Source organism: Dreissena polymorpha, chromosome 1 (genome assembly GCF_020536995.1).
Source record: "Dreissena polymorpha isolate Duluth1 chromosome 1, UMN_Dpol_1.0, whole genome shotgun sequence".
NCBI lineage: Eukaryota > Metazoa > Mollusca > Bivalvia > Myida > Dreissenidae > Dreissena > Dreissena polymorpha.
The window spans coordinates 205,018,982-205,091,070 of record NC_068355.1 but is presented as its reverse complement, the minus strand read 5'-3'; the positions used below and the strand labels follow the sequence as shown (position 1 = coordinate 205,091,070).

Here is a 72,089-nt window from a genome sequence, read left to right as displayed (position 1 = left end):
TCTTAAGTATACTTACATGTACCCCGGGTACGGTTAATACTTAATCGTAACCGGTCGATATAAGACATGTAAGTATACTTAAGAGTACCCGGGGTACATGTAAGTAGTATACGAGCGGACAATGACCAATCGAACGTCATTTATAGTATCAGTAGCTGGTAAATATAACTTAAGTTCGTTGTATTCACTAACATCACACAACTTACAAGGTACAGTTTATAAATAAGCTACGTTGTTTGCGAAAATAATAAAAAAAGTCGACATAGAATGTCACAAAATGCGTCGTTTAAGTGGAGTCTAACAATTTTACCTCCGAGTGGGACACGTTTTCGTTGTTCCGGAAACTGAAAACTGCGGCGTTCGGCCGACTGGGTGGTGTTTGTGTCAATGAGCATGTGCAGACTTGGGGCGATCCGGTTAATGTTGCCACTGCGCATGTGCAGACTTTGGGCGATCCGGTCGATGTTGTCACTGCGCGTGTGCAGACTTTGGGCGATCCGGTCGATGTTGTCACTGCGCGTGTGCAGACTTTGGGCGATCCGGTCGATGTTGTCACTGCGCGTGTGCAGACTTGGTGAGCTCCGGTCGATGTTGTCACTGCGCATTTGCAGACTTGGGGCGATTCGGTCGATGTTGTCACTGCGCATGTGCAGACTTAGGGCGACCCGGTCGATGTTGTCACTGCACGAGTGCAGACTTGTTGCGATCCGGTCGATGTTGTCACTGCGCATGTACATACTTGGGGCGATCCGGTCGATGTTGTCACTGTGCATGTGCAGACTTGGGGCGATCCGGTCGATGTTGTCACTGCGCATGTGCAGACTTGGGGCGACCCGTTCGATGTTGTCACTGTGCGAGTGCAGACTTGTTGCGATCCGGTTGTTGTTGTCACTGCGCATGTGCAGACTTGGGGCGATCCGGTCGATGTTGTCACTGCGCATTACATTCGCGTCCGGGCAAGCTTGATCATCATTAAGGGATATAAAACAGGAAATAAAATACATATGTAACTAAATTGTTAAAGAGAAAACGATCATACGATTTAAAGGGGCGGGCATTCATCAACATGAGGCAAACATGAGGCAAACATATTAATGGTAACGCGTGGGAAAAAACGTGCGTTTATTTCAAATACTTGCGTTAAAAGAGAAAAACAATGCATTTCCTCTTATGAGGCTCGATTGGTCATATTTGGCTCGGATCTTACTTAAATGTACCCCGGTTACTCATAAGAATACTTAAATGTACCCCGGCTACGGAAAATAAACTAACACGTACCCGGAAAATTTAGACCAATTGAGAAAATTTATTCCCGCCCAAACTCGATGTCGTAAAACTACAAAATTCGAAAAAAACAACATCTTTTTGAACAAAACCTTTCTAAACATGCTTTTTTGAGTAGGAGTTTCGATAATATTTATACCATTTCACAGAATATTGACATAAATATGAAGATTCTTAATTTGACTAAAAAAGCCGAGAACAACTAATTTAGCGTTAGAATTCCCCGTTACGTTTCAGTATGTTTTCCGTACCCGGGGTACATTTAAGTATACTTAAGAGTACCCGGGGTACATGTGAGTAGTAACCGAGCCGACTATGACCAAAGTTGATTTAAAATAATGTTACGATTAGCTCTTGTACTCAGCTGTCAAACATTTTCGTGCACGTGGAACTCATTTTGTTAAAAATAACGACATCAAGCATGAGTTGATCATTAATTATTATTGAAATTACAAGGCGTCATCGTTGACAGAGGTAATTTTCGTATAATAACGATGGTTTAAGGTAATTAATATTTGATACATTTGACACTCACTTGGAACTGATTTTATTAAAGCATTACAACTATTTTCTTTTGACGATTATTAATAAAATTGTAAATTGTATTTTAAAAAATTTCATTAAATATATTCTTTTCAGAATGTAGTTTAATTGGAATATATAACGGACTATATAACGGTTTAGAATTATTCGGTTGTTGTTGTTTTTTTATGTTAAGCAAATCCAATCCGCTTTAAAGGAAATTTGTGTTAAAAATGAAGTGTCATCTTAACGAAAATCCAGGTAAGGCGGAATTACATGGGGCCTAGAATTCCAATAACGAGGCATGTTAATTTTCATCGGGGATGGGAAAAAGGGAAGTTTGTTTTTGCAGTTATATTTCCTGCCTAGCATCCGATGGATAGAAAAGTGATCTCAACATAGATCTGGCGATCACCTGATAGCGAACAAACGATACACAAACACCCCATAGAATACCGTGTGAAAGATTTATAGCGAACAGCAAACATTGACTTATGACACGTGATACTTACATCTCTGATCAACAGCGCCCCGTGCCGCGGTCCCGCTATGTGCGTCCGGTTTCTGTGGGCTCTCTCTCCGGGATCGCGGCGCATGGTGGCTGGTGACGTCAAACACGCAGTCCGGGTCCAGCAAAAGGGTAGTGGGCCGAAAACCATGAGCGAGTAACTTTTTGTACTGGAAAGGACTGATTGGCTGCTGAAATGTCAGCTTAGTTCCCCAAACATAGTTTTTTTAAATAACAAAATCGTGATAACAAAGTAAGGTATATGTGGTGTTTGTTATACCGTCGAGTTTGCATAATAATTGGGAACATGTCAAAATATACAAAACAATGAAATGTATGAACATGGCAGTATTTTATTTATTTACTTGTAGTTGTCTGCACTAAACGTATAATTTATCTGTAAGTTATTATGTTTAGTTTTATATATCGCTCAATCAATTGCGACAAATCCTACAGACTGACTGATTAAAGTAATCGCAGCGGTTATTTCCTGTTTGCTGATCGAATGCTGCTTCGTGCTTGTCGTGTTTTTTTTTAATTGTGAGCGGTTAGAATGCATGCATATTATTTGCAATCAACAGCCTATAACGTATGTCATTAATGTTGTCTAGAGCCGTACTTGCTGTACATATTGAAACAAAAAATATTTGTCTGAAAATAATAATCGATAAAAATGACGTCATCGCATGTTGTTGTTTTTTTTTATAAGAAAGGCATTGTTTTGAACTGAAACATGCTCGGAACCAGTGACATATCTGAATGTGAACATGTCGAGTTTGTCTAAATTACAAGGTATGCGCCGATTTCTGAAGGGGAACGGCGAAGCAGGCATACGACTTGATTCAGCGTTTTGATTCAAAAGCTTTGCGCAATCCAAAGATTCTTCGTAACACAATTGTAAAATTTGCCCCATCAAAACGAACCAGCAAAATAAATAGAAGCACATTTATTATTAAGATTACGAAATTTTCTTAGGTTTTTATAAGGTACCTTGGTCATGTCTTATCAAATATTGTACGGACAATTACAGTGACGGCTTAATTGTATACTCACCGTTAATAGACATCAATCATAAATATTATTTTTAAATAAAGGGATTGTAAACTATTGATAGGAATTTAATAGAATTATTGAAAGAAAAGTTATCAAAGAGGTTAAGACGTGTTATTGCACTTCATAAAAATTGCACCGTAACTAAAGATAAAACCCGCTCGGAAAAAAAGGTCTTTTTGTGCGCGTAAACTCAAGTGTCGTCCAAGATAAGCATGTACAGTTCGAGCAGGCTAATCTGGGATGACACTTTCTGATTGTATGGCATGTTTTGTTTAAAAGCAGTAAAATAATTAGCGAACATCCAGCGAACTGTACAGGTTAATATGGGACGACACCTTCTGATTGTATGGCATGTTTTGTTTAAAGGCAGTAACAGAATTATCGAACATCCAGCAAACTGCACAGGCTAATCTGGGATGACACTTTCTGATTGTATGGCATGTTTTGTTTAAAGACAGTAAAATAATTAGCGAACCTCCAGCGAACTGTACAGGTTAATATGGGACGACACCTTCTGATTGTATGGCATGTTTTGTTTAAAGGCAGTAACAGAATTATCGAACATCCAGCAAACTGCACAGGCTAATCTGGGATGACACTTTCTGATTGTATGGCATGTTTTGTTTAAAGACAGTAAAATAATTAGCGAACATCCAGCGAACTGCACATGCTAATATTGGACGACACTTTACGCACATGCATTAAGTCCGGTTTTCCCAGGGCTAAAATATGTATCGTATGATGTTCTATAAGACGGGCTGTATTCAATTACCGACCATTTACCTTTGCAGAGATGGACGATCTGTCAGGCCCGGCGGTAAAGGGCCGACACCGACCGGAAGTGGGCCGGCTGTCCACTTTATCAACTTCCATGGAGGAACCAGACCCGCCCTGCGCACGCCACTTTGAGAATATAAATTGTGCTTTAGAAAGGTAAGAGTGTTAAAGGGGCCTTTTTCACAGATTTTTGGCATGTTTTGACGTTTGTCATTAAATGCTTTATATTGCTAAATGTATACATTGGATCTAAAAAGCTCCAGTAAAAGAAAATAATAAAATTAAAGAAAGAAAAAAGTAACCCCCAACTGGGCTCGCAACACTGATCCCTGGCGTAAAATGCTATCGCATAGACAATTCGGCCATCCGCGCTCATACAATGGGTAGTGAATTTTATACTCCTTTTAAGCAATCCTCGTTGTATCACAAAACATAACGACCCCAACAAACTATTCAATTGTTTCACTTTGCAACGCTTAATGATTTTCAGGTTTTTAAAACGTCAAACAATGCATATAATGGATATTTTAAAGCATGGTAAATGTTCAGTATTAATGTTTCCGCACAAATATCATAACTACAACGAACATTTGCGAATCTGAAGCATTTTTTTTTAATTTGTCAATTTACCGAAACGTGTTAAAGGGGCCTTTTCACAGATTTTGGCATTTTTTAACTTATTCATTAAATGCTTTATATCGATAAATGTAAACATTGGATCGTAAAAGCTCCAGTAAAAAATCAAGAATAAAATTAAAAATAGGAAAAGAACATTGCCCGGACCAGGTTTCGAACCCGTGACCCCTGGAGTCCTGCCAGAGTCCTGAAGTAAAAACGCTTTAACCTACTGAGCTATTCCGCCGAGTACACATGCTGAACGTATTTTATACCTTATATAAGCAATCTTCGTAGTTTCACAAAATTTAACGACAAAAACAGAACTCTCCAAATTATTCAATCGTTTCGCGTTGCAACGCTTTATAATTTTTAGGTTTTAAAATCGTCAAAAGATGCATATAATGGCTCTATTAGACCATGGTAAATGTTCAGTATTACTGTTTCCTCACAAATATCATAACTAAAACGAAAATTTGCGAATCTGAAACAACTTTTTTCAATTTTGTCAATTTACCAAAGCGTGAAAAGATCCCTTTAAGGCCTCGTTCTAGGATTAATGCATGTGCGTAAAGTGTCATTTCAGATTAGCCTGTGCAGTCCGCAAAGGCTAATAGGGACGTCACTCTCCGCATAAATTTAATTTTCGCACAGAAGAGAATTCGTTTAAACGATAAAATCCAAAAAAGCAGAAAGTTTGGTCCCTGATTAGCTGCAGACTGCACAAGCTTAGCTGGGATCGATTTTTATGCATAAACATAAATATCAGCTTTCCGTCTCCGAGAATGAGGCTCGTCATAATCTTGTTGTGCCCTCCCCTTTCCTCCCAAAATTAGATGTGTATATAATCAAAGCGCTGAAGGCACTGAAGATGTTCGCTATTGCATAATTCAACACGCAATTCATTTTTGAAAATCAATCGCAAGTTTGAAATGAACACACGCCATTCAACTTTATAGAGTGTGTGTCATAGCGCACGGGTCGAGTTTTGTGTGCACTTTTTATCATCCTTATTATTTCATAGAAATAACTAAGACAAAATAAAAACAACATGCTTTTTGGAAGTTCTGAAAGCATAGAAAGTATGATGAAAATGGTAATGATAACTTAATATAAAGAAAATTTGCAGTCACCATATTAAAGGAATATTTTTTTCTTATATCAAATGACTATCTCACCAAGAATATAAATTCATAATGAAAGTTCCGTGTACAAAACTTTTGATTTTTGACACCATATACAAATTCAAAATATACAACAATCTTCGTATCTTGTATATGGAGGAATAAAAGTATATAAACATTGCTGTTTATGCTTTACTTATTACCCGAGCAGTTCACACGGTGTCAACAACGCTAACATAAACATAGGCATAGAGCACTCATGCGCTTTTAGGCGTAGCTGTTTCAGTTTTCCTCTTAGTGACTTTTACATAACGCCAACAGACACGCATGAATATTTTCGAATATTAAATAAGCTGATTCGAGATACAACCTCTGAATTTTTGCTATATCACTGCGTATGTGCTCAATTCAAAGGATGTAGCACTGTTCAGTGTAAGGAATTCCGGACTACTCTCTGTATGCTCAAACGACACAAATTGTGGCCCTGTTACAATTACGCGTTACAATCCATCTCGCAGAATTTCACTTTCGCCTCTAAGATGAGAAAACAATCATTAGCGAAATAGTATAGTGTCACGATAAGAGAAAATCGTTAAATTATCATACCACAATGTTTGCCGTACTTGGTCAGCACGTCTGGAAATCATTCCTTAATGTGTGGATAGGCTGCCATTATTAACAAGTTTGCTATTTTCAATTCAATTTTGTATCAAAAAGCATTGTTCTTAAATGTGGCATTTTCAATTCGCAATGAGATTTGTAATGACCATCGTCATGTGAAAATGGGTCTTATTCCATATGCGCCCATCATATAAATAGCCCACTCAGCTATCACTCCTTCTGGTAAGGAGAAACATAACATATTGAGTGATTTTAAAGCGAACAGCATCGCCTATGGCCTGACTGCGCAAAAGCACATGTTGGGTTTAACAAACGCTTGCCGAAACGCATAAGACCCATTTTCGCATGACGGCGCTATTGACGTGTGATTTAAATGTGTCGAAAGAAAACTGCGATTAAATCAAATATAAACATACGATATATTTCGATAGTGAAGAAAGATACTCATAACAAGGCATATGAGGACACATATGAAGTGCTCTCCCGTAGAATATTGTTTATTTTACTCACACTAATGTGTGGTTTGACAATGCTAACACACATTTCATGCGGTGAATATGCAGCTTACAAGTGAAAAACACAACACAATAGTTAAACTTTTGTTTAATTGTATTTAATTATTTAGAAAAGTAAATTGCTAATTTTTTTCAAAGTCAGCGTATACGCCGACTACATTTTTAAAAGACATTTATTGTTATAAATATATTTAATATAATATATAAGGTTGTTTTCGGTTTTAGCGATTAAAAAGCATTTTCGAGGTTGCCTATAGTATGCCTGTAGTAATTCATGAACTCATATCCAACTGTCTATGTATTGAGAACTGTGAATATAAACAAGCTTAACCTTCTACTAACCTTCTGCTATTGCATTCGTATTATTATTATAAATTGTTCGTTATATTCGGGTTTAGCAATTATGAAACATTTTTTTGTCTATCGTATCGCTGAAGTTATTGTTGAACTTATGTTCAACGTTTTATAAATTGAGAATATAAACAAAGACCTATAGATAATATGGGTCTTTGATATAAATAAGCGTCAACTTTTTCCCGAATCTCTCATTTTACGACCTGTACTACGTCATTGAGTTGTATGCGAGAGCGTAACCTATTGCGTTGTTATAACCCGTAAACTTTCCTTTGTTTATCGACAGACGCATCTATTAATAGCCTCATATATCATGAATGCCAAAACAACCGGGAAAAAGAACCACGTGACCAAATAGGACGCAAAACGCAAATACCATGCGACTACGACTTTTATTATGTAAGAAAGCTCCGCAATTCCTTTGAAGTCGGAGCCTTGTGATTGCTATTACTTAAATAATTGACCTCTAACTGAAGTAAGCAAAGGAAACGCAGCACCTAATTGACCCATTCCTTCTATGTGCGAAGGCAGATTGAATTTTACTAATGTATGGTTTGCCTATTATAACACACATTATAATGCGGTAAATATGCGACTAACAAGTAAAAAACACTATAATTAAACTTTTGTTTTGAATTAAGTTATTTATAAAACAAAATTCCAAACCTTATTTCAAAACAGCAAGACTACATTTTTTAGAGAATATTATTGTTATATTTAAATGTTTTTTTTAACAGTTTCAGCGATAATGAAACATTTTTTTTATGTTGTCTATCGTATCCCTGTAATAATTGTTGAACTCGTGGTCAACGTATTATTAATTGAGACCTGTGAATATAAACAAGCGTAACCTTATACTACTGCGTTATTCTCACACGGACTTCCCTTTGTTTATCGCCAGCCTCAGATTTATGAATGAGCTGAGCGAAAATACTACGTCACGCACACGCAGCAGAAAGTGGACTATTTTAATCATTCATAAACAATCTCCTCCGCGACACGTACAATACGATCATTGTTTATTGATTCTTTTCTATAAAACACCGTTCGAAAATATTGAATGTAACACGATATTAATATAATGTTGCCATTTGTGAATACACATAATTGGAGAACTCAAACCTCTTGCATAAATTATACAACTCTTTCTTGCGCGTATACGCAAGCGGGTATTGGGTGAATCATACCTAGCCGTATCGACCTGAATTTCACACTAAGCACTTTAGACGGGCGCTAAAGCGCCCATCTAAAAATAATACCATATTAACATCTGTTTTCAGAATATCATTGCTTTTTTTTAGGGATGGCAACGAATACCGATTTTGGTATTCGAATATTCGGTCATCCTTCCGAACGAATATTCGGATATTCGGTCAACATCTGTTGCAAAAAAGTCAACTTTGTTTACCGTACCATTACTCCAAGAATTCTACTTTCGTTTTTACCGGAAGTGCACCGGAAATGACTAAATATTGACACAGCATTGCCGTCGATAATTCGAAGCTGATTTTGTTGATTACATGTACTTTTTATTGTTAAAATTGAATGACAAAAACTGTTTTCAAACTAATAATATTGTACATTAACAATAGAACGAGAAACATAATATTACATGACGGCAAAATAATTACATGACAAAACAGAACTTAAACGAATTATGTACATAGCCGCAACACACTTTGAACCTGTTTAACAGACTAAACAGTCAGTCTTTTAAAGTTGCCACGTTTAAAAGTCACTTGGATCGGCGACTTCTTTTCGGATGTTGTCGTGAAATACTTCCAAGCATCGGAAGGCGTAGGTGGCATTTTGCTTGGACAGAGATTTACTTTGTGCGTGTAGCAATTATAATATTTTCAATTAAATGAGGGCGAACTACCAAAAACATTTCTTGAAGTATAATACCTGATTGAATATTGAGTAATAAATTAAAGTTTGGACCATACGATACGCAAATACTCGTTAGAGGTTGATTAAATTATTTTCTAAAAGCTTTTTTGATTGGACAACGTGATTATAACCATACGATCTCTTTGTTTTTCACACCAAGTCGGCACTTCCTTCACTCATTTAATCTTGGATCATTTTAAATGTAATTCGAGTTATTAGATCAAGACGGGTCGGTGGTTTAATTGCCATACGGTCTTATTCGTTTTTTTACACCAAGTTGGTTTTTCCTTTACTCATTTAATCTTTGATAATTTTAAATGTAATTCGAGTCATTGGATCAAGTGCAGGTCGGTGTTTTGATTGCCGACGCGATTTGCACCTATCATAATTTTGACACAGTGTCTGTCTTTGTTAGGCAATTAGCGGGATTTATGACCGGTATACTGTCATCACCATAGCGACGCATTATCGCGCGTAGCAGGAATAAACAGGCTCTAGGAGAAGTGCCCCCCCGGAGAACTGCCCCCCCAAAGATTTTTCACGGGGCGGAGAACTGCCCCCTCACTGTTTTTGTATAGGGCGGAGAACTGCCCCCCTGCTGATTAATAAGGGGCGGAGAACTGCCCCCCTGTCAGAATTGATGACCCGGAGAAGTGCCCCCTAATTAAAGAAATAGCGGTGATATATAAAGCGAGTATTATAATGACAATAACGCCAGTAACTTTCTTGCTATTATGTATGGAAATTGAGTGAAATTTCAAAAGTAATATAAAGTTGTACAAGTAATAAAAGTTTTAAAACGGCATAAAATACCTACCTCGGCATGGACGTCGTCACGTCGCCAACTTTATAATCACGTGATTTTCGTCAATGTGAACAAAGAAAAACAAATAACTTTTTGCTAATAAAAAGTTTTCGCGGCTGAATTATTTGATATTTTCCCCGTAATAAAAACAAACAATTAGCATGCAATTTAATCCATCCTTATGCCAGCTGAAAACAATAATTTATTTGTTTGTTTTCGCCAATTACGGATTTGGACGGTTCAATATAATAAACCCGTATGCGGCTTTATTCAAAGCTAACAAGTTCTTAACAATTAAGGTCGGTCCGGTCTACCAATTAAAAGATTAAAAGATCGCGGTACTTATCGTTAACGGTAACAAGTTCTCTGCCTGCCTTATTAGCTGCTAATTAAAGCAACTGTTACCGATTTTGTTTGTTTGGCATGTCGACATGATCTGCTCAAAATGCAAACTGCGGACGACTCGACGGTCTGGCGATGCTACCGACGGATAAGGTGCTAGAAGACATGAATTAACTAAACAACATAAATAAATTGCTTATAAATTCAACTTCACTTCATTTTTTTCTTCAAGTCAGCTAAATTATTGCCTTTGCCTTGCCTATTAATTTACTTTTTTATATGTCAATTAACTTTTTTTCCATGGGTCAATACTATCTTTATAATGTAAATTAATTCCGATGTAACTTTTCCTCCATAAGTACCGAGTTGCCCGTAAGTATTGTTTTCACTACGTAACTAATAACTAATATGACAACGGGGGGCAGTTCTCCGCCCCTACAGATTTGATGGGGGGGCAGATATCCGCCTACTAAATTCTGACAGGGGGGCAGTTCTCCGCCCCTACCGATTTGATGGGGGGGGCACCTCTCCGCCACCTTTAAAATAAGGGGGCAGTTCTCCGGGGGGCAGTTCTCCGGGGGGGCACTTCTCCGGATACCGAATAAACATTATGACACGAGGAACAACTTTTTTTAACAATGTTTGAAGCAAATTTCACGAAAACAAAGTCTTTGAAATTACTCGATTTTTTATTTTTTCTTCCGAATATTCGATTCGGAAAACTGTATCCGAATATTCGGTCTGGGACCGAATATTCGGATATTCGGATATTCGTTGACATCCCTACTTTTTTTTAATTTTATGCCTATTCGGCGATTTGTGTTACATTTGAACAAAAGTTAACTTTGGAATTTCGTAGTAATAGTAGTAGTAGTAGTAGTGGTAGCAGTAGTGTAGTAGTAGTAGTAGTAGTAGTAGTAGTAGTAGTAGTAGTAGTAGTAGTAGTAGTAGTAGTAGTAGTAGTAGTAGTAGTAGTAGTAGTAGTAGTAGTAGTAGTAGTAGAAGTGATAGTAGTAGTAGTAGTTGTTGTTGTTTTTGTTGTTGTTGTAGTAGTAGTAGTAGTCGTAGTAGTAGTAGTAGTAGTCGTAGTAGTAGTAGTAGTAGTAGTAGTAGTAGTAGTAGTAGTAGTAGTAGTAGTAGTAGTAGTAGTAGTAGTAGTAGTAATAGTAGTAGTAGTAGTAGTAGTAGTAGTAGTAGTAGTAGTAGTAGAAACAGCAGAAGCAGAAACAGTAGCATTAGCATTAGCAGTAGCAGTAGCAGAAAAAGTAGAATTAGCATTAGAAGTAGCAGTGGCAGAGGTAATAGTGGTGGTGGTGATTGTAGTGGTAACGGCAACGGCAGCGGCAGCGGTAGTAATAGTGATAGTATTTGTTGTTGTTGAAGTAGAGGTAGTATTTCGTTTATCATAATCATCATCATCATTATCATCATCATCATCATCATCATCACCACCACCAAAACCACCACCATCATCACTATCTCCATCATTATCCGCATCATCATCAGAATCACTTTCATTATTACCTCACACCTGTCGGCACAGAGCACTGAGATCCCGGCCAATGTCCCGACGACGTCGGTCGCACTTCATCCTCCTTCAGTGCGCCTTTCTTAAGTATGAGCGTCTGGCTCGATGTCGGCATTACCTTGGTAACGGAACCGCATTTTAAAAGCCAAAAACCAAAAACGTTTTTTCATAACTAAACGAAAGTCATAGATTCAAATAGATATATTACACTCTAGACATCGCTTCGTATATGGATAGTAGTCAATAACAATAAATAAAATGATGAAGCATTTGTAACTCTTTTCGTCGACAATGTTAAGAACAATACATTCTGCATTACTGACAGTGTAGAATGTGAACTTGTTTAGTAGTGACGTTTAGGCCTCTGAATCGCCCTGTGCGATTGATTTACCTCCCCAGAACAAAGTTTGATTCCTGATGAATGTATTTTTTTTTATAAATATTCCCGTTATTATTGTAAAAATTTAAGCATATAAAAATAATTATAAAAATAAATTTTGGTAGTAGACACGTTAAATACCAGTAAACATCAATACGATAATCCATAAATAATGTAACCTGTATTCTAGCAATTCGTGGCTATATATTAACTTGTATTCTCGCATTTCATAGCAAAATGTTTACATATTTTTGGATAATACAAATACATTTACAAGCAAAAACTATGATCGTAAGACTTTTGGACTAAATATATTAACTAGTCATCTATTTTATTAATGAATTGTTGTAAACATTCCAAATTTCTTAAATGGTTCCGTGTCTACATTATATCATTGTGTAACGTAACAATATTTTGCGATGACGATCTATTCTGACATTCATATGTTATTATTTGATTTACAATGAAGTATAGAATTTTTTATGTGAACAAAATCGAGCTTAGTGAAAAAATGAGGCGCACTCTTGGAAAATGGGGACTAATGAATATGCTTCGTATAGTGTAATCCCAGATGTGGACTTCACAGGCTAATCAGGGACGACTCTTTCCGCTGTTATGCAAGTTTTCGTTTAAAAAGGAAAATCCAGTTTAAGCGGAAGGTGTTGTGTCTGATAAGCCAGTGCTGACAATCTTATCTGGGACAACACTTTACGCACATGCATTAAGCGCCGTTTTCCTAGAGCGCTGGTCGTATATTTATAAATTCAGTGAAAAAACACACACAATACAGGCAACATGTTTCTATTCACAACATTCGAGTACACTTTTAGACTTTTCTAATACATCACTTTATCATATCAATATAGCTCCCTTATTTTTGAACGGCTTGTGTTGAAATTTGGACCATGGATAATTCTACACATATCTGATAATTCCTGAAAATTTAATTGAACTTGAAAAAAAAATTAACAAATTAAAAACGTCACTTCCAAAATCAAATTCGCAAACTCGTACAACGTTAAATAATAACAATGTGAAAAGTAAAACGCATAAACTTACACGTCTTAATAACTGACCGGCTTACAACATGCAACATGCCGATTGAACAGTTTCGCTCCTGAATATCTATACGAGCCATATTGTTCTTCTTTCATTACTGCTATGTTTTCATTGTGTAAAAACTTACATAGAATTATGAAATTGAAATTACATCGGAATAACATGTATATCGCAATTTACAACAATTGGTGATTTTTCTAACGCAATACTCTTTAAAACTAACATAGCTCAGTAATGAGTAAATATTTTTATTTAAAATTGCACATGTGATCATTTGACTACAATATGTGCAAGCTTACGATAAAATCATTCATCCGTGATGATCGGACGCTTTAGCAAGTGGGAAAGGTAGTCTGTAAAATACAAAGTGCGCGATTGCGCTCCTGAATATTCATACGAGCTATATTGTTTTGTAAATTTACTTTATGTTTTTCTTATGTAAGAACCCTCCTAAAATAATTAGATTGAAATAAAAATAGAATTAAATCGCGTTTCAACATTTTCACGTGAAAAAATATGAAACCACACCTAGCCCACGTGCTAAAGCGTCTAATCGTTACGAAAGAATGATTTTATCGTGAGCTTGCATAGAATGTAGTCAAATGATCGTATGTAAAATTTTAAATAAATGTCTTAACTTATAACTGAGATATTCAAGTTTGAAAAGTGATGCGTTAGATAAGTCCCAAAGTGTAACAAAGTCTGATTCTTCTCTTGACAAATCTCCATTTATTACATCATTTTTGGTATATATTTGTGTTCGTGCTGATTTCTTTTCGTCCACATATGATCGTTGTTTACCTTACAAATTATACATAACTGAATCATTACTTAACCATCCGAAAGTGGCACTCTTTGACAAAACATGCCCAACTTTGTCACCATGACGTTCGATGTCATTGACGTATATCACAAAGACGTAACGTCATCGATATAGTGACGTCATGTTATTGAACTTAGTTTATCTCCGGTAGGCCGTCTATTGTTTTATAACAAGCGTTGTAGGACTACATTACTGTAAGTAATTCAGTTCATTTGGAACAAATCACCATGGAGACATGCGTCTTTCTACCAATTTATTATCATACATACGATGACGAATGCGTAGACGTAGACGTAGACGATTGTCTAAACACAAATACATTCAAATTATAACAATGTAATATTAAGCAATGTAAAATAATAATAATTATTATTCTAACAACTCATTTAAATGACATTTACACAAAACATGCACGTTACATTATTTTTAAAGATTTTATCATTTCAAATCAACCTTAATGATGATGTTATTTCAGGAACTCAATACGAATTAAAACAATATCTCACGTGTACGTTAATTTTAGAAAAATATTCATCATAAGTGTTGTGAGCTAAATATTAAATTGCACCTCATATTAGCCGTTATGTTTTTAATTAGACAGAGTCATTTGACATGACGCCTTATCAGTGATCGCTCCGCCCACTTAATCACGTGGCTCAGCGGGAAGAAAACCTAGACAAGCTAACACCAAAATGGCTTCTTTGCCTATAGGTTACAATACACTAAATGATCGCTTCATGTAGGGCTGTACTCTCTAAAAAAAATATCATAGTTGACAGGAAGGCATGTTTGACACTTTTTACCATTATTGGGGTGTGATCTTGCGGAGATAATGGTAGGGCATGAATAGGTGTTCACAACTGAATCCCTGAAATATGATACACTTGAAGACTAAAGTAAACCATTGCAGTAGAAAAGGTTACATTTCACTAAGAAACGGCCGAAAAAAAAAGTTGCAAAAACAGTCGATTTTGATTTGTGTCAAGTTCTTTCTTGCTTTGTACATGACATATCTTTTTTATTGCATAAATCGATTCCGCTTAGAATGGCCTTTAAGAAAAGGTATGGTTATAGGGGTCTCTATGTGCCAAATCATGCATTTATTTTCGCTCAAAGTTGTCGCTTTTACATTGAATTATATAGGGAAACTATTTGGTGTATTATGACCTAAACGCAAAACCAGGCCTAGTCACAAAGGAGCTGTATTTACAGAAAATCATCATTTTTTTAGTGGGATATGACGCGTTTTGGCAAATTTCACGGAATAAATGCGTTTGTTTCGCGAATTTAAGGAGCATCGTGAGTTTTTAAGAAAAAAATACGTTTTCAGAGGAAAATAAGAAAAAAAACGTACAAAAACTCGTCTTGAGCATCTCAAATCGCAACAATTTGTGCTAAAAGAGCTCATGAACACGTTTTAATAGTTGTTTACTTCTTTTTCTACATAGCTTGTAACAATATTCCAGTATTTTGACCGATTGTAATTATTTAGGGTAATCGTTTTGCGCCTGAACGCCCGTTATAAATCAAAGCTCCGAACGCGAAAGCCACATGGCTTATCAGGCGTTATAATAAAATGCATTTTCAAGCATTTCTACGTGAAAGATCGGTCTGAAAATTGGCATGCACATAGAAAATAGGTTTATAAGTATCGAGAAGTGCCTATTTTTCGCGATGTTAACAGTCAACGTTGTCTTATAGGTTACAATACACTAAATGATCGCTTCATGTAGGGCTGTACTCTCTAAAAAAATATCATAGTTGACAGGAAGGCATGTTTGACACTTTTTACCATTATTGGGGTGTGATCTTGCGGAGATAATGGTAGGGCATGAATAGGTGTTCACAACTGAATCCCTGAAATATGATACACTTGAAGACTAAAGTAAACCATTGCAGTAGAAAAGGTTACATTTCACTAAGAAACGGCCGAAAAAAAAGCTGCAAAAACAGTCGATTTTGATTTGTGTCAATTTCTTTCTTGCTTTGTACATGACATATCTTTTTTATTGCATAAATCGATTCCGCTTAGAATGGCCTTTAAGAAAAGGTATGGTTATGGGGGTCTCTATGTGCAAAATGTTGCATTTATTTTCGCTCAAAGTTGTCGCTTTTACATTGAATTATATAGGGAAACTATTTGGTGTATTATGACCTATAGACTGCATATAGGTTTACGCGATATTCCGGATGATTTTATGGACTTGTTTAACACCATATTACACTTGTAAAGGGGTTGATGCCATTTAGTTATTCTGCAAATGCAAAAAATATACGATTAAAGAGAACATCAGCTATTTATAACGGGTAAATCGGTACATTAAACACGCTCTCAAACGCTTGCGCGCTATCGAAATCGAACCCGTTATTACGTGTAATGGTGGTATTTGCAATAAATTAACACTTCACCGGTATTTACCCGTGTTATTAACAAAATTATTACCGAAACATTCCCCCCTACCCGTGTATTTGACACGAAATAGCGCTTTATAACTGGGAATTCGGTGAAGTTTTACGCGCTTTCTGACGCCGGGTGGGTACCTCAATCCCACATGTTATTGCGTATAAAAGTGATATAAATCATATTAAACATTGCTTATGGGACATTTATCAATCACTATTATTTAAAGCGCAAAAACAAAACAGTAAGTTTGGACATGGTCTGATCTAAAATTAGCGTTGTACGAAATGGAATACGGAATTATTATAAATTAATAAGGCCACCAATATCAGACGCTTGCGCAGGTACCGACTTCCCCGAAGTTACCGCATATATTGGTTAACTAATATCAGTAATAATAACTCTTTTACAATAGCATTTATCGATACGTCTTTATTAAAATAATAACAAAATGGTTTTCACTTGTTTCTGACACACACAGAAACGCGATTTTTAACTGGGATTTCGTAAAGTTACACGAATTGGGTACCAAAATTCTCAATTATTTTACATGCACACGTGACATAATACATACTTAATAATGCTTAGTTATTGCTTATATGACATTTCAAGTTTGTGAAATAAATTAATGTTCTATAAAGGGGATCTCGGTAATTCTTGAAGCTTCCACTCGCTCTTGTCAAGACCGCATTGCCGCGTTGGAAATGGTATAAATTTAATTCATCTAACTTATCTTTCTGGATACCACATGTCAGAGTTGCATTAACCCTTTTTACACCGTTTTTGCCATATTTCATTTCCGTTTTTTAATCCGACCAAAATAAACGAAACTCGTTTAAAAATGAGATCTAGGCATTCATGCTCCTAGTGTGGATTAAAAGCGTTTATTGGTGACACCACATGAGTGCAAATGTGTAGATACCGTTAATAAGATAATATATCACATGTCACCTTCAAATGACACGTATGATGTCAATTAAGTGCATTACTATCAGAGTAATAAAACACAGCATGAATTAGGCTTCATGCTGGGTTTTATTTCTCTTTAAGTAATGCAGATGAACCTCGCTTCTGACCTAGTAACTGATAAAACTATTTAAAAAAAGTGAAATATTATGTGATAATCAGATCGATAACATAAACTAAAAAAATCTGCTAGTATATCCGATAAAAATATATTATAATTGTCTTTGACAGTGTTGACGTTCAGTTGTTCGTGGTGACGACCGCATGTTTTAATACATCTCTTACCCTTCTCAAGATCTCTTTTCGGCTTTTGAAACGATATAAATTAAATGTCACCAACTAATCTTTTAGGATATCGATTGTCCGAGTAACATAATCCCCATTGACAGTGAACCGAAAAGTGAACCGAAATATGTAGCTTGTCTAGAAAATGGCGGACAGGTCGTTGCTAACGAGTGCGCCCGATTAATCGATCGCTGATTGGTGGATCAATCCTAGTGGGCGGAGCGATCATAGATAAGGCGTCATGTCAATTGGGGTATCTTTGAGCCTCGTTCTGATTTTCCACCTATAATGGATTTTTGCTCAAAAGAGACTTCAATTAAACGAAAAATTCCATTTAACGGAAGACTGCTCGTACTAACACGGGACGATACTGGAAGACCGTGCATGAAGTCCAGTTTTCCAGTTTTTTTTATTTTATTTGTGTGTGTGTTAAGAATCGGTTTACATAAAGCACCCGCTCGTGAAAACACTAAACATAAGCTTTGAAAAAGAAAATGTTAACCGAGCAACATGCAAACAAACCGCATAGAAAATCTGACAATAAATAACGATTTGGTATAGTTATGTATTTGAAGCATATATCCTTTAGAGTACTTACATCAAAATGCCGTTGCATTTAATCGGTATGTTGCGTATTCCGCACGTCCCAAACTTTTTTGAAAACGGCCATTAGAATTGCGCCGCGCTGTGGGTAAACGGGGCTTAATGCATGTGCGTAAAGTTCCGTTCTAGATAATCCCGCACAGGCTAATCACAGACCGACTGCACAGACTAATCTGGGACGTCGATTTACGCACTTGAATCAAGACCAGTTTTCCAAGAGCGAGGCAAAATTCAACATACACCGATTTCAAGATGAATAGCAGGTATCACCGAACGTGAGTATCGACGATGTAAATACACGACAAATGTGGCGTAATAAAACCTACCCAGAAAAAAGAACAGATTGTTCGCAATTTTGCAGTCACCATTTAATTAAACATACCTATACATGTATTATAATATTAAGGGGCCTTTTCACGTTTTGGTAATTTGACAAATTACAAAAAATGGTTTCAGATACGCAAATGTTCGTTGTAGTTATGATATTTGTGAGGAAACGGTAATACTGAACATTTAACATGCTCTAAAAATCCAATATTTGCATCTTTTGACGATTTACAAACCTGAAAATAATAAAGCGTTGCAACGCGAAACGATTTACTAATTTGGATAGTTCTGTTGTTGTCGTTATATTAAGTGACACTACGAGGATTGCTATATGAAGTATAAAATACATCATTCATTTTATGAGCACGGATGCCCGTGTGGTCTAAGCCTTAGACTTTTACTCCTGGTGTCAGTGGTTCGAGCCCTGTTGAGGGTTTCTTTTTTTATTATTATTCTAGTTTTTTATTGCAGCTTTTTAGATCCAATGTTTAAATTGATCAATATAAAGCATTTAATGGTGAACTTTAATACATGCCAAAATCTGTGAAAAGATCCCTTCAAATCTCATTTCAGTTGAGACCGACCCAACTTGCCGTCTCGACTTAAATATTATTACTTGTTAAAGATGTAAGCTACATTCTTCAAAAGGAGGTTAATTTATAACCTTTTGCGGGATTTCGTCTACCAATCTAACACGAAAATAAACAGTTTTCAGATGAAAAGGTAACATTCTCTTACTTTTCTTATTGATAAAACTACTAGTGGGTTGCTTCGGTACACAAATACGCGTTCAATTGACTGACGGCTTCGTATACGTTCAATTTATGTTTGAGGTTATTTTAAACTAACTCAAATGCCAATGCTGCCATAGAGACCCATAATGAAACGGGCGGCATTGTTTTCCAGATAGATACGACACAAATAACATGTACCATTAGATATTACACATCAATCAAATGAGGATTGATACAGTAAATACTGTTTACAAATGTATTCTATACGGATGAAGGATTCTTAATATGATAATATGTGCTACCTAATTTACGTGCAAAAGCTTATTTAATGTTTGATAAAGATAACACGGGTAATATGTCTGCACTAGTGCTGCAACAATACGCCAAAAACCGTATTGCAATATATTGTCAGTTAAAAAACCCGTATTGCAATATATCGCAATATATTGCTAACTTGTACCAAAATTATAACTTGCCAATTATCCGATAATCCCGAATATTCCAGTTTTAAAGCAAATTTTGGTAAATATTTACTATATGCCGGTAAATATGCTCAAGAATAACAACACACACAATCATTCGCAACTTTTCTTATATATCAAATACATTTTGGCATTTGTTACTATTTAAAGATGTGATGAAATAACGTCCAACCCAGGCATTTTTTTTCCACTGAACACGCGTAATTCACCTGACGTGATGTTCTCATTTTTATACAACACAAAATACACCCATACTTTCCATGCGATGTCCTACATGTCTGTATCATTTTCGCGCGCTCTTTATTGAGACAAAGGATAAAGCACTTTTTATTTGACTATATTTTTTTATTGTCACATTAGCATTAAAATTTTGAAGCGTATTTCCGAAATTTGGATTACAAATTTAAAAATGCTTAATTTAGAATCGAACGAAACATTTACAGCTGTGCGCAATTAATTCAACGATAATTTTTTCAAAAGCATCGAACGAATGCTCCGATGTAACAACGTTACTCCGTATAATATACTTTTCAGAATGCTATTTTAACGAAACAAAAAATTACACTGCTTATTTTGTTTACCTTGTTATCATTATTTTGGATGGCTTTTCTGGACGAAATGTGAATTAATTTTTGTAAAATTTTTGTACCGGTATGATGAAAATCGTATCGCAATACAATATGCAGATTGCGTATTGCGATATATACCGATATACCGGTATATTGTTGCAGCACTAGTCTGCACATTATCATGCAACAAAACATTCAATTTCTTTACAAAACAATATGTAATTTAGCCAAAGACCTAGATAACACAGATTGGAATCTCTCGTCTCCGCTATAGCGATATGCGATAATATCTATCGGCGGACGCGGGTCACGTGACATTGATTTTGGAGATGCCGGTGTACCTGTAGATTATTCCCTGTTCCAGCTGCTGTCGGCCATTTTCTTATAAAGCAAACAATTATTCTTCGTAATTAGTCGTTAATATTTGATGTCGTAGGGTATTCTGAGCATGATCTGGTTAGTTTATATTATTTTGATATTGTTATTAACAATATTAATGTGTTAATTAGTGTTTTTAGCGCTCGGTTGTCAGTTTGCAGAGCAATGAATGCCTGAAAGCGCAACGTTACGAACTTTATGTAGTGAGCAAAGTCGGTCGCCGAAAAAAAACATATTTAATATTTTGTGTGTGATTAGAAATAAGTATTTATTTTCTGCCTTGATAATTCTTTAGGTTTTGGTAGTTATTATTCTAATTAATTATTAATTTATCGGAATTTGAAAGAGAACACTGGATTCGTTCATTATCGATAATTTTTGAAAAATTGAAAGGCCCGAAGCATTTTTCTATAAACTTCTTCATTAAGCATCACATATTGATAACGTAAGATTTTTATGCTAGGTGAGATGTTAATCTATGTATGATTTATAAAAAGTAGACGAAAATGAGGTATTTTAAAGGATTTTGCCTTTGTACAATTTGTACTATTTATACTGTTATTTCATTCAATCAAGTGGTTTGTATTTTGTTGAAACACTTTTCTATTTTATTTCTCATCCCATATATTTGAAGTAAGATTTTTATGCTAGGCAAGATGTTAATCTAAGTATAGATTTAAACAAACTACAAGAAAATATTCAATTTAAAGGATTTGGCCTTATACAATGTTGGTACAATTTTAAGCTCTTTTCTTCTGTTGTACAATATTGCTGTCAAACGTGTTTTTGTTCTTATTGATAAACTTTTTCATTTTTCATCCCAAATCGATTAAGTCAGATTGTTATGCTTGGTGATATGTAATTCTAGGTATGATTAATAAAAAGTAGACGAAAATAAGTCATTTTAAAGGATTTTGCCTTTGTACATTTTGTACAATTTTATACTGTTATTTCATTCAATAATTTTTCACACCTGTCGCCAAAGTGGTTTGTTTCTTTGTGAAAACTTTTCCATTTCTCATCCCATATCGTTGAAGTAAGATTTTTATGCTAGGCAATATGTTTATCTAAGTATAGATTTAAACAAACTACAAGAAAATATTCAATTTAAAGGATTTGGCCTTATACAATGTTGGTACAATTTTAAGCTCTTTTCTTCTGTTGTACAAGATAGCTGTCAAACGTGTTTTTGTTCTTTTTGATAAACTTTTTCATTTTTCATCCCAAATAGATTAAGTCAGATTTTTATGCTTGGTGATATGTTAATCTTGGTATGAATTAATTAAACTGGAGGATAATGTTCATTTTAAAGGATTTTGGCCTTGTACAAAGATGGTACAATTTTAAGCTCTTTTACCCTATTATACACACATGTTGTCAAACGTGCTTTGGTTCATTGTGAAAAACTTTGTCATTATTCACCTCAAATTGAAGAAATAAGATTTTTATTCTGGGTAATATGTTTATCTTGGTATGAATAAAAAAACTAGATGAAAGTACAATGCTGTGAGATGACTATAAAAACCACAAATTGTCATTGTTAAAAGCGTAAGCAATAGCAGAGCACACGTTATTAGTTTCAATATTACCATACTGATAGTCCTGATGTTAAACTTCTGGTACAGACCTATAGTCCCAGTTTATTTCAAATTACCGGTATTCAGTGACTTTAAAGCATCTCTCAGGCTGGCGGATGTTTTCTTTTCATTTTTTGCACTTTTCTCAGTTTTCTTATTTATTAGTTTTGTAATTGCAAAACCTCTTACAGTAAGAAATATATAGTCTTGTATTCTCGTGAACAAATTGGACACACATATATATCTTTCTTATCAACACTAACACTATGTTTATCAGTACAAACAGAGTCATTGTCAGTATAGTCCCCTTCAAAAAAGCTCATCAAGGTCTAAATCACTATCACTCCAAGCGAAAAAATCAGGGTCTCTGTTGCGCGACATGATTACACAAATGATACAGAATTTAAAAATGTAAAATCCAACATATGTACTAGTATGTCCAACTTATAAGATACACAATCGAGAATAGCCTTTTTTTAAACAGTTTTATACAGCATTTCATTGTGTTTATAACGTACTATTATATACAAGTATATTAAAATCTAACACATTCACAACAAAGACTTACCTTAATTGGACATCACAATGACATATAAAGAATGAATTCGCCGGCCGCGGCCACTGATCACACAATTAAAATCAATCAACAACGCAAACTGATAATTGAAGTAAGAATCCCTTCCTTTAATTAATTCTCAAGAGTAAAGAAAAAACACACAAAGCATCTTCAGTTCGCTAATTGATCCGACGATTAACACGCGCGTGAAATGTTTTTGTTTTTTTCTTTTCGCGAAATCCTAGCCCACGATACTGAAAGCTTAATTTAATTACCAAAAGAAAAAAACTGGATTACAAACAAAACTTTAATAACCTATAACTCATGAATTAAATCTCAATAAAAAGAGAATTAAACAATTGAAAAAAATCTACACAATCAATATTGAAATAAGTCGAACTAAAACCGTTTTTGGATCGAACGATCATAGCATTTATTATACTGTAATGTTGTTTTAATCAGAGACCTAGATCTATGTGTCCACATATATCTATCCTTTTTGAAATAATAATATTTTATAAGGTTTTAACTGTCTGAAATACCAAATTATACAAGAATATTTTATCAGCAAAAGCCTTTCAAATAAACTATTCAACAGCATTCTCGCCGCGATTTGGAAGTTCTTAGCGCAATTGCTTCAATGATCGCGGCATTATGAATTCTTATTGTAGGTAAATAAAATCGAGATTTTATAAAAACATAATTACTCATGTTTCTATGAAACTGGATCATTATTTACCAAGTTACAGCCGCCTTTCTACATTTTCGCATAACTTTTCTCGATAATCGTAGCCGTTGCTACTGACGCGTCGCTATCTTATCGCAATCGTGATACACCGGCTATCTCCGGACTACTCCGATTGATTCATGGAATAAATCGTCTGCTGATCCCAAGTGTTCTTATCAGTTTCTCGACCACGTGACCCCGCCGAGAGATAGCCCGATAAGGCGCGAAGTTTCCAATCTGTGTTATCTATAGGTCTTTGATTTAGCAAAACAATAAAATATAATTTGTTTAAATCTTAAACAAGTTTACGAAGCTATGCTTTTTGTATAGTAACCCCTTGTACTGTTTTCAAACTCTTAAACATGTATTTCATTTTTTGTTTCCATTTTTTTAAAAACAATGTTAGAATTTAAAAAAATAAAATAAAAATCTCGCGAAAATGTGTTTTATTGATGTTTTCCATATGTAGGGATGCCATTTATGTTTTAGGGCAAGATTATTTCTAAAACGATTTTATTTAACTTAAGCATAAAAAAGAAAGGTGCTGTACTTCATTATTTTGGTCCCATGTCTAAATCATTAACCTCGTAAATGTATCCCCTGCATATGTAAATGAAAAACTTTTTGTACTTAATTAATATTAATAAATATATAAATGCAACAATGCTTGCGGGAGTGTTTGCGTCTCTCTTGAAAGAAGTGCAAAGACCTCATTCACTGCGCAAAATTACACAGACCAGAAATATCACCTTTGGCTTTGGACACAATACTCTTTGCATATCTTCCGCACTGTTAGAGCTTATGTCATGAAATGTGGTAAACTTATTGTATTTTTCTGAATCCTCAGGAATTAACAGTTGGTAAAAACTATATGCTTATGGCATACACAGATTGAACATTACTAGGTTGGTGCTAAGGAGAAAATACTAGTAGCAAAAATTTAGGTTTATGATGAAGACCCACATTATAAGCTTAACGCTAAATATATGAGTGTACCTGTCACTTTATGTGTGAGACAAAAAATAAACAACAACATACTTATTATCACGAATTTACTGTTATCAACAAGAATTGTTTTACCAGTAAATAATTTACCAAACCATATTAAAATAAAATATAATCAAATATTTTTCACCTGAATTTAATTACATTATTTTTTTTATTTTCATTTCATTTAATTCATTTTCATGTTTTGAAAGTAAAGATACTCAGTCATTATGGAATGTGGCATTAAACATATAGACAGCAGCTGCGTATTGCATGTGAATGAGGCAGTTTCCACATGCAGGGCTTTTTTTCCTTCTTTGCGATTGGCCGTGGACGGACATTTCACAATTTTGACACGGCCAATTCACAAACCTGACATGGCCGTGAATATTTACAAAAACGGCCGTTTTAAATCGTGAAAAACGGACTTTTTGTGCTCCAAACTGTCAAAAACGGCCATTTCGGAACAGAAATATAAGTTTCATAACCTCGTTTTTAATTCAGAATTCGCGAAAAACTGTCGACTCGCGTTACCGATGTTTGCTTGTTTTAATCGATTTTAAAGTGTTGTGTAACCGGTGAAACCGGCGTAAATAGTAAAAGCTCTGCCCAGCAACGTCACTATAAAAAATGGCGACGCCGAACGCTCTCTACTACACGAAGAAAATAAAAAAAAAACGCAAAAAATTTCCGATTTATTTAAATTTGGGATAACAGTAAAGAAACAAAAGCTTTCTACAGAAGGGTAAGATTTGAAACATGCACATTGATAACATTATAAGGAAAGTCATTTGATAAAAGTGAAAGTATCTGCAGCGGCTTATGTATTGATGGAAGCTAGTCAAAACGGCCCCTAGTCAAAACGGCCCCTAGTATTGATGACCGAGACTTGTTATTCGTATCTGTTTACGATTGGAAATCTTGGTTAAAGTACATGTAATAATGTGGTTTTTTCATATATATTTTTTTTCATTTAAATGCATATTCATGACACATATTCATGATTCAAACTTTATATGTAGTCTATTTATGCTTTGTGAAAAAATGTGAAAAATAAAATAACTTGTTTACATTTCTTACAAAAGTATTGTTTTTCAATGTATACCTAATGTTTCAGATCAAATGACAACCTCCCAGGGAGATCATCATGCACTGGCGAGGGTCAGGCTCACAGAACATGAAAATTATCATGAAGAAGGAATTTTCCTCTTCAGATTTTGAGAGAATTATTGACATTTTCAAGAGTAAAAAGAACAGAGTTCTAAAGCTGTAAAGTCCAGAACATGTCTGAGTTATGTGCCCTTGAAATGTTCTATGTTTATAAATGTAATTCCTGTGGTAAAGAATTGTTGGGACCAGGTATTTTAGTTGCATTTGGTACATGAATAATTTTTTGCAAATCAGATATATGTATATGTGTTGTTATTGTATCAAATACAGTATTCATAGAAGGAAAATATGCCTTTATTGCATTATTTAAGGAAATTTTGATAATATTCAAGTGTTTAACATGCTTTAGCTATGCTAATGCATTGAACTTTGAATTTCACAATTTAAAGAAGTTCGCGACTCGTTTTTTCACAATTTTAAGAAGTTCGCGACTCAATTTTTCACAATTTTGAAAAGTTCGCGACTCAATTTTTCACAATTTTGACAAGTTCGCGACTCATTTTTTCACAAAGTGAGGGGCCAGGGCCGCTTCACAAAGTCAGGAAAAAAAGCCCTGACATGAATATGATTATAAAATAACAACCTGATTATTAAACTGCATGTACATCCCAATTGATTAAAGTCAAGTTTTTGTATGTTCAAGCTCATTAACAAAATAACACATTCAGTATGTTCATTTATACCCTTATCTTCTCGCCCTTGTTTCTGTGCACTCAACACATATAGTATTAGACACACTGTTATGAGTTTGCATATATTCCGTAAGTTCCTACCACGTGTTTGTTAGTTAAAAAACACGCTTAGTCATGGCACTAAATGTCAATGAGTTGACTTCATCAAAGATGTAGAACCAAAAGAAATACTCCACTCATCCAGTACGCCTTCTATGAAGAAATAATAACAAGCAGTCATCAAATAAAATGAATACCGTATCCTACACTTTCGCTTCTTATATGGTCTTCAAAAGTAAGTAATCAGTGGTAATCAGAGACAGTTGACAAGACTAAACGTCTGCTTTTCGCTTATTTGCAATTTTTTCAAAGTGTCAGCATAATGTGCAAAATAATAATGGTAATACACAACATGGTCTCAGGTGTGTCAAATGAATTTTTAAGCAAGGATTATTAATTATAGGTATAAGTTCAAGTGTACAACACACTTTTGTGATTAAAATGTTGCAAAGTGTGCTACTGGCACTGCATTATGCACATTTATATTTAAGCAAAAATTAAAATTCATTTATATAATAAACAAGAAATCCGATACTTAAAAACAACTTAGTAGATATTGTTTAATGTACAATGTATTACTCAAAGTCATCATCACACAATGAGACAACACAATGGTCTCTAAACAGAGTGTGCTTTTTAATTGATGCATACATTTAATGAATAAATTCTAGTAACAGAAATACAGAAACAAACGTCTAGAGCTGTCTGGGAACTATCATTTTTAATATCAACAATTCATTTGACATGCCTGATTGCAAATTGTTAATTTCACTATTTTTTCACATTGTTTTCACACCTGATATTTGTTATGCTGTATATTCTTTTTGCTTACAGACATACAGAGTCTCTTCACAATAATTGCAGTTTCTTTACAGTCCACTAAGGTTGAACATTACAGAGTCACAATTGCTAATGTTTCAGTCCCGGTCAAGCTTTATAGGTCCAGAATTGCTTCGTTGTTGAGTACAAAGCATGCAGTCAGTTTTGCTCAGCAGAATGCTGCATGGAATGTGTGAAGTCCAGCATTTGACAATGCAGCTTCTAAAAGAAAATCAAAAAGAATCTATATGAATTAGTCTATTTCCAATGTGTATGTAAGCACAGTTTGATTTTTTAAAGTTTGAAACAGTTTGGTACGAAAATGATCGAGTATGAGTCGGAGATGCAATATTGTTTACAATCACAACGTAACTTAATACATCACAAAAGAAAGGGTCTTGAGAATAATCACGTAGAATATACTCAAGAAATAATTCCAAAACTTAATAAAATGATAACTTTTATGTTCCATTAATTTGACTGAATAATAATGACCTTAAATTTAAAATCGGCGAATTTTTGTATGTGCCGAAAACAGTTCCCATGTTATCAAAGGTAATCTTTAGCAATATAACATGTATATAGATTGATGTTTATGACATGTAACCAAACACAATATTTTAATTGAATAATGACTTACCAATCGAGTGCATTCCATTTATTTATTAAATTTCAACAATGTAAACATCCACCAGAGTATGTCAGTTTCAATTTTTAATTCTTAATGACGTATCGACGAAAGCAGTGACGTCACACAGACATGTATAGTTGTCGACGAAAGAAACGTGGCCGTTCATGTTGTGAACAAATTAAACTTTTAAACAATTGTTTATTTATGTAAAGGGATAATATTAACTATAGAATATTGGTTTTTAATTGAAGAAGTTAATTCGAAACTAATCTTATTCGGTTTTGTAAACCGGAAGTACGCAAATAATTTAGACGGGTTATCTTTTTTAAGATTTTGTTAACAACATCTAGAGCAATTTTCAATTTGCAATGCATTATGGGAAACAGGAAGTGTCACACAGGGAGGCAAACAGACGTATTTTGAACATAGAAAGTCATAATACAATAACATAGAGTACGATTCGCTTCTTAATAATTACTGCCATGCCGTATTATTTCACGAGGAATGCATCTACGTGTCATATAGCGTTTGTCGAAGTGCCTATGTGCTCCAGCGCTCTATGATTTTCCATCGCGAAAATAGGTGACGGCAGAAATTATTTGACTTGTATTCCTATAAGGTAATGTCTCTTTGTATTTCAGAAAAGTGATACAAATAAACGGTCAACGCCCGCTTTGCGGGCTTTTGCCCGTATTAAAAATTACTCCTATAAATATGAGGTCGATTTACATCGACCTCATATCGTTTAACGTTTTTTTGCAATAGCATCGTTCCGACATGAATTCATGTCGGAAGCTTTAATGGCATCAAATTCATAATATGATTATAGGTGCTACCTAATTTACGGGCAAAAGCTTTTAAAGTTTTTTTTGATAACCATGTATTTTTAATAAATACATGGACATGATTGTGTTCAAAATATTATAATTGTTGCAATAATTTAGTAATGCATCCAAAAAAATCAATCTTAAAACGTGATACATGTTCCAAGCTTAAAGATCTAGCATCTTATTTTTATTTTTTTTTCTAGCCACAGAATTTATAGCTGGTTCGGTGTCTGTGGTTTAGTGGATGGGGTGTCTGCTAACTGACTTAGTCACTGGGAGGTTTCTGTATTGAACCCTTTAGTGGGAGCATTCTTTAGATAACCCTAAAGACATACTATGGCGTACCATTTGGGTTGAGTCAAGAAGACCTACAAGTTAAAAAGAGAAATGTACGGCAAAGTACAATAATTGTACGTCGACATAAATATAAAATACACTTCAAAGTATATATTTGTACGTCAAAGTACAATTTGTACTTCGACATACATGTTTGTACTTCTACGTACACATTTTCTGAACAGCCAATCAAAACACTAGTCTCTTGAGCCGCTTTTCCTTCAGATTTATTCATAATAAATGTTTAAAATCTCTTTTTTAATTGAGGAAAAAATGAATAAAAATATCAGAATGGCAAAAAAACAACAAATAGAAGTTTTAAGTATTTAATGCATTGAAATAGATTATATATAAATTTGAAGAAGATTCATTTGTTACCTTTTTAAAATTAAAATTATTCAGCATATTGTGAGTATTTATTGATCATGCGGGGCGGAGTATCACGACCGTCCAGCGCATTACTGTGTAGGAAATTCCCAACGGTAACCAAACAGTTACAAAGCATTAACGGGATAAATAATGTATTATAACCTCCCCGTTGGTCGTATTTTGTGATGACCATAACTTGCATAAGTCAGAGGTTAATTCCGCCACGCCAGGTCAATAAATACGCACAATATCTATGAGTTAGCAGTCGATAGTCGCATAATTTGGTATTAATTATAATAATAATTATGTTTAATAAATACGCACAATATCTATGAGTAAGCGGTCGATAGTCGCATAATTCAGTATAAATAATAATAATAATAATAATGTTCAATGTCAAATATCTCTAAAAGCAACAGACGTAAGGTGTCTTCTGATTGGCTAACACTCAAGGGTCGGTGAAAATTGTACGTCGAAGTACATTTCTTGTTCTACCTAGTACTTCTTGTAGACTTTCGACGTATTTACGGCTGTACGGCCCTTATCTGGAGCTCTGTCTATAGTCACAATTTGAATGCAAATATTAGAATGCATCATGTTATATCATCCATATTTTTTTATTTAAACATTCAAATAACACATAACACAGTACATATATAAAAAGGTATGTGGTATTGTGTGGAGATACCAAACACTTTACATCATTTATTTGCACATAAAATAATAGTTACAAAATAAGTAAAACTAAAACACTGTCATCAACCTACATTTCAAGAATATTAACGTATATGAAATTACAAAGTGGTGTTATTGTATTACCTTTTACAAAATAAACATTGCTGGTTTTGTATTAGCCTTAAAACATTTATCATGGATTGACAAGTAACAACCAATTTATTAATTACACAATAGAATGGAAACCATATTAATTGCATTATGCATTTACTAAACCAGCTATTTGCTACTGTTTAGAATTACACTATCTTACTAAAAATGATCACAGGTACTTAGTGCTTTTACATACTTGTGGTAAGTTTTGTATTACTAGTTTGACAACTATCGGCAGACACTTGTCGATATACAGACAAAATTTGCATGGGAACTTTCATATTTTTTCAGCATAATTGCCTTCAAATTGTTAATTTAACAACCCTTTGACATTGTTTGCACATCTGATCTTATTATACCATAGATGATTTTTGTTTATAGATAGACATATATAGACTTTTCAAAGTTCTATAAAAGTTCACACATGTTCCATCCAAGTAAACCAACAGAACCAATAAAAATCACCACAGATAATAACAGATGTGTATAGCTTGGAAATTATGATAGTTCAGGAATCCCTCCTTTGTTGATTTCTGTAAACCAAAACTTGTCAGTTTTGCTGGATAGATAGGCTTGTATGAAGCCCAGCTCTTGCCTTCGCAGAACAGCTTCTAAAAAAAGGAAAACCAACAAATATCTTAAAATTTGATCAATAACGCAGACAATTTATAAGTGTCTTGTTTTTTGTTGATTTCGAATCTGGCAGATTTTTTACGTAAGATTGTTGTACGAAAATCCAATGGTATTGGATTTTGTGGTTTGAGGCCTTAACTAATTATAGTGATATGTAACCTTTCGGGATATCGGTAAAGTGCGAGCAGACGAGGTGTAAATACGTTAAAAATTAAAGCTAAAAGACTAAAAAGTTAGATCGGAATATCTTTAAATTTTGAAAATAAATGTGTTTCTCGTGGATAACAATGACAACTTACCAGAATATTGCTCATGATCACAAGTAAAAACTTCTTTCTGAGAGCAAATGGAAAATGCGTCACAAATTCTGACAAATAAACAGTAGGGTGTCGTTATTGAAATACCGCGAGAATACTGGAAGAATAGAGATGCCAGCTATAATGTTTAAAACAAATATTTTTTTAACAAGCGTTTGTGATTTGTCAGGATAATAATAACAATAAGATATCCAAAAGATCAAAGCAAATAAATTCGACAGAAATCTGAGATTCGACAATATATTAAAGACGGGTTATGTTCACCTAAATTGTGTTTGGTAAAGACTGTCACTATATGTAGTGAACCAGTCTTTGGCTTATACCCACTGAAGAAGAGCATTCAGGGGAGATAATTGAGTAATGACTTAATTTTGGAACGGTTGCGAAGAAAAAAAAATGCGAGAATATTTAGTGTGATTCGCTACACAATTATGATGTCATTGATATAACAGGGTTTTTTTTGGCCCGATTTTATAGCCAAAATACGACTATGTTCCCAATCCCAAAAAATATACTTTTTTCCCAAAATGTGGCAAAAAATTCCCAATTTCCAAAAAAAAAAAAAATATTTTTTTTATATTTTTTTTTATAGATTTTTTAGAAAGAAGTAAAGAAGTGTTTTATGCGTATTTTATCTCAATTTTAATTCAATTACAACTAACAAAGTATTTTATGATTTTGTTCTTTTAATTTTAATGATTATAAAGTGTTATATCAAATTTAGTATTTCCCTAATAAGTGGACTTTTCGTTTGGAAAATATGGCTAATGAATTAATTTTCCCAATTTCATGAAAATGCCGATAAAATTCCCAATCCCAAAGCCATGGGCTATCTTCCCAAAAAGTGGAGAAAAAAAACCTGTATAACTTTTCCTGAGGTATGCATTTACATGTGATTTAGCATATGTCAAAGTGTTTTTGATTTGTTCAAGGCCATAAATAGCATCGCGAAAATAAATGTCGCGAGGCAATTTTTTTTGAGACGTATCCATATGTGGTATTCTTATGTAATTTTAAGTCTAAATTCCCATATGTATGAACGGTCAACGCCCGCTTCACGGGCTTTTGCCCGTACTAGTGGGTTGATTCGGTACACAAATACGCGTTGAATTGACTGACGGCTTCGTATACGTTTAATTTATGTTTGAGGTTATTTTACACTAAATCAAACGCCAATGCTGCCATAGAGACCCATATAGTTGCAATAATTCAACTATCAGCTTTATAACCCAATGGGTTGCTGATAGTTGCAATGCGCTCTCTCTTGGCCATGGGTGCAAAATGTTATCAACAATGCAAGGGTTAAGGAACACTGAAACTGCAAGATCTTATCAAAGTTTACCTGTCTAAAGGTCACAATATACTAAATAGTTTCCCTATAATTCAATGTAAAAGCGACAACGTTGAGCGAAAATAAATTCAACATTTTGAACATAGAGACCCCCATAACCATACCTTTTCTTAAAGGCCATTCTAAGCGGAATCGATTTATGCCATAAAAAAGATATATCATGTTCAAACCAAAAAGGAACTTGACGCTAATCAAAATCGACTGTTTTTGCAACTGTTTTTCGGCCGTTTCTTAGTGGAATGTAACCTTTTTCAGTGCAAGGCTTTACTTAAGTCTCCAAGTTCATCATATTTCAGGGATTCGGTGGTGAACACCTATTTATGCCCTACCATTATCTCCGAAAGATAAAACCCGAACAATAGTTTAAGAAGTAAAACATGCCTTCGAGTCAACTATGATATTTTTTTAGAGAGTACAGCCCTACATGAAACGAGTATTTAGTATATTGTAACCTAAACCACAAACTCATGCGAATGGTACCATTTAAGCAAGCAATAATTGCTTTTTATTGACTTCGTCTTTCTTTCGTACTTTTTATCAACCATATTGGATCAGTTCGCAATTTCCCGAATTAAAGTGTCGCTGTTGGCTAGCGCATTACACCAATTGTTTGCACAACGGATGAACATCAACTCTGCTAGGTGCTATGGGTCCGTATTCACCGACGTTTTGGTGAAAGTCTAAATTATAAACACAAACTTAAGAAAATAAATCAATCGAAATAACATTTAACCCATAATAATGGTCACAAAACGATCACATCAACATTAGAAAACTTTACTTCATCAATGAAAATAGCATGTTAAAATGAATACATCTACATTGAACATTGAAACAAGTCTAACACGTCAAATGAAAAATATGCTACCATATTAATTGGTTCTTGTCCCAACGCTGTGTATCCCCAATGACAAAGTACTTTGGCAATTATAATTATAAATATCAACAATGTCATGCACAAATGTTACTACCTGCCAGTAAACAGTGAAATAAGCACTACTAGTACTATTCAGTGTAAGTGTTAATTATAGACATACATTTACTAGAAAAAATCAATCGAAATAATGCTAAACCCATGATAATGGTCACAAAACAATCAACATAAAGAGAACTTCATAATAGTTTGTCCGGACACGCTCCAAAACATGTACAGCTTCGTGAGCATCTGTTACAACAAATACACAACTGGCAAACACACACTTCACATGTGTCATCTTGACAACCATCGCCTTGGGCAGGAATAGGATTCATGTCTTTAGTTCTTAGCACCTTCAGAACGGTACGTCTGACGCATTCCGTCCCATTCACCATGGTCTTCATAGCGTCATGGCAATCCGTTATGGACCGCGGGTACGCGAAAACTAGAGCAAGAGCGGGATCTCCATCGCTACCGGCTCTGCCAGTAAGACAGGATAGAGCGCGGTGCGCCCCAGTGGACCACGAGCCACACGTCCGGAATGTCGATCTACCATCACAGAAAATAAATGTCATTGTTGAGTATCAGGATTTACCTTTTTTTTAAATAAAAATACATACTCATGTTTTAACTTCGTACGATATACAAGTTTAATTTATATGGTATGAACGTGATTGAGCAAAATTGAATAAGAGAAACTTTATTAACTAAGTAAATAATAGTTTTATTGAGAAAAAAATGTCGAAGTGAGTTATAATCATTGTGAAAGTAACTTACTCCAAGCCCAAAGGCGACTGTTGCCACAACAACGCTAACTCTTCCGGCCCGGAAATCATTTAGAAATCCTCTCCTTCGTGGCGTCCGTTGTTGAAGATGTAAACATTTCAACAACGCGGTTGTAGCTACGGTGCTCCCCGTCGTAAGACGTGTCACCGAGTTGAATAACCAACCATGACCACACTTGATATACACACCTGTACGACCTGAAATCGCAAAAGGAAGATCTTTTTGACATACATGTAATATAAGATTTTTTTTTATAGGAACACAGACATAGAAAAGCATAGTACAGTGTAGTTTACCCAATTACAAAGATCTTCACACTATTGTACATCATACATAAATTTTAAACAAACAAGCCAACATTCTGATTAAAACAGAATTGAATTGAATTAAAATTACACACTTGCAGAATATTATAGTCTTGACCAGTGTGGGTGTTGTCTGAAACTGTTGCAGCAACCACACCAGCTCTTCCTCAGCGTGATCAGTCGATTTCTAACCGCCAGTCGAATATTCGGTCTGAAGATTTTATCATACAAATAGTATCATAATTATAATAGATATAGCGTTGTATTTAATTATCTGGGTACACTTTTACTAATTTAACTACTAACGCAAATATCTGACGTACACAGGGAGTTTAATTAAATTGTATGTTATTTATTTTTCAAAGATTACTACCAATTATTATCAAACTATTAGTTAATTAAGAAGCATGGATTGTATTATAAATATGCGCACCCGATCAGAAAACGTAAGTAGCTTCTTTAAATAGTTCCCAGATAATTTTAGGAATTGCCTTTCCACTAACATAGTGACTTTCACCACCAGGGGATTAGGATGGAGTGACGAAGAATATACAGAAAACCAATCTTAGGACATGTATTGCAAAATTTCGTTAACTTGAACACAAAATCTTAATTAGTCTTAAATAGTGCATGACAATTTTAAAGGCATGAGTTAAAAGCACACATGGAAGGCGACATGAAAAAAAATGCCGGAGGTGAAATGGAAGTGTTTTTTTTAAGCAACTTTCTTTTAAAAGCGTTCTCTTAGTCGCGAGAAGGGCACGCTAGGCGCGGGAAATGTTAACTGTCAAGTGAACATGACTCAGATCACAGCGCACGATTGGCTGACCCGTTACACAAAATTGGGCAACCTATTGGCACAATTCCCCCCGATTGGCTGACCCGTTATGCAAAATGAGTCAACCAAAGGGCACAATTCCTATCCGCGTTGCGTTTTTACATAACTTAGAACCAATTGCGATTCATAAAACCGTTTATTAGTGGATACAGTTTTATTTATACGACGTTTGCTGTTAATTGTAATTATATAAAACTTACTGCTAAGCATTTAATATTTGCTACGAGGATTGTGGTATTTTGTCTCATTTACCTGTCGGGTAATACGCCGACGGATAACGCATCGTCGGACAACAGCAGACCTTGTTGTATATTCTGCTGTACCTTCTCTGTTGCTGTAGCAGTAACTGCAAGCAAGGGTACATCAGTTCTGTCAGGCTGCGCAGTTCCCCAATTTGTCGGAACTCTGGTCGGAAATCTTCGCCCCTAATAATGTTATACTGTAAATAAGTACAATTTATTTTTGTTTTGTTAAGTAGAATTCATGGAGTAATGGTACGGTAAACAAAGTTGACTTTTTTTCAACAGATGTTGACCGAATATCCGAATATTCGTTCGGAAGGATGACCAAATATTCGAATACTGAAATCGGTATTCGTTGCCATCCCTAATAAAAATATAAACAAACAAGCACATTTGTTAAATTGATACCACACGCCACATGCTTGCAACGCCAAATTCTGTAAACAACAACTGCTTTAGATTCATACATGATACACTTAAATAAAGGTTCAATCAAATCCAAAAAGCAGTCAAAATACCAATATTATAAACATGTATTTTTATGTAAAAAGTGGCCATAACTCCATTATAGACCAATTGTTTGAGTGACAATTTGACCTTTACCATCCTCTTATCAATATGTACACTCATTCCAAGTTTAAATGAAATCTGCACAAGCAGTTCCAAGATTACTCTCCAGACACAATAGTGTGATTATTTTCAAGTAAAAAGGCCATTACTCTGTTATTTGCAAATGAATTGCAACAGCATTTTACACACATCATTATATTATGATATATACACTTATATCAAGTTTCCGTTCAAGCAATTCTGAGATATTGTTCCGGATGGACAATGCTAAAACTATATCCGTCCACCTATGGCGGTGGATAATAACAAAAAGAAAAGAGAAGCTATTTCTTAAATTTTTTATTTATTATTATATCTTACAACAAAACAGTACTGCAAGAATGTTAAGCGAACAAACTATAATAATAACATATTAGATCAACACCATGTATAAGAGAATATGCATAATTTAAAACCCAAACATAATAAAATATAACATTTAACTGCATCATGATTCAAGATGTGAAGATATTGATACTTTATTGCATTATTATGTAAATCATAACAAAATAATCATTTATATACAAAATGAAATCCAAATGTACTGTTTTATCATTATTAAATTATAAATCTTATTGAAACTTCATCTTGTCATTATAAAGGCTACAGTATATGTGTGAATTAAAGTCAATTGTGGTCAAAAACTAGAAAACCTAGTAATGTCTTCAACAATTGGTAACCAATTTTTAGCTCGACTATAATATATAAAATATATATAGTGGAGCTATCCTACTCACCCCGGCGTCGGCGTGAGCGTCTGCGTGAGTGTCTGCGTTAGCGTTATAGCGTCTGCGTTAGTGTGCAAATGTGAAAGTTTTCGTACTACCCCAAATATTTTCTTTGTCCCTTGACTTATTGCTTTCATATTTTGCATACTTGTTTACCAACATGACCCCAACCTATTAATAATAGCAGACAACTCTATCAAGCATTTTGTAAAAATTATGGCCCCTTTTCCACTTAGAATATGCAGCAAATGTTAAAGTTTTCGTACTACCCCATTTATTTTCATTGTCCCTTGACATATTGCTTTCATATTTTGCATACTTGTTAAACAACATCACCCCAACCTATAAACAAGAGCAGACAACTCTATCAAGCATTTTGTCATAATTATTGCCCCTTTTATACTTAGAATGCATATTATTGATAAAACTATATTAAAGTTTGCGTACTACCCCAAATATTTCCTATATCCTTTGACATATTGCTTTTATATGTTGCATACTTGTTTACCAACATAACCACAACCTATAAACAAGAGCAGACCACTGTTTCAAGCATTTTGACATAATTATGGCCCCTTTTACTTTTAGATAATTGAACATTTTGCTTAAATTACCATAAGTTCTTTATTTATTATCACATTTTATTATTACTTTGACAAAACAACACTTACCTGAATACCACAATGGATTCCACCCAAACAAGATCCCACGCCCCTACCCAGAATCCCTTCCCCCCCCAACCTACCCCCCCCCAAATTTTTATTTTTTATGTTTTTTTTTAAACATCATCTAATAAATTTCCACACCTCACATTATACCCCCCCCCTCTCACCTTCACCCCCTCTACCCCCCCCCCCCCTGATTTTTTTTGAAAGATTGTCTAATAAATGACCACACCCCACATTATACCCCCTCTCAACCCTCCGCCCCCCCCCCCCCCCCCCAAAAAAAAAAAAAAAAAAATTTTTCCTTTTTTTATTTTTGAAAGATCGTCTAATAAATTAATGAATATGGACAATTTCCCCATGATGGGTTACGTTATACTGTCAAGCACTCGAATAATGGAGCGCGCTGTCCTCTGACAGCTCTTGTTCAAATCTTATTTAATCGAGCTATACAAACATTTGAAAAAAAACAAGACTCAACACAATAAGAGTTGGAACATTTTTTATCCTATGATTCATGATTTCAACGTAGTGTTTGGTATTTAATAAAGAATATAAATACAATGTAGATACAGGTATGAATTTTTGCAAAAACCTGCTTATCTTTTAGGTGCACTTTTTGCTCTAACAGGTGATCTACTTAGTACATGTATGTAGTGAACAAAATGGATTTCTTTACAAATAATTTTACTTACAAAAATCAGATTCATTATCTCATTCATTTTTGTTTTTGTATATTCACAGTTGATGTACTGGAGACAGAATGGTCAGCCAGTGAAAGATGTTCTGTTGGTATTGAGAATAAATGGAATTCTAGCCAGACACAGGACATCTACTTACCTGTCCATGTGGAAGTGAGTGTAGTTGTTATAGTTTCTGTTGAGCAGCAGAATTAATAATTGAACTTAAATCAGATCCTGGAAATCTACTGACAAGATCCAGTGTCTAGGTGACATTGACTGGTTGGAATAGTAGTCTAGTGAGTAGTGGTAACAGAACTAAATCAAGACACTAGACATGTACGGACCTCCATCATGTCTTGGTGGAAGTGACTGCGGCTGGAATAGTTGTCAAGTGAGCAGCAGGAATTGAACTCAAGTCAGCAACTGGACCTGTACTTACCTCCAACTTGTTGAGGTGGAAGTGACTGCGGCTGGGATAGTTGTCAAGTCAAGAATTACCAGCCAAGTCTTGGCAGGTAAGATAAACTATATTTCAATAACAGCCACAGCCTCAGTGGCATGCAGCCGAATCACAAATTGCATGCTTAACTATGGTTTAAGTTCTTAGGTATGGGATATTGTGATCCGTCATTGTCTGCTGTCAAATGTGTGTTGCCTGTCATTTCAAGTACCACTTTTGGCTTTTGACATCTTCCTTTAAACCATAGGAAAATTTGGACATGTCTTTGCAGTCCTTACCCAATTGAGGAGAAATCCCTATTTGATACTGTGTGTTGAAAATTTGTGTTGAACATTGAAGTTTAACACAATTATTTATTAATTCCAGATAAAAGTAAGTTGTTCTAAGCAATTCATTATCAAGCCTGTTATTTATCACCAGTATTAATGTGGTCAAATTATTTTGAATGAGTATTTCATAAATTCCATATATTTACCTCAAACATCATGTTTATGACTTTAGTTCATGTCTAAAAGTATATTCAGTATGTATTTCAGTTTAATAAAGACATTAAGAACTTTTACAATTCCATGAAGTGAAATTAAGTAAGAATTCCTGGACAAACAGAGAAGTGTGGTAAAAAATTTAATTTTGAGTTATCTCCCTTGGACTGGCATTACTCGTATATGTCACTTCCATTTCCAAATGTAGCATGATCCAACAAGGGAGGTCACATTTTGGTTGTTTACAAAAAGTGGTTCTTTATTACTTCACTTTACATGAGTCTAACTAACTTTTAAGAGCTCTTTTCTAGTTGGATTAAACAGTCTGAAATCACCCACACCAGAAAGTCGAAACACTTATCTGACAGAATATTCAATTTCATGCTGCATGCAAGCTATTTACATCACAAAAATTGTGAACCAAAAAGATTGGAATATTTGTTTTCACTGTTATAGACAGTGTTCCTGATTGAAATCAACGTGCTATTGCTTGAAAATCATTTATTTATTGGTATACACAAGAAATGTCATTATGTGGTAGAATATTTGCAGAAATAAGAATTTTAAAAACATTTTGTGCCTGTCAACATTTTCCGATTGGTTTCGGAAGTTGCCGATCGTATTTATATACACTGTATTGATAGACATAGGCCAAAGGACAGAATATCCTTCATATTTCAAGTGTGTCGGCCTTGATATTGTCACTTTACTAAATGAGAAGCAAAATCATACATGTATCAACCCGTTATAGTCAGTAACATTAAAATATTTGGGTGCAGTCATTTGTTTTTTGTAAACCGCGACATGCTGTTTTTCAGAAAAATGATGATCGGTAATTTTCGTAACCATAGGACATTTCACATCACATAAATCTTTTCAACAGATCTTCGTAAGCAAAAAAAAAAAATTATTCTTTATCAATCAAACAAAATTCAAAGGTTATTTTTTAACCTAGCTGTTTATTGACAAATTGGATATCTTAAAACGTAATGAAACACACAAGAGCTTTAACCCTTTGCATGCTGGGAAATTTGTCGTCTGCTAAAATGTCGTCTGCTGAATTTCTAAAATTAGCACTTTCTTTGATTTTTTTCAAAGAATACTATCATAATAGCAAACAGTTTGGATCCTGATGAGACGCCACACTCTGTGGTGTCTCATCTGGATCCAAACTGTTTGCAAAGGCCTTTAAAATTCAGTTCCCGCACTGAAAGGGTTAACACCTTACTGGTCAGGCCTGTAATGATTCAGTCTTTCTCTTTCAAGCTGGCATAAAGGCTTTAGAGCAATTTATGCCTCAAACAGACACTTATTGTTATGGCCCCATAATTTTTTTTTTAATATTTACATATTTTTCACATTTTGACATTTAAAGCAACATGCCTCTTCGGTAAGCTCTTGATTCATTAATATCATCCTTTTAATCAGTGACATTTTAATATCTTAGCAACCATTATGAAATTTGTCACCTGTTTATTGTTAATGGCCGTACCATGTTGTCGACACCAAGGGTTTCAAATAACCAGTGCTCAATGTCATTAAAATGCACTTTTGTGTCATACGGAATACATTAGTGCGCTTGCTGGTGATATATTTGTCAATATTACACCTCAGAGATATTGGTCCTTCTATATCTATATGACCGGTTTCAGTCTGTAAAATGCGATCGAAAAACCTTAGAGCATATGGACCGGTCACTATTTTTTTGTATATGGACCTTCGGGGTTACACACCGCTATATGTGCACTGTGTTGACGCGTCATTGAACAGCATTGACACTATTTCAGCTTTAACAAGAGTACAAAAAAAAACTTAATTTAGAATAAACGACACGCTAACCTCAATGCCAACGTTAACGTTAATACAATGTTTAAAACAATAAAGTCGAAACGATATTCACTTCCATTTTCTATTCTTCCATCCCTTTATCGAAACTCATTTTAAATCACACTATTTTATTGTATTCCTATCGAAGTTTACATAATGTATGATAAACACACAATCCAAAATACGTTTTGCATTCGTTTGATGCCTTAAACAAATAACTAATTGTTAACAAAATAGCACGTCCGACATGTCCTAAACATCCAGAGCATTTAGCTCCAACTGGAATGTTTCGTCAAAGAAACTACGTCACACAATTTACGTCATCGTTTGCGCATTCAGTTGCATGAAAAATAAAACTACGGAAAGCCGGTTTAACACTGTACAGTGATACAGGGGATACTCTTCGGTGTAATATAAGAAATAGTAAACTCCACTTCGGTCCCAATGGCATTATAGTGACCAGCCAGACAGCCAAAAACTGTATATGGACCTCAGCCTACGGCTTCGGTCCATATAGGGTTTGTGGCTGCCTGGCTGGTCACTATAATGCCATAGGGACCTCAGTGGGATTTACTATTTCTTAAATATCACACCTTCTGAATTCTTATTCAGTCCCATTATCAATCGTCCTATTAGAGCATGTTTCCGATAGTTTCTTGTGGTGAAAAATGATAAATCAAAATATCAAATTAAGCAGGATAAATTAGTTACATTCAAAAGGTCTTCATCTCTCTACAAAGTTTTATATTACTGAACCATAATTCAAACTTTTGAAGAACTTCAAGCTGACAAGGATGCTCAGCTTACAACTATCAATTAAAAACCTATTGCATCAAAAGCCAAAAGCTTAATTAAAAAAAGAAAAGAAATGTATATAGTTCTGTTATAAAAGTAGTTGATAAGAACAATAATTTGTCACCAGAAGTAGTCTTGGAATTGAAGCATGTAAGAAATTTGTTGATATGTGTTCATACAAAAATGATGACACTTCAATAGAATTTTTGTTTTCTGTTAACCGTTTCCCCCATAAGAAGCAAAGTGAAAATGGATTTTGCAAACAGCATTAAACCAGAACAGCCTGCGAGTAACTCGCAGTCTGTTCAGGTTTTATGCTGTTTGCTGTTCATTAACTAAGGGTTGGAAATGTAGCCTTTAAGAAACTTGAATCTAGTAAGAAAGGTCTTCAATTAAATTTAACTTTCTATGGGACTACAAATGCGTCAAAATACGTATCTAAATGGTAAAGGGGCACTTTTTCAACTCATCTATAATTTAAAGTTGTGTCCACACATAGCGAGCTGTTATGAATGCACCAACAGTACTGCTGAACAAATAGAATCATCAATTTGTCTTACTCTAGAAACTATAAAGTTCTGAAATCTGAGCTCGAAAGTCCATATTGCTACAATACGGGTTATGCATAAAGAACAACCTCTCATAACTTTTCATAAAATTAAACTTTGCTGAGATTGTTTATAATTGACATCTTACTATCCACAATTCAAACAAATACATCAACATGTGTTTAATAGATAATACCAATTTGTTACTTAATAGTCTTATAGTTTCTGCCCACAAGTCAGCTGGTGATGCTGCTTTACTATAAATCAAGTAAGCATAGTCTATTGTATCAAATGTTGTAGTATATTTTCAGTCACACAAAGTATTTTTCAGCATAGCTGTCTAATCCAGCTTTACATCTTAGCTGACCTTTGTAAGCTAGGTAACAATCAACTTGAATATAAAATTCCAGAGTACTTTTAACCCTTTGCATGCTGGGAAATTTGTCCACGTTCTGTGGCGTCTCATCTGGATTCAACCTGTTTGCAAAGGCCTTCAAAATTCGGTTCCAGCACTGAAAGAGTTAAGTAGTACCTGAGCCAACAAGGACCAATCAAGGGCAAGTTCTCTGTCCACGGAGCAAATCTTTTTCTACTTTTTGTTTTGTGAAATTATTCATACTGTTGATGTCTTTTTGGATTTTCAAATTATTTTAAGGGAGGAATACCAAAACCAACAACAACAAAATAATAGTTAGGTCGTACTATGTATAAGTACCAACTTCCCATGTAGTACTTACAGCAATACCAAGAAGTAACATCTTGTATCTAAATCAGTTTCCTGAAAATAAGATAGCTGTGATCTATAGATAGCTTGTGAATGGGAGAGATGGGGAAATGAACAGTTATTATCTCATGAAGCCAATTAACAATAGCGTGTTATGAGCTAACAGGAGGATAAATTGGGTAATCACTTGGCAGAAATGGAATGGGGAGAATACCTCCAATTTGGAGAAATAGGCAAATTATCATTCTGGTAGAAATGGCTTATTATCATTCTGTTAATAAATGGGAGCTAATCTCTGTTTGCTGTGTAACCTAATTAGACAACCCTGTTAGAGACCGGTTGGAATGGTAATAATGCTATTAGTCAGGTGTAACTTGCATTTTTTCCTCAGAATCATTCATCATTCTCATCAAAGGTACTGTTGCCCAATTGTCACTGGTAATGGGTGTTGGTTGGGTATGATATGGTTTGCACAAAAAACAACATAAAACTAACTAAAAATGGTCTATATTGTTTCAACGTGATTTCCCTTTTAAAAGTATAATTTAAGTTGCTAGAACTATTAACCCATTTATGCCTAGCGTCTAGAAAAAAAGACCTTGGCAAACAGCGTAGACCCAGATGAGACGCCACATGATGGCATCATCATGGGGCGTCTCATCAGGGTCTGCCCTGTTTGCTTAAAGGAATTTCTCTAAGAAATATTCTAAATATAGAAATAAATATACTAGACATCCCTAATTTTGGAAATAAATTGATCCAATTTAGAAGGATGGGAGAGTCCACTAGGCATAAATGGGTTAAACAAGCTTAATAATATCATGGTTGATACTGTGTCTGCTCAACAATCTGAAGGTTTCCACACATTGGAAAGATCTTCTCTATGTAAACCACCCTCGAAGAAAAAGGAAATTAAGGCATTTGCATAAGGTGTCATCCCAGATCAGCCTGTGCAGTCTGCAAAGGCAAATCAGGGACAACACTTTCCGCCATAACTGGCTTATTGCAAAGAAGATACTTAATTCAAACGTAAATAATATAAAGGTAAAGTGTCGTCCCTGATTAGCCTTTGTGGACTGTGCAATGAGGCTAATCTGGAACGACACTTTACAAACATGTGTTAAGCCCAGATTTCGTAGAATGTGTCTCATTTATACCACTTACTTATCCTCTTATCCTACCAAGGATTAAGCATTTTTGAAAAATAAAGCAAACAATTAATCTCAAGAAACTCAGGAGAGAAATTTGTGTTCTTATCCAATTCTTTAATAACATAACACCAAATATAAATATTTTTTATTTCGTTTATGAGCTTTTGGCTTTCGATGCATTAGAGTTGAAATAAATAGTTATATAAGCTAAGCTTCTTTATCAAGTTTCCTAATAGTTAAAAAAACGACTGCTGAAACGCTGATCTTACACTGGGATTAGATTGAAGAAAAGTGCACCGAGAATGAACATTTAGATAGCACATGTTTAAGGGACTTCCTAATATACATAAGACAAATGTATTTAAAGTACAACTAGTGTATTATTTGAGTAACCCCATGTTCTTCGCTTCTCCTTCTGCTCCTATGTTTGTCACATAATCAATATACAATATAATTGACTAACATCAGCCCCATATACATCTCACATACACAAATGTAGTTTTTTCAAGTGCGTTTTGTTAGTAGGCATTTTCTTAAATGACTTTATGTTCAGGTACACAAAGTCAAGAACAATTAGAATTATATACTAACATACAAATGCATCAAATCATGCTTATGACATAATGCTAATGTCAACATAATAACAAGCTTTCTTTTTTCAATACGCTATTATAACCAATTAGATTGGGGTTACAAAGACTAAAAGCCAATTTTATGACTTGGTATGCATTTAATTGATAAATGTAAAGGTCTCTAGGGAAAACCTGACTTCATGCATGTGGGTAAAATAATTGTCATAGATCAGACTGTGAAGTTTACACAGGTTAATTTGGAACAACACTTTCCACCTATACTAAATTTTCATTTAGAAACAAGATGTGTTAGTGAAACACTATGTCCCCCCATATATTTGACCTTTGACCTTGAAGGATGACCTTGACCTGTCACCACTCAAAATGTGCAGCTCCATGAGATACACATGTATGCTAAATATCAAGTTGCTATATTCAATATTGCAAAAGTTATGGCCAATGTTAAAGTTTGATGCAAACAAACCAACAGACAGACATGGAAAAAACAATATGTTTCCATGATAGACTCGGAAACATGAAAACATCAATTTGATGAAAAAAATCCATAAAAGCCGAAAGTTTCATCCTTGATTAAGATAAGCAGACAGGACAGGCTAACCTGGAACTAAAATTGAGTCGTGTTCTGAGAAAACTTGGCATAATGCATGTGCGCAAAGTGTCGTCCCAGATTAGCCTGTGCAGTCCGCAGGGACGACACTTTCCGCTTTTATGGTATTTTTAGTTTCAAGGAAGTCCCTCCTTACTGAAAAACAAGATTAGGTGGAAAGTGTTGTCCCTGATTAGCCTGTGCGGTCTGCACAGTCTTAGATTTGGGGCGACACTTTACTCACATGCATTATGCCCAGATTTCTCAGAACACGACTCAATTTATCACATGCATTTAGTCTGCTTATCAATTTAGTAACATTTGTTTCACATGTAATACAATACTCTTACTAAAGGCAGAAGGGTCAACCATAGACCCCTAACCCCTTAAATCCCTTGAAATTCCTTTGATGCCCACTTTGGTATCTATCTGTTCAATGACTGTTAATGCATTAATTACATCCATTTGTGATCAAGTAATCCTATACCACAATAATCTACAGAACTGTCAATACTACTAACACCTCTGTCAACAAAATAATCAGGCCCTGATTAGATTCCAGATACTGATGGTTTGAACCATGATAAGAAAATCATAAAATTATTTACAAATACATGTGGGAAGATATGATTCAGTGCATCCTTTCAGATTGCAGGTAAGATTCTGCATTGCACTCACTAAATTTTCACATCTTTCAATATTCATTTGAGCCTTGAAATGGGAAAATGGGGCTTAATGCACTTTCGTAAAGTAAAACTGTCGTCCCAGATTAGCCTGTGCATTCAATCAGGGACGACACTTTCTGCCTTGAGTGGATTATCCATAAGAAGCAACTTCCTTTAAACAAATAATACCATAAAATGTGCATGTTTTGTCCCTGATTAGCCTGTGCGGACTCATTAACAGGCTATAAATCTGAGGCAATGCGTTACACATGTACATTAAGCCCTATTTTCCCAAAGCACAGCTTATTTATTTCTGATTTTTTTTTATATAGTTTTTCATATATGCAAAATGACATTGAGCATGGGATACTAATTTCAGTCTCCACACATGCAAGCCACATGATTTCTTATACAACAAGAACTGCAACTCCATATCTTCAAGAACATTTTCATACTGGAAAAGGGCTACGGGCAAAGGGCATTAACTCCATAAAACAATGCTTCTATTGCACAGAACTCTTCCTTAAAACTAGTTGAACCATGTATGAAGTTTGAAGTTGGTAACTTAACCCATTTATGGCTAGCGTCTACAAAAAAGGACTTGGCAAACATTGTAGACCCAGATGAGACGCTGCATGATGCGGCATCTCATCTGGGTCTGCGCTGTTTGCTTAAAGACAATTCTGTAAGATATATTCTAAATAAAAAAAAAATGCTAGACATCCCTAATTTTGAAAATAAATTGATCCAATGTTGAAGGATGGGAGAGTCCACTAGGCATAAATGGGTTAAATACATTCAAAATTATGCCCCAGACTAAAGTAAACAAGACACACTTGTGGTCAGACAAAGAGACCAGTTGATTAACCCATTTATGCCTAGTTGACTCTCCCATCCTTCTAAATTGGATCAATTTATTGCCAAAATTAGGGATGTCTAGTATATTTATTTCTATATTTAAAATATTTCTCACAGAAATGCCTTTAAGCAAACAGCGCAGACCCAGATGAGACGCCGCATTATGCGGCGTCTCGTCTGGGTTTACCCTGTTTGCCAAGGCCTTTTTTCTAGACGCTAGGCATTATGGGTTAAAGAATATCCCTGATATGTGTGGTAAATGTTATTAACATCCCCTTGCATATTACATAAAACCATCCATGGCCTTAAATAAAGGTCGACTATTATCAATATGGCAAATAAACAGTTTTTTGTTACAAAGGAAATTGTTATTCACTGGCTAGATCGTTAATAGATTTTAAAATAGTATTCAATACTGGTAAAATGTATGCCGAAAAAATATGCTTGCACTTAAAAAATAAATTTTGGCTTGATGTTTTGAAAAAGTATATATTGTATATTGAAAAGCTGCTAATATTGAATTGTGATGATATTCTGGATATGCCTCTTTTTTATAATCATAATTTTAAAATTAGCAATAGCTATATCTATATCAAATGTCTATATGAAAGAGGTATTCCCTTTGTGAGAGACATAATGGTAGAAAGAAACTGCTTTATTTCCAAAGAATCTTTGGATACACAAGTTGGAACAAACGTAAACTTTTTTATTGTACAAAGGATTAATAAACATAATAAAGAAATACATTGACAATTTTGAAGACCTGCCAAATTTTGACAAAAACACTCAAGGACCTATATTACCAACTTACATAAAAAAATAGTAGCCAGCCCTAAAGAAGAGAAACATATTTATAAAACATTAGATTAAAAACAATGACATTCCAGCTTGTGATACTAACTGGAATTCAACATTTTTAAATATTGAATGGAAAAAAGTACATGCGCTTGTATTCAATATAACTAAAGAAACTTATATCAGATGGCTCCAGTTTAGAATAGTCCACAGAATATTGGGGACAAAATCCCTTATGTTCAAAATGACAATTGTGGCTAATAATGTATGTACATTCTGTAATTTGGAAGTTGAAAATATAATGCACTTGTTCTGGTACTGTCCACATACCCAGGAAGTTATTAAATTTGTTATTGATATTGTTCGTAGAAGTAGACCAAGCATACATATTTACATTACATGTCAGGATCTAGTACTTGGAATTATTAATCCAAAAATGAATGATTTAAATATAGTATGCCTAGAGCTTAAACGGTATATCTTTTATTGTCAAAGAAAAAAACCAGAATTCCTTCAAACTACGGACTTGTTATCAGTACCCCTGCGAAGATTGTTAGAACTGTTCTATAACATTTCTAGAATTGTACTGGAACTAATGACTAGAAGTGTTCTGGAATCATCCTTAAAATGCTCTAGAACGATTTAGAACAGTTGTTGAACGTTAAATGAGAATAATTTCTAGAACAATTTGTTCTGAAACAGTTCTGAAGGTTTGTTCTAGAACAATTCTTGAACTAGCGTTCTAGAACTATTCCAGAATTTTTATTGAATAAATTTCCAGAACTGTTATAGAATTGTTCTAGAAATTTTTCTCATTTAACGTTCAACAACTGTTCTAGAACAATTCTTGAACTGTCGTTCTAGAACTATTCCAGAATTTTTCTTGAATAAATTTCCAGAACTGTTATAGAATTGTTCTAGAATTTTTTTCTCATTTAACGTTCAACAACTGTTCCAGAATAATTCTAGAACATTTTCAGTATGATTACAGAACAGTTCTAGCCGGTGTGTTCCAGTACAATTCTAGAAATGTTTAGAACAGTTTCGAAGGGTTGCTTCAAATAAGTCTGGAACAAATGTTCTAAAACAGTTCTGAAAATGTCCGTAAACAGTTCTTTTCAATCTCTTCGGAGGCATCTGATGGGATCAGGCTCTTCTGTGTACAAGCAACTTGTCACGAGGCTCTGTAGGTGTTTGAGCACTTTGCTCTGAAATCATTTAGATAACAAATGTAGTCACATCTTAAACTAAACAAGAAGTCTAAATGATCCAGCTGGACAGTATTACAAATATAGACATAACGTCTTTTTATTTAGTCAATATTGAGTGTACTTATTATCAAAGTATTCAAACAAATAATTACACATTTGATCACAACATTAGTATTTTCAAATTGAGAATGCTTCAATACAGCAAACCTTGTAAGTAAACTGGTGATGGATAACACAATTTGACATTCAGCACCAACTTAAAAACGAACGCAATATATTCAAGACACTGTTGCAGGTTTTTATGATTTGAACGCATTAAATACTGGATTTTATATATTTCTAAGGGATTAAAGCGGGTATATACGATCTTGTAAAATATTTATTTATTAATATAAAATGTGTAAAAACTTATTATACATAGATTTCAATATAAACTAAAATAAAAGTTAAGAAGAACATGTGTCGAAAAATGCTAAATAAGCCAGATATTTAATTCTGAAATCGAAAAAGGCTGTACAGCCGAATTCGCAAGCATGTATATCATGCAAGTACGATGTGAATCTAAATTTAGTTTAACGGTTCATTTGAAATTCCTGCAGCGATATCGATTCATACGACACACGAACACTTACTAAAAAGACGAATGCATCGGTTATTGTAGGAAAATAATTACGAATTATCTTCGTCACAATCGGCTCGGGGCTCTAATTTGTATTTGCTGTATTTTATGAAATTCGTCTTAAATGTATCATTTTTCTTGCATATTGTGTGTTATTATGACATATTTGTATCAATATTTTACAATTCAGCACATATAAAAATCGTATATACCCGCTTTAAAATAAAAAGTATTAGACAACCAACATACTACTGAGATTTTGCTTTGCAGCATTGTTCGTCAGGTCAATATCTTCGGAGGCATCTGATGGGTTCATGCTCCTCTTTACAGGCAACTTATCACGAGGCTCTGTTGGTGTTTGATCACTGAACTCTAAAATCATTCATGAAATGTGTTGAAAACCAAACTTGAGCATTGTGTCATGCGATCATGAATACTTTGTTTTAGACCATCAAATTTCACATTTGGAAATTCTGGCTAGACTGAGTAGTTACTCATACAAACAATTAGCTAATGTTATCGAACGTTTGTTCATCAGATTTTTTTTTCAAATAAATTCACTCACCCCTGGCTAGTGAGTGAGTGTGAAATTGGATAACTGTGAACAATGTGTTCATGTTTCATTTATAACAGGGAAAAAATCATATATCTATAGGCAGTGTTGACCAACTGATAAAAAAAATACTTATAATAACACTTATTCAATGGAGGCAAATTGAATTTCTTGAGTCTCATTTAAGTGTCAAACTCACATTCATAAATATTAAAGCCTGTAATTTTGGACTGCCTGCCTGTCACTGAACTGTGAACATGCCTTGAAAATAATACCTACCTTGAGTTTTTTTCCTATCTTAAGTTGCCTCGAAAGCATGCTTAGGCGGTCGCTTTGCTTCCTTCAAGAGAAACCTCGTCATCTGTAATCAACAGTATATACAAATTTTAATATTATTATTATGACAATATATTTATTTACAAGATTATTTTTCGTTATCCGAAAATATGATTGCCCGAACCTGTACTATTTACAACAAATTGTTTAACAATGATCAGGAAGACCCCTTAACTTTAATATTGATTTATTTCAATACTTTGTGTTTTTTATCAATACACAGTGTTATAAACAGTAAGTGAAATATACTTGCTCTACGGCGATTGAAATATGGACATTTTTAGGGGACATTGTTAACCGAGACACCGCCTCGTCAAATAGGTCCGCGTTGAGCGAACTGAAATATCATTTTGCGGTATTCTCCGACAGGAATTTATTAACATTAGTGACGAGGCGGGCTTAACGCTTTCAGTCATAAAAAGTGTTCGCCCCATTCAAGAACCTTTTAGATTGGTACCAAAAAGTTTGGCTATCAAACGAATTTACTTACGATGGATTTCACTGATCACCGCATCGTATGTTTGTTTTTGGTAAGTGGCTTTGATGAGATCTCCCTCCTGGTAGTGAGCAACATCTATTTTGGGTGCGACTACATTTTGTGGTTCGATAAAGCTCATACACGATTGAACAAGAAAATAACGTCTGCCATTTAAAAAAAGCGCGCTTATATGCACCCGACTGTTTTTCGTTAATGCTGCTCCGCTGACAGTCTACGTAAATAAAATAAAAACCAGTCAGCTCTGTTTTGTGAATTTTGGCCAATGAAATTATCTCTTACATTTGGGGTTAGGCTGGGTAGATTTTCAGAGACCCGTATAATGCGGTGCTGAAATAAGCTTTGGAATTTAATTTTCCAACTTAAAATTAATCCCTCCTTACTAAATTCATATCTTCATGTTAAGTTAAACGACACATCGAAAGGAAAACCATCTTCATGTATCGGAAAATGGTAAGTACCAGTGCTTGATATGTGATAAAGAATAATCAACCAGACAGAGAGTTCTTACGATGCTGTCCGGTAATCTTGCGCAGTTAAGGGTCAATTGTTTTAAAAACATGTTCTTTTATAAATTGGCAACATAATATCTAAATTTACTATGAAAATTATAAGTTCATGTGCTTATTAACACAAAAATATCTGATTAATTCAGTGAAGAATTGTCCGATTTGATTTCAAAACAAACATGACTCACCTCATTTTCAAACTATCACAGTGTCCGGTAATCTTGCGCACTTTTTATAATGACCTCGTTTAGGCAAAATTGTAGACATATGGTGTCCAATTATTGACAAAAAACATTCCAGAAAAATATTTTAAAAATCAGTTTGCAAAACCATTGAAATTAAATGTGGATTTCTAGTGCAGTTTTTGTTCACTACAAATCAAAAAATATATAATCACTAATAATAGTGGACAATTACAACAATGTAATAAAAAAGTACCGGTATGCGTGAAAAAAAAACATAACAGGTTTGATACCACGATCATGCTTCCATAGTGTACAGAAAATATCAAAACTAGGCCATTGCGCATGCGGAGATCATACCAAATTGGTTTGACAGAATGGCGGGAAATGATGACTATGTCGTCTGATGCGATATATTTTCATGGCAAAAAATACCATAACTGATCGGATATTGTGCAATGGAATGCTTAATTACACATTGGATTTATGAATTCTTAATTTAAAGTATGAAAACGCTAAAGACTGCAGGGAATTTGTGATTCATTTTGAAGTTTTCGTAAGAAGGCCAGTGTTTACCATGTATAGGGATGACGCAACCAGTGTTTAAATGTAATGATCGAATTTAATTTTGCATGGAATACGTAACTTTTAAATCCGTTAATTCTTTAATATGTGAAATTCCATCTTTCATCACTAAAGAAAACCATTCGTCGTCTGCGAGATTCGCAAATGCGAAGTGCGCAAGATTACCGGACGCGCAAGATTACCGGACTTAACTATACACTTCGAAACACGGGTTAAGTAAGTAAACGTGTATTGTGGGTCGAACACTATTCTTAATACAGCTGTTATTACAATTCATAAATGGTCCATTTGCTGAAGGGCGAGTATAAGGCAAATGGACGCATTTTTTTTTCTGTTTTATAACTGGTTATCATTTTTTTAAACCACATAAACACCAATGCTTATTTTTTTGAAGATTACACTGCAAGTTAGGCAAGTGATTTCAGTATTTAACAATGCTCAATGTTTACATTGAAAGTCTCATTGCACGCAACTTCAGGCTGGGATTATAGACCTTTGATGCTCACTAAAATAACTTCTTGAGGCCCGGGAATAGTTTATTATGAGACTTTAATCTATCGATGACTACAAGAAGACGAGACTTGGCAAAACATTAAATAATCTAAAAATTTGTGAAATTAACATTAATAACATGCAAAAGTAAAATGACATTGGTCACCTTTACACCCATGTATTCTGGAATGCCTGACTGAATAAGGTTAATTACTGAAATTTTAACTTAAGAAAAGCATATTTCTAAAACATCATTACTGAAGAAAACACTTGGTTTACATAAAACGAAAAAAACAAGTGTTATTTTGTCCGAATTATGTTGCCTTCCAGAAGTAGTTACACACTTGGTAGTGTGGCTCACACATGAGGTAGAATGGCCGTGGTAACTACTTGGGAGGCAAAACAACTAGGGGAAAGGAAACTACTTGGGAGCAAAACAACCTGATACTGTACAGAATTTAATTTTGTTTGAACATGTTGATTTTTGTAAACCACAATCATTTGCTTGTGAATTAAGTTTCTGTAATTATAAACCTGTTAATGAGTTAAAGAGTTTATATTTGTTCAAAATATACATTCATATGTCTTTTTTCCAGGTCCACTGAAGCATGTGAAGAAACTGTATTTTGATGATGAAACACTTCCAGTGCCACGTTCTACACACTATTGGAGACAGATTTAATGTAGAAAACTACACAAATATCTGAATAATGTTATGAAAAAGATGGATGAAATCCACCCATTACAGTTACCAGAAGCTCCTGTAGTTAGTCACCTAATTCCAGTTTAGTTCTCTGAGATTCTTGTGATGGTGAATGTTGAGGAACTCTGTGAAGTCCTAGTGTTTTAATTGACACAAGATTACATGCAAATTCAGAAGACACTAAGTATGCAGAATTCCGAACAGATACAGTAAAAAAAAAAATAAATAATGTGTAATTTGGTGACAAATTATAGTCAGTTATATACATGTATATGTATGTGTGTAGCAGAAGATTTTGTAAGGACTTAAAGGAGAAGTACTTTTTGGTATTTCAGGGATAATTTTCTCCAGTTCTCCATAAAAGCTTATGTTTGGATACTCATTAGGAGTGCCTCGTAACGTTGTTTCTAGTGAGTACCCACATAATGTTTTAAGATTAGAAATAATACAAAGTATCCCAGACCTATCAACAAACACTCCTCCTTAACATTAGTCCTCTGTTTGTGTATGATATATATATATATCTCATGATATGACAGCAATATCTTGCAGACACCACAGCAAGCAAAGTTTCAATGTGAAAATTGTTTTGAAATATAATTTGAAAGAAGTCAAATTATCATTGTCTGAACTAGTTTATTTTAAATATGTAGAACAATTGTAGGACAATTGTAGACTTTGGTTCTAGACCTGTTCTATATGTGTTCTTATTCCCCACTAGAATGTTTGTAGAACTTACTGGTTCTTAAAGAGTTCTAAATGTGTTCTATAACTACAGTTTAGAACATTTTTAGAAATTTCTTGAACTTATTTTGTTCTAGAAATGTTCTAAAAATGTTCTTGTATATTATTGGAACAGTTTCAGAACTAAGCCTTGTAACACAAATGTCTGGAATTATTCTAGAAAACAGTTCTGGAACAATTCCAGAACATAAGTTCTAGAACGCGAATATGGAACATTCTAGAACTGTTCTTAATGTTCTAGAACAGTTCCAGAACCGTTCCAATTTCTAGAACAAATCTTCGCAGGGGTATGAAACAAACTTGTGAAATTTACAGAAATACAATTAGATCAGAAGAAGAATTAAAAATATGGTCTCTGGTTAAAATATTTACTGACATCTCATATAATGACATAACCAATCATAACTCATAATATAAATAATGCTTATAACATATTTATTTGTTGTCATTTTTGTAAACTCTGAATTATCAGTTTTCCGTATACAATGCAATTCAGCACTTTCTGTTTTATTCTCATATGTGCAATATTTTATGTTAATTGATATACATACTTATATTCAACATTAATTTAGTTTGTATTGTATAATGTGATATGAATGTATGTTGAATGTACTACAGTTATATTAATTATATTACATTTATGTACCCATCAAAATGCTGTACATGAAATACTTTGTGTTATGTTTTTTGTATGCCCCCCTTCGAAGAGAAGGGGGTATATTGTTTTGCACATGTCGGTAGGTCGGTAGGTCCGTCCACCAAATGGTTTCCGGATGATAACTCAAGAACGCTTATGCCTAGGATCATGAAACTTCAAAGGTACATTGCTCATGACTGGCAGATGACCCCTATTGATTTTGAGGTCACTAGGTCAAAGGTCAAGGTCACAGTGACTCCAAATAGTAAAACGGTTTCCGGATGATAACTCAAGAACGCTTACACCTAGGATCATGAAACTTCATAGGTACATTGAACATGACTCGCAGATAACCCCTATTGATTTTCAGGTCACTAGGTCAAAGGTCAAGGTCACAGTGACTCGAAACAGAAAAATGGTTTCCGGATGATAACTCAAGAACGCTAACGCCTAGGATCATGAAACTTCATAGGTACATTGATCATGACTGGCAAATGACCCCTATTGATGTTCAGTTCACTAGGTCAAAGGTCAAGGTCACAGTGACAAAAAACATATTCACACAATGGCTGCCACTACAACTGACAGCCCATATGAGGGGCATGCATGTTTTACAAACAGCCCTTGTTTTTGTTGTAAAATACTTGAAATATAACACAATTATAAAAAAAAAAAAAGTTTTTTGTTACATATTATAACATAAATTTAAAATGCAAACCTAATATGCTGTCATAGCACTTAGGCCAAATTTACAAGCAGACACATTTTCTTTTGAAATTGTTTTGGAAAAGATCAAAATAGCAACTACTGTTCACAAGGTGCAAATAAACACAACAGGTATATCATTTTGATTAGACAGAACTGCAACAGTTTACTAATAGATTCATGTTGCAGAGTTCAATTGGCCTTGTATTTACTAAACCTATTAACCCATTTATGCCTCAAGCGTCTAGAAAAAAGGCCTTGGCAAACAGTGTAGACCCAGATGAGACGCTGCATGATGCGGCGTCTCATCAGGGTCTGCGCTTTTTGCTTATAGGAATTTCTGTAAGAAATATTCTAAATATAGAAATAAATATACTAGACATCCCTAATTTTGAAAATAAATTGATCCAATTTAGAAGGATGGGAGAGTCCACTAGGCATAAATGGGTTAAGTTTCCTGTAAGGATCTTCAGACAATGCGTGGTCTGACCCTCTGCTCTCTGGAGTGCTTTATTTAAGCTTTCCTAATACAATGATTGAAACACTGATAAACACTATTACATAAAATGCAACTATCTAAAAGAACAAAAAATGAAGAAACAAACAAACATAATGCCTTTGATACAACAGTAAACCTAACAAGAAATATCTTTAAAAAAGATATACGGCGTAAATAGTTTAATGAATGAGATCAAGTATAGCGAATGTCTTTTTCTGTGCAGTTCTTAGCTGCATCACACGCAGTACGGGATGTTACGGGGAGTTTTCGCGGCTTATTTTACATTATAACATATTGCTGGTCATAAACCTATAGATACAAAACAGAAAACCAAAAGAAGAATGGAAGTGAAATTTAAACATATGAGTCAACCGGCCACACGAGAAGTATCCGTATTTATAGGCGCGTTCTTCGAACAAACCTGTTTTAGTGGTTTGTCGGGCATTGCTATTCGATTCGATTATTAACAGTATCAATTATCATCGTGCTAATGCTTAAAGTGATATTATGGGCATTTTGCACTGTTGACTTGAGCTGAAAAGAATTAACAGGTCAAAATAGTTAGTTAAAATGTGGTTACTGATTAATTATCTGCAACTCACCTTGCTACCAGTTGTTTATAAAAATATATTTTATATTCGATATTCTTACGTGACCCACCCAGTCCTGTAAGCTGAAATGATCCGTAAAACAATTTCATGTCTTTGTGTCGTATGAACAAATCTGCACTAAAACTAAATTTAGGTTCAACTCGTAAACGCATGATCAGTTGTCAAACGAAAGTACGGTTGATATTCAAATGCAATATTTTTCTCTTTCTGGTATATTGTTTTAGTATGATGATGCTGCATTAATTAATATAAGTGTATATGAAGTAGAAACATCAAAAATAATCAACAGTTGCGATAGACACCTATAAACTGTTACATGCTCATAATATCACTTTAGTACATTAGGCAATATGGACGAATAATTATTGTTAAATTTATCAACAATAATATTTATCATTGTATTGTTGAAAACACATTAAGAATCTATTATTTACATACCATAATTATATTGCTGAATATCTTCATTTAACATATTTCTGGTCTAAAGAAAATTCCAGGTCACCTAGTTCACGGATAGCGTCTTTATTATATAACGATTATTTTACTGGCCGCCAACTCCGGTGATGACCTGTATATAAACTCTGAATGTCCGCGAATTGACCCGATATACCTCGCGGGTTGAAATGCAATGCTTTAAAGTGAGGCCTCGCTTCCATTGCTCTTTATACTTTTACATGTTAACATGTTGACAGGAATAAGGAAGTAAGTACTAAATATGAGAACATAGAGTTTTAAGTATAAACGCTCTTGCGCTGGTAATACTCTGAAAATAAAAGGTGTAAGCACAAACTGTATTGATGTCGAGAATTGAGTGTAAAACTGTTCTATCTATTAAGCCTTTTCATTCGAGATAAAATTGTTTCATACAGTAAAACAGTGTTACAAAGACGCGGATATGTTTCCAATGTTCTGGTGGTAAACTCAAATCAGCCAATAGAATAAATGAAGTGTATTCATTCGTACCTAGCCGCGGGAAATTTTATTGGAATTTTATTGGACACTTACAAAGGTCAGGCTAAGGTGAAAAGCTGGCTTATGCAGCTTACGCCGAAAAAAACAATATTATTTCAGTCAGTCTCAAAACAGTTACAAAAAACATCCATCATACTTAGGCCAGAGTTTTTTAATAAAAAGATTTTCGGATTTTTTTCCAAAACATGTCCAGTAGGAGGAAAAAAAAAAAAAAAAAAAAGATGGTGACCAAAAATGCACTATGCTAAAAATGTTATGGTATGAAGTTCTTTGTATATTTCATGACCAAAATAATAAATGTCAATGAAATTTATTATGTTCTAAACATTCTCATACAAATATTTAGCAATAAACACATTTATTAACAGACCTGCATTTCATACGAATATAATTATAGTTGCATAATTTTCTTTATCCGAAACAGTTTCTGTTTAATACAAATGAAAATGCATAAACACGCAAATATGTCTTTTGCAAGTAATTCCTTTTAAGACAAAATGAACATCTGAATTAAAAAATACTCTGGCAAAGTCAATCTTCAAATTAAAAAATCTTAATCTGTCATCCAATCCCCCATGTCACTGCCTAGGCACTTTAATATTCCTCTATTAAAACAACATCTTTTATATGTAATTCAAAAAGGAAACATGCCAAGTGTTGCTCGAGTATTAAAAGAAAATACAAACCAAAATCTATTAGTTACAAAATTAACAAGATTAAGCTTGTGATGGTTTAATATTTAAAATTGTAAAACACAAAGCTTTACAAATTTCCCACTACAATCTTATAGCAAAGAGGAATTATGTAGAGATAGAATAACACATTTTTTTACAATATATGCAGTATGAAACTAAATTAGAATGAATACTATCAACTTATAAAAATACGCAGAAAACATGCACACAGCATAGCATTGAATTATTATTATCATCATCTTACAATGTTATTACCAAACAATGGTTAACAAAGTCATGATCATGACACAAGTACAAATCAATTTTAATAGGCCAATGGGGAAATTTTGCACACATATGCAAAGAAAGAATATATTGAAAACGCATCATAGAGTACACAGTATATGTCTCTGTAACGAGCTCTTAATCTGCAGTAAATATTTACTTTATAACTGAACAAGATTATCTGAATTTATTAAATCCAGCCGTCGGAGACATCGCCCCCCCAAACGTGACCTCGACCTTTGACCTAGTGACCTGCAAAATCTTTTAGGCGTCATCTGTCAGTCATAATCAATGTACCCATGAAGTTTCATGATCCTAGGCCTAAGCGTTCTTGAGTTATCATCCGGAAACCATTTGGTGGACGGACCGACAGACGGAACGACCGAATGACATATGCAAAACAATATACCCCCTCTTCTTCGAAGGGGGGCATAATAATGGTTAAAACGGTCATCCTTAATGACTCATGAATAAACAAAGTAATATTGATGCAAATGTGTAGAGTATCACAAATAATAAAAAAAAAATTAAACATAGCTTGCACTGATGTTTAAAGAACTAACAAAAATCAATATAGTTGAAAATGAAAGCATGATTTAACATACTTAAATCAACAAACATTTCTATTTGGAAATCATATTGCAATGACATTGCCAAATATATTTACTGGTTAACATGGTCATTATTTATGACACATTATCAATTAATTATTATGCAAATGTGTAAATTTTCACAAATATTTTAATTCCCTTTAAACTTAGTTTGCACTAATATTTTAATAGAGAACAAAAACAAAACAAATCAACATTGTTCAAAGCAAGATTGAACATACTTGAATAAATCAACCAACGTTCACAAATGGCATAATGACCTTCCATTTTAACTTTTTCCATAAACACATTGAATACCAATATTTACCATATATTTTTCCTTGCCATGAAACAAACATACAAGTAAAATGGTTATAATTCAAATTTGGGATTACAAACAACTTCAAAAGAACATGAAAAATAAACACAGAGACAAGAAAAAAACTTCACAACGCATAAACACCCTTAACACAAACATACGAATGATAATTACCATTTAAAATTTTAACAACATCTGATGTAGAACATTTTAAATGAATTTTCCACTATCAAAACATATTAAACTAAGAGCCTGGACTGTTAATATTAAACATACTTAAAACGGATATGTCTACATCACACTGTCTCCTAACTTCAAACGTTCTGCTAGTTTAATATAAACACTTTAAAATCCAACCATTGGTGGACAATAAAAACAAGGGCAAATCCATATGTCTCTAAAGGGGCATTTTCACGTTTTGGTAAATTAACACAATTAAAAAAGTTGTTGCAGATTCGAAAATTTTCGTTTAAGTTTATATGATATTTGTAAGGAAACAGTATTTAAAGACTGAACATTTACCATGCCCTAAAATAGCTTTATTATGCATCCTTTGACGATTTAAAAACCTGAAAATTATAAAGCATTGCAACGCGAAACAATTGAATAAATTGGAGAGTTGTGTTGTTGTCTTTATATTTTTTGAAAGTACGAGGATTGATTATATAAAGTATAAAATACATCCTTCATTGTATGAGTACGGATGGCCGAGTGGTCTAAGTGGTAAACATTTACTTCAGGACTTCAGTGGTTCAAGCCCTATTGAGGGTTTCTAGTTTTTCTTTTATAAATTTTATTCTTGATTTCCTACTGAAGCTTTTTTGATACTCTGTTTACATTTATTGCTAAATGTAAACATTGGATCTAAAAAGCTCCAGTAAAAAATCAAGAATAAAATTTAAAAAAGAAAAACTAAAAACCATCAACAGGGCTCGAACCACTGACCCCTGAAGTCCTGAAGTAAAAGTCTACCATTTAGACCACTCGGCCATTCGTGCGCATAGGATGACAAATGTATTTTATACTTTATATAATCAATCCTCATAGTTTCACAAAATATAATGATATAAACAGCAATTATTGTTTTTGCTTTTTGGTTTTTTTTGCATTCCGAGTAGAAGGTTGAAGTCCTCGCCTTATGCATGACAGGCAGATAGGGCGCACTATACTGAACGAGTCTCTCAGCTGTTGAACATCACCATTGACCTCCACCTCAATGTCGCCACAGTGCCAGCAGACTGGGTCGAACACTTGTGTTGTTCCTAAAAAATATATACTTATGTTTCAGTTTTACAGGTACATTTTAGCATATTAAATGTATGCAAGGAGCCAGTTTTATGTTTTTTATATACACCTGTTATCATTGTACTTAATGATCTAGGTGTGAGACAAATAGCTGATCAGTTGGACCGGTGTTGGTATAAAAAAACATGTTTTATAATCAACATTAATAATACCATGTCTGTCAGGTGTGCAATATAAATGTTTCCATACACAATCTGGTCATTTATCAAGTCTGAGTGGTGCTTTTTGTGTTCCTGGGTTAGCAACCAGTACTTGCGATTTTCAGAAAAGGAGTCAGGGTCAAAATACTGATGCCTAAGACCACTGAGCAACAGCTGTTTTACTCATCTAGGTTGATTGATATTCAATATTAATGATAATTGTATATGACTTCAGAATAAGTAAAACCTCTCCGTAAACACTAGACATAACGACCAGACAGATATCAATGACTTGATTGGTGAAACCCATTTTAAAATTCAAAACAATCAAAGTTGAATACCATCCGGCGGTTACAATTTATAATAAATGACCAATACAACTTAAATAGTACTTCAATAAAAGCTATGTTAAGCTGAAATCATCATACATGTAAATTAAACATATGCAGTGTTACTCTCTAAAAAATGTGTTTGCTTAAAAAATTAAGTGATGCCCTTAAAATCCAAAATTAACCTGAATAGTAAGTGGCTTCCATGGGGGAAGAACATATCAATCCTTCACGAACAACTATTTTGTCCTGAAGAGTACCACCAGGAAATAGTGTGTTTCCACATATAAAGAGAAGTTCTTCCTGAATCCTCAGCACCGCCTGCTCTTCTTGTCGAGTTAGTTTGGCCGCGCTGTAGATGACTCTTCTCTTTCCGCACTCAACGCAGAGTGCGAAAGCACGAACTTTACCTGTAAAATAGCATTTATGGATGCAAAGAAAATGTCTGTAAAAAGTGCATACTATTAAATAAATACTTGAATAAATTAACTGAGAACAAAATATATTAAAAATTAAAATGCAGTTTAATACTAAATACTATTTAATCATTTGGAGTATTTATACTATTATAATAATATAAAATATATTTATTATATATTATTATAAATTATTCTACTCATTTGATATATTGATTAAACCTTTTGATGGCTAGAACTAAAAGCACTGTTTAAACGTCTTCAATATTAAAATGCTTGAAGGACACAACAACAAATATATATTAAAATAAAACATTTGAAATGCAAGGCATACACAGTTTAATACATTCAATTGATTAGAGAGAATCGAGATTAGAGAGAAATAAGATGTTGCTTCAAGTTGTTAGGAGAATACAGTTTTCAAGCAATTAAACTCAGAAAGAAACCCCAAATCTAGTTCTAGGCTTTAGGTTTTTGGTCAAAAGACAAGGTAAATTAAAAAATGAAGGTCAATGTATTATGTATTTTCACACACCAGTTAATTGTGAGATGAAGATATAAAAAGCAAATCTATGTTAACACATATGTTAATAAAGTAGACAGGTAAATAGCACAAGCACAGAAACAAAAGCCACCACAACAAAAGCCACCACCACATGCATACCAGCCACCAAGACAGACTTGAAGCGTTTATCTCTATCAGTTGCTTCTGGTTTAACCTTGAGTGACGGTCTATCAGAATCCTTCGTTTCTGTACCGTACACGTCATTAAAACATTTGTACTGTCCATCTAGGTCCAGAACAGCATCTGGCAAAAAATGCAGATCCTTGTATAATTCCATAGGAATTCTGGGTGGGGACATGGCACAATACGGGCAGCTTTCTAAATCATCCAGGTCACACTTCTTAATCTGAAATTTTATTAATAATATTAAAAGAAATCTGTTGAGATCAACCACACAAATAAAAAAAAATGACTGATACAATTTATGCTAATTTAGCAGGGCAAGTACATACATTCACATCAAATTTAGATGGTCCCCAGCATGACAAACATACAAAGTTTCTAAAAATGTCATTGCAAAAAAACATACAAGCAATTAAAATACTTTACTGTCACACATTTTAGCTTTGATGCAATAAAATATAAAATTAAAACCACAGTTTTAAATTCTCACTGTTACCTGAAAGACATATTGGCGTTGTCTGCAATGCCGTGATGTGAAGTCTTCAAGCAGTTGGGACTGGTTGAACTTCTTCTTCAAATCAACCTGCTCTCCGCATGTAATAATCTGCAACATTTCTGACAAAAGTGACATCTCATCCTCATCACAAGCATCATGGAGGAATACACTCCCATGTTTACGTCTCAATCTGCTAAAGATCTCTTTAACAACAGACATTGGAACATTCACTGACTCTTTAAGAGAGTTTTGCAGAGATAGCTTTCCACAGTTGCGGATTTTTTTCAGTGATGTCATGGACTTCATCAACATTTCCTGTCCTGCATCCATCTCAGCCCTTGACAATGACACATTTTGTAATCCCAGATTGAGTAATGACATAACACGCTCTGCTGGGTTATTGTAACTTTGATTGGAGGCAGTTCTGCATGCGATAAACATATCTAGGTCAAGTGCAATGAACTCGATGATAGCAGCCAACTGTACTGACGTATAAGTGGTTCGATGATCCGGGCCTCCATCAGTATATCGAACAATGATGGCTTGATCACAGTGCACTCCATCTTGAGAATGGTGCTCCCTGACAATTTTAACTGTCTCGGTGGCATGTCTTAATGGAGAAGATGCTTGAAAAACCTTATCTTTTAAAGTGATATGCACATTACCTCGGTGGAATGTTTCACTTACATTCGATGGAATGTCAACGTCTAAGCACACAGATGGAATTATTCCACAAATGTTATAATCATGATCAAGTGTCAGTAGCTGTGGACCATTTCCACATACAAGACTTGCATTATGACTTCTACTGCATGCAGATGTCGGTTTTCCTGGTTCTCCGACTGGTATGATGGCCTTGTCGTCAAGGCACTGCATCAGACAGTTTTTCCTCCATTTTACAGCGAAATGCTTTAAAAGCACAAACTGAAAATAGGCATACTCAGAGTCCACATGTTGTGCACGGAGTAAACGTTGCTGTACAGCATGTCTGACGTTGAACCTCCCAGTGTACTGTGCGGCTGAATTTAAATATTCATTTGCCGGGGAGAAATTTAACTTAATCCAGGACTCAGATGGAGCTTCAGTACCTTGTGGCAACCTTCTAAGAACTTGGCTTCTAAGATCAGACACAGATATGGCAAATGGCATATACGCAACTTCAGTATGGCGCCGCTCATGAACAACACTCTTCTCGTTGAGATAATTCTCAAGTTCATTCCAGAATGCATCAAACTTAGGATTCTTTACATTGCCATTATTCTTCCTGAGGTCAATGATTAATTTCGGGTCATCGGAGTTCAACAGAAATTGATAAACTCTCTCATCGACTGCTGCTTCCTGTTCATTTGCTGGAGCTGGTGAATTACCAGTCAAATAAGAGAACATGGATCTCAATATCGCTGGTTTATTTTTGGTACTTTCGGAATATGTATCCATGAAATCTTTTCTCATTGCACGGGTAGCATACTTTGTCATATTAGACTTAATATCGCTAATAATCCTAATGTCCTCTGAACTCTCACGGTCTATCACATCCGGTACTTTCCAAATAACTGTGAGGTTGCCCAGACAATTACCGTGTGAGTATGTAAATATGCCGTATGGAAATGGAAGTTCTAATTTTTCAAGCCATGTCCTACGCTTAATACGATCATCAGGTTCAAACTCTACAAGGTCTAATGGTTCATAAAAGTGAAGACTTTCCAGTGCTTGAGTGACATTATTGTATTCATCTTTTTTAGAGGACTTTGCAGGATTGGTATCTTTGATACAAAACGAAAAACTGTCGTTCCAAGCTCTAACTGGAGTTAGCGAGGTACTATTTGATTTAGTCCTTTCTCTCTGCTTGTCCAGGAATGTCTGGTATTTACCAAAAGCCTCAAGCAGACAACTGACCTTGCTTCGAAAAGACGAGAACTTGTCATTCAAAAACCAGGGAAGCATCAGTAGATGAGACAGCTTTTCCATCATGGCGTTTAACTCGACCGATGTGATCTGCACAAAAAATGATATTTATTTTAGAGGCTATACTGAATTTATTTTCAAACTAAAAAACATAAACATTTCATTTAGAAGAATAGGCACTGTTGACAACACTTAATTAATATGGTTAGTATTTAACCTCTGAATGTATGTATACTGACCACTGGCATATGTGTATATGATGAATTGCGTGTACAGAAATATTGGCACTGTAAACACCATTCCAACCTGATTGTTAACACTTTGTAATATATATTTAAAATACAAAAATAAATAAAAAAAATGAACAGACACCAACAGCATGAGAAAATTATATACATTTTATAACAATTCAAGTTGAGAAATCTATCAATATGAAAAGAAAACTAAATACACTAAATAAATTTATTCCAAGACTGTAAAATAAATTATAAAAATTAATAAAAACTATTCCTAACAAGTAATGTGTTTTGTCAAACACTATGCCCCGTTTTTAGCGATTTTTACCAATATATTTGACCTCTGACTTTGAAGGATCACTTTGATCTTTCACCACTCAAAATGTGCAGCTCCATGAGATACACATGCATGCCAAATATCAAGTTGTTATCTCCAATATTGCAAAGTTATGACCAACGTGAAGTTTTTGGACACACACATACAATGACAGACAGGCAAAAAACAATAAACCCCCTCTTCTTCGAAGAAGGGGGCATAAAAATAGTGTTACACATACTAAGACAGTCTTTAATCCTTACAATGCGGGAACCAAATTTTTAAGGCCTTTACAAACAGTTCGATTTTTTTCAAAGAATACTATCAGAATAGCAAACAGTTTTGATCCTGATGAGACGCCACGTTCTGTGGCGTCTCATCCGGATCCAAACTGTTTGCAAAGGCCTTCAAAATTCGGTTCTCACACTGAAAGGGTTAATATAAAAAATAAATAAAATCATTATTTTTGGTCAGCCTGCTAATTGCAATGACAGGTTTGCCAAATAATGAATATATTGCATATATTAAATTGTAAAACTTCTTAAATAATTTACAAATGGTTTACCTGGCAGATGGAAGGTAGCAGTAATTCCTCCTCATCGCCATTAGGACATCAAATGCATTTTCTTTTATAGTACTACGATCCTGTGGGGTTTGGTACTTTAAAATAGCATGTATGCATTTCAAGTCGCTCTCGACCAAAACATTCACTGGCATAGATGGGTCACACTTAACCTTATCTGTGTCAATCATTGTCTTAGATGCTTCAAGTGAAGCGATTTCGTTGTGTTCATTAACATGTTTGCGCACAACATCGCCAATTGATTGGTCACTAGTGGCTTTGATAAATTGTTTTGTTGTTTTAGCATCCTGGTAAATAATAAGTCCAAACCAGTATAAAGTCATCGTGGTCTCGCCACCATTTTGCATGTTTTCAGTAAAAATGATCGATGTTACAGAAGCGCTTATGATACATTTACACGCGATATCGGTAAACGCTTTAAATAAATTACTTCTCTAAAACCCGACACGCGTTTTGTGTCTAAAACCTGGCTTTTGGCACCCGAAAAAAAATCCTAGATTGAAATTATAGAATTTTTTTTTTTTTTTGGTTTCGTCAAAAATAAGAGTCGGCGGGTCCGAAAATCTATTTATTAAAAAACTAGGGATGGCAACGAATACCGATATCGGTATTCGAATATTCGGTCACCCTTCCGAACGAATATTCGGATATTCGGTCAACATCTGTTGGAAAAAAGTCAACTTTGTTAACCGTACCATTACTCCATGAATTCTACTTTCGTTTTTACCGGAAGTTTACCGGAAGTGACTAAATATTGACACAGCGTTGCCGTCGCTAATTCGAAGCTGATTACTTTTTATTGTTAAAATTGAATGACAAAAACTGTTTTTAAACTATTAATATCGTACATCAACAATAGAACGAGAGCAATAATATTTCATGACTACAAAATAATTACATGACAAAACAGTTAGATCTAAATATAATTAACGCTGAACTTAAACGAATTATGTTCATAGCCACAACACACTTTGAACCTGTTTAACAGACTAAACAGTCAGTCTTTTAAAGTTGCCACGTTTAAAAGTCACTTGGATTGGCGACTTCTTATCGGATGATGTCGTGAAATACTTCCAAGCAGCGGAAGGCGTAGGTGGCATTTTGCTTGGACAGAGATTTACTTTATGCGTGTAGCAATTATAATATTTTCAATTAAATGAGGGCGAAATACCAAAAACATTTCTTTAAGTATAATACTTGATTGAATATTGAGTAATTAATTAAAGTTTGGACCATACGATATGCAAATACTCATTAGAGGTTGAGTAAATTATTTTCTAAAAGCTTTTTGATTGGACAACGTGATTATAACCATACGATCTTTTTTGTTTTTCACACCAATTCGGCTATTTCTTTACTCATTTAATCTTTGATCATTTTAAATGTAATTCGAGTTATTAGATCAAGACGGGTCGGTGTTTTAATTTCCATACGGTCTTATTTGTTTTTTACACCAAGTTGGCTTTTCCTTTACTCATTTAATCTTTGATAATTTTAAATGTAATTCGAGTAATTGGATCAAGTGCAGGTCGGTGTTTTGATTGCCGACGCGATTTGCACCTATCATAAATTGACACAAAGTATCTGTCTTTGTTAGGCAATTAACGGGATTTATGACCGGTATACTGTCATCACCATAGCGACGCAGTATCGCGCCTACCGGAATAAACATTATGACACGAGGAACAACTTTTTTTACAATGTTTGAAGCAAATTTCACGAAAACAAAGTCTTTGAAATTACTCGATTTTTTTATTTTTTCTTCCGAATATTCGATTTGGAAAACAGTATCCGAATATTCGGTCCGGGACCGAATATTCGGATATTCGGATATTCGTTGACATCCCTATAAAAAACTCTGGCCTTATGCATAACAGCAGACCAACCATTCTAATAAAATTTGTTTTTTAATCTGAAGCCCTAGAATATTAGCGTCGCCATCTGTTGTTAATAATTCCTGTTCCATCATCAGTAACAGTGCAGGGGCCATACAAGTCCTCATTTTAATTTGCTCCAAGCTGATTATCAGTGAATTTAATTAACCACAAGTGGGCCAGGCAAAATGACATGCCTCTAGGCACATGGAACAAGAAGAAGCCATCAAAGGCACACAGAACACATCATCTACAACCTTCTTGCACTGAGCTTGGTAACAGCCCTAGTGCTGAGCCCTGATAATTGAAAATTTACATCTCACACAGGAAGTTTATGAAGAGGAAGATAATGCACTTTTCATGTCAAAAGATCCTACTGATAGGCCCATACTGGCTGGGTATCTCATTAATTCACCAGCTGTTTATTTAAACTTGGCATGGATATACATGGTTCTAGCTATTAAACCTGGCTCTGGGAAAACGGGGCTTAAACCCTTTCAGTGCGGGGAACCGAATTTTGAAGGCCTTTGCAAACAGTTTGGATCCAGATGAGACGCCACAGAACGTGGCGTCTCATCAGGATCCAAACTGTTTGCTACTCTGATAGTATTCTTTGAAAAAAATCAAAGAAAATGCTAATTTTAGAAATTCAGCAGACGACATTTTTGCAGATGACAAATTTCCCAGCATGCAAAGGGTTAAACCTGGCTCTGGGAAAACGGGGCATCATGCTTGCCTATGTTCAAGATGGGTCAGTAATTAGCCTGTGCAGTCCACACAGGCAATTCAGGGACTACACTTTCCGTCTAGGGTGTGCAGTCCACACAGGCAATTCAGGGACTACACTTTCCGTCTAGCCTGTGCAGTCCACAAAGGCAATTCAGGGACTACACTTTCCGTCTAGGGGGTGCAGTCCACACAGGCAATTCAGGGACTACACTTTCCGTCTAGGGTGGGTCAGTAATTAGCCTGTGCAGTCCACACAGGCAATTCAGGGACTACACTTTCCGTCTAGGGTGGGTTCTTGTGTAGAAGAGACTTCATTTAAAAGAAAAATACCATTAAAGCGGAAAAGATTCTCCCAGATTAGCCTGTGCAGACTTCACAGGCTAATCTGGTACAATACTGTACTCAAATGCACTTTTTTTTCTTTGTTACAAGCTATGTTGAGCTAATGATATTGAACATTAATGTTTGTTGTTTTGCACAATTTTGCTGATTATTATATTATGTTACTTCTAAAAAAGTTCTTTTGGTTTTGATGTTTACATAGAGCTATTATATGTTTTATAAAATGTTGTGTTTATTCATTAAATATGGTCAATTAATGTAGAAAATACCGTGATACTTATGTTCATAGATCTTTGTTCTTTTTCTTTTTGATCATCAAATGAAGTTAAATTATGCTTGTATATGCAATGATTAAACAGAAAATGTTTATTAACCAGATTTTCCGAAGGAAAAAACTGGTTATTAGATTGGCGAATGCGGGCGGGCTGGCTGGCTGGCGGGCGGAACAAGCTTGTCCGGGCCATAACTATGTCGTTCATTGTCAGATTTTAAAATCATTTGGCACATTTGTTCACCATCATTGAACGGTGTGTCGCGCGAAATAATTACGTCGATATCTCCAAGGTCAAGGTCACACTTTGAGTTCAAAGGTCAAAAATGGCCATAAATGAGCTTGTCAAGGCCATAACTATGTCATTCATTGTGAGATTTTAAAATCATTTGGCACATTTGTTCACCATCATGGGACGGTGTGTCGCACGAAATAATTACGTCAATATCCCCCATGTCAAGGTCGCCACGACTAAAAATAGATTTTTTTTAAAAACAAACTTACAAAGGGGTTAATTTTGTTTGTTCATTTCAAAAGTTCAGTTTGAGTTTTCTCCCTTTATCAGATTTTTTTTTCACAATGAAAACCTGGTTTTGTGACAATTTTGTCCCTTGTTGCACATAAATTATAATCTTCCCAGTATGACAGTCTCCATTTTGGTTGTATTTAACAATTGATCAGAGAACATGACTTTCCTTGAAAACAATATACAACTTTTTATATTTAACATGGTCTAGAGTTGATACAAGATCATTTAGCATGAAAACTGAGCAATATTTCATTTTCAAAGAGAAATTCACATCATTGATAAAGACTAAAGAGAAGCCTACTTTTGTAGATTTTGGCATATTTCGTCAGTAGACCGATTGGTGGATTTAAGTTGCTTACCAATAATTATGTGTAGTGTTAAAACAAAAGGAAGACTGAAAGACATTAATATGCAACGTAATCCACGCACATATCCTGCACACAAATTGAGAAAAAATCAAAGTTGAGACAAATTTTGACCACAGTCTATTTGTTATACTAACGCGCGTAATACCCAGTCCGTACTTTATCTTGACTTTCTTCCTGCTGCTAAGGCTAGTATTCCATCTATCCGCATCCGTATCCGTATCCGCAAAATCATAATACGGACGCTATATTCCATTTATCCGCATACGTCGAGCGTATCTTTATTTTTGTAGATGGATAAAACTAAATATTATAATTGAGATAATTATTATGAAGGACAGGCCTGAATTTAAGTAGATATAAGGTACAAATCATCATTCTGTCTGTAAAAGAATACAAATGGTAAATACCTGAAACATCTTCTTTAAGTGCCTTGGCCATGCTTTTCCAAACATTTGAAGTAAAATCAGAGTCCCGATATGCAGAACTGAGTTAGTTGTATAATTCCGGGTAATTTTTCACGAATTTGATAGTTTTTCAGTTGATTTTTGAGATGACAGCTACTCTCATCATGCTAAATGCCGTCCGTATCTTGTCCGCATACGCATTAGAATGCTCACTTGAAGTCTAAATTAAATGCTCTTTGTTCTTTTTTTGCACATGCCCGGGCGGACAACTAGATTATAAAATAACTTGGCCGGACCCAACTTTTTCTTGCCAGGGGCAATAGGACAACAGTTAATGTTGAGCCCTGGAACTTCTTTTGCGGACGCCTTTTGCGCATGCGGATATACGGATGCGGATGAATGGAATAAAGTGCATTACAACTTGTTCTATTTTTTTGCGGATGGGGATATGCGGATGTGGATAAGGACAGATGGAATACCAGCCTTAATCTATCAGAAGGAAGAAACTTGACCTTGATGGAGTGTACTATTAGGGGATATACAGTAACATCAGGGTGCTATCAATCTTTTTTATTTGCAGAGGTCTAGTGCATTTTAATGGCTCATAAAACTTAAATATGCTCATGCAGAAGGCTTTAGCCAATCTAGTAACCAGACCCATTGTTTTTAATGACCTGTCATTAAATTTACACACCAAAACATGGTGCATGCTTTCCTTTGGATTACTGCATGCAAAATAATACAGGCAGAGAGCAATTTTTTAGGAATAAGCATTTTAATAATATAGCTTCAATGTATTGAATTTATAAATGTTAACATAACAAGTGATGGAGAAAGTTTTTATCTATTACAATCATGAGATGGAAAACATAATGTTAAGTACAATAAACTCATATCAAGAGCAAATACTTTAGTCTTATTGCTTATTAATGGATACATGTGCATTGATTAGAACTTAACTTTCAACTAATATTAAACTGTTTATTTTGTGGAGTATAGTTTCTTGCCAACTTTGATAGCATTATGCCGTTCCAGTAACAAACAACAAAATAGAACCTCAATCAGTTCTTACCTACAGTGTCAGTTGTTTCTCTTTCATAGCATAGTGGTGAACTTTACAGGTGAGAGAAACAACTTCATAATACCTAGTTTTTTCATGGACAATTCATTTTCTGTCAGGAATTCTTACATACCATATGAATTACATTGTGACAATAATGGAACCAGACTATTCAAAATGTTTCCTACGGTTTACAAGGAAAACATAGTATGGGTTTGCCAAAAATCTTAATGAGTTCTATCAAATACTTAGGGTTCCACAATGTTTGTACATCTTTTATGCTTGAGTGTTCTTCATTCAAATTATCTGCTTTATAA

At 34.5% G+C, this 72,089-nt stretch overlaps 3 long non-coding RNA genes across 3 annotated transcripts; 1 reads left to right on the top strand and 2 right to left on the bottom strand.

Moving 5' to 3' along the window:
* Positions 1-33,566: 33,566 nt before the first annotated feature.
* On the bottom strand, positions 33,567-46,235 carry LOC127864745 (uncharacterized). The gene is made up of 5 exons (XR_008042265.1): positions 46,092-46,235; positions 35,901-36,073; positions 34,906-35,021; positions 34,497-34,702; positions 33,567-34,268 (listed from the first exon to the last, which is right to left on the bottom strand). It is a non-coding gene; the product is annotated as an uncharacterized LOC127864745 (long non-coding RNA).
* Positions 46,236-48,938: 2,703 nt separating this feature from the next.
* LOC127864743 (uncharacterized) lies at positions 48,939-50,803 on the bottom strand. Its single transcript, XR_008042262.1, has 3 exons — positions 50,722-50,803; positions 50,139-50,261; positions 48,939-49,267 (listed from the first exon to the last, which is right to left on the bottom strand). It is a non-coding gene; the product is annotated as an uncharacterized LOC127864743 (long non-coding RNA).
* A 793-nt stretch (positions 50,804-51,596) lies between these two features.
* On the top strand, positions 51,597-54,361 carry LOC127864757 (uncharacterized). The gene is made up of 2 exons (XR_008042277.1): positions 51,597-51,727; positions 53,639-54,361. It is a non-coding gene; the product is annotated as an uncharacterized LOC127864757 (long non-coding RNA).
* Positions 54,362-72,089: the final 17,728 nt, after the last annotated feature.